Here is a 72089-nt window from a genome sequence, read left to right as displayed (position 1 = left end):
ATAGTGCCTCCCTGGGTTCCGTTATCTTTAAACACTCGGCTTCTAGAATAATTTACTATGCAATTGTCATGTGCGAAGAGTTTACTATCCTTAATATTCCACATCCTTGGGTGGATAGCAGTTTTATTTTCCTCTCCCTGGAGCATCATATTAACCATTAGAACCCCTCTAACCAATGCACGATTTCATCCCAATAATAAGATGTCCTAGCTACATGGTTTCACTCGTGTATGGTTGAAGTTAAGTAGCCTTACCGCGACATTTCCCTCCCCATTTCAGGTGGATGTTTCTGATTTTGGCACATATCATGAGAATATTCATTTGAAAGATAAGTTTATCGTATCTCTAGTCCTCTCATATAGGATCAACTATCGGGAAGGGTTAAGCTGCCAAAATAATAATCTCACAAGTGTTCAACCTATTTTTTTCAACCTCGTGGCCTTGTGGAATAGATTCCTTGTGTCAGATACTATTAAGAGTGTAATGCAACTTCATGTATTTTTGAAACCTCTATCATATTCATGGAGCAAAAATCTTCTTATTTTAATTTAAACTGAGTTTACCTACACTCAAGAAGGCAACTGGTGTCACATACTTGGCTATTTCTCCTTAAGACTTACTATTGCCGAACAAAGCACATATGGAATGAAACAATTGCTACTATCCCTTTCATAACTCATCGTCCTCTGAGAATAACTTATGCTAGCGTCTTTTCATGCCTCCCATATATCACATGTATAAAATAACTCACTTGTTATACATCTCATGATCATGTATGTGGTTCCCACATTACCAATGTGTACTAGTTAACTCTAGGCCTCACTTGTCCAATCAATAATGTCATCACAATGATTAACCATGATAACTCTATTGGTAACATTCATATCTCTTAGGATATAACCTCCTGGAATGCCCTGCTTAGGACATTGATGGATTCTTGAATAATTCCAGCCCAAACTCGAACCTCGTTGTTCCGATTTGTAGTAGATCTCCAGAGAGTTGTAGTTTCAAACATGTCAAAAGAGAAGCATCATTCCATGATCAATCCTATTCAGATAGGAAATCCCATGGTCATATTCATTCAGCCACATCGTAGTATAAGGAGGAAGGGGGGTTGAAGGTCACCAAAGGTCCAATTTGGGTGTTTGACATAGAGATTTAAAGTTGAAGAAAGTAAACGGGTTATTCTCAAGATCTTCTCCATGGAGATATTATGTGAATTGTTAATAAAGGTATAATAGGTGTAGTACGCATTGGTCCTTATGGAATCTTGAGGGAAATAGGCCGAGTTATGCGTATGATGTCCCCTATCGATTTTCACCATGCACCCGATGTTTTATGTGTCAATGTCCGAGAAGGTAGTTAGGAATCATTTGTCTATCATTCCGGTGGAAGTTATTGAAGATGAAGTTAATAGATAGTTAGCTTATGAGAGGTACCTAATTGTCATACTTGTTAGATAAGTCTGGCAGTTGAGATTGCCTCCGTCAAGTGCTATGGCGAAGTCTGTGAGTCGAGGAGCTCACCTCGAAGTCCGAGGGTGTCGTGGAAAGAAAATATTCTCACTTGTTTGTATAGCCAAATGGTTGTGTCTCAAAAGGTACTTTCTATGTGTTATGATTTAAATATGTACAGTTCATGTCAGGATACCACTTTTGTTAATGTAATGCCTTAATGTTGAGATTGGTGTTATTGATATACATTGTGATGCTTTGTTGAGTTATGGATGTGTTGTTAGGGCGGTTTTGGTGATTCTCTGAAAGGTGGATATGCCCAATTACAAGAGAAACTCTGCCGAAATTTCTGAAAAATTTGGGAGTTAGTAAACATATTTGGAGACTTGAGATGTGTGAAAGAAGAGATGAATTATGTTGGGTGTTTTGAGCAGACTTTAACCCTCATTCGAGGATGAATGATCCTAAGAGGAGGATGATGTAAGGACCCATAGAATTAACTAATAATTTAAGACTTTATAGTGCACCAACAATAATTAGGAATAATGTTTTTTATTTCTAAAGGAGACCTATGGGATAGAACCATATTATTTTGCCTTGAAAATTCATATGGAAAGTGTTTTGGAACATATTAAAGAGGTTTGTAAGTGGGAAGAAGTTGTTTGGAACAAGTTGGAAATATTAAGTGGAATAGATGTCCAAATTTGCACAACACTTGACTTTGAATGGGTATAACTCTCATAATATAAATATAGTTCCAAAGAATGTGTGCCCCTAGAGTGTAGCCCTTTGAGTCTAGTTTCCAACGCATCAAGTCGTTCGTCATTTGGACTTTCTTACTAAATGTTATGATCAAATTACTAAAGCCAGACCACCCTGTTATTTTGGCGGACAGCGAAGCAAGGCTCGCTTCGCCAGACCAGGCGCGGATCATGTTTTATCTTGCATATTGTGGACAGAGAAGTGAGGCTCACTTCGCCAGACCGAGCGCACCCCAACTTAAAGTCTTTTTAAGTCATTTCGGGGGGCTCATTTTCCCCATTTCACTTGGATGAATTTTGGAGATTTCCTAGACTCTCTCAAGACCCCCAATTCCTCCCATATTCAAGACAAGAAATCACCATTATCTTGGTGTGAATCCTATCATTTCCATACTAAAACTAACTCAATCCACCATGAAATCCTTAGATTTTCAAGAAATTTCTTCAAGAACTCAAGGGAGGGTTTGCAAGATTTCTTCCTAAAGGTAATCCTACACCCTTAGACTTACATGCATGGTTTTATAATGGAAATACGAGTAAGAAGTATTGGAACTTATGGGATAGTGATTGGAAGGCATAAGTTCCCAATTTAAAAACTTAGCCATTGTATAGATTGAAAGGTGATTATTTGATGGAATTTTGTTGGTTGGGTGTGGGTGGATAGTCATGCATGTGATGTTGGAAGTTATAAATTTTTAAGAATGATGGTGGGATAAATTCTTGGTAAATGGTGGTAATTGGGTGAACTAATTCTATGGTTAAGAAATGTAGAGATTTATGCCTACTAGTTATTTGATAAAATGCCTAAATGGCCTAAATTATGGAATATGTTGCTAATATTGGTCCCATTGAATGTTGTTATTATAGATTGAAGTTTCTTAGTGTAGTGGACCATTGTAATATCATTAAGGGGCGAATTTGAGGTATGTTAGGTAAATTTCTCTTTTAGATTCGAATTCCATGATGTCCCCGTAAGTTTCAAGTATGGTTGGTCCAAATTCCTAATATTCATGTTCTGAGTTATCCCGTATAAATGTTACTATTCCAAATAAACTTATGTTGAAAGATATGTACTAGAAATGTGTATCGAATGCTCTTATCGTATTGTGCTCTCCTTCGGGAATGTATTCAAATGTGACCAATGTGTCGGAATATTATGATTTCAATCATGTTTTTATTGCAAGTTGTTATGCCAAGTTGTGGAAGAAAACTCAATGAGCTAGGATTCTTATTGTTCATATACATATGAAACCTCAGCTTCCAAGTGTCCTTATTATTGATAAACTATGACTATGTTGAAGGTGAAAGAAGTGAGAGTGAGATATAAAAAGTGGCCATGGTTGTTGTAACTAGTGTACTCAATTTGAATCTGTGCTTCAATCACAAATCACCATGCTCTCATTTATAAATATTTTCAATGTGATTTGAGTCCTTACATACTCATGAGTTGAAATTGTGTATTACCCTTTTTGGAAAAAAGTATTTCAAGAATAGGTGGTGTATCACTCATTTATGATTTTAACTTGTGCTTCGATTGCCAATCATTTTACTCCATTTCTTGGAAAGAAATCCATTGTGTTTAAAGTCTTCATTACTAATGGACCTAAAGTTGTGATTTCCGGAATATTCTATATGTTGATATTTATGTTGATGATCCTCGAAGGTAAATAAATGAAAGTGTGGAATATGAGATACGGCCATCGTGCCATGAATGAAGAATCATAAGTATGGCCAAGAGATCCAAGGAAATAACAATGTTGTAAATGGTTGAATGTACTAATGAAGATATATATAGTGTGAAAGATAATGAGGTAAATATAAAATATATTTATAATTTTGTTATACTTATGTGCAAAACAAAAATGTTTTTGGGAGTATCGTTAGTCACCGAGGAAGGGTAGGTAGGAATAACCTAACCCCGAAATTACACGTGTCGGTGTAGGGTGAATTTTGATTATTCCCCTTATTTGGGATGAGATTGTTGTGATGAGAATATTCCCCTTTATTGGGATGAGATGATTACTAGAAAAGGGTGATGTCGATCCACACGGCATTTTGGTGAGACGGCCTAGCCGGTCGGGTCGTGATCGGACGCCATGCCGCACACATAGTGATGATTGTGCTAGATATTGAAATTGAAATTGTGCTTGAGATTGTGATTGAGATAATGATTGAAGTTCGTGATAGTAATTATGATTGTGGTTGATGTCTTTGGGGAAGATGGCCTAGCCGATCGAGTCGTGATCGGACTCCGTGCAAATACACGGTGGTATATCTATATCGGTACTAATGATCTCCCAACTAAAAATAATATTATGTTCGTATTTTGAAAAATTGTAATATTTCAACTTGACATTTGGATATCATTGGTTGTTACTTGTTGCTTCCATGGTGTTTCCCCTTCTTATATTGACGTTCTATTTCAAAAGAGGACATTTAGCTTTACATACTTATACTATTCCACATGTACTAACGTCCTTTTTGTCGGGGGCGCTGCATCTTCAATAGATGCAGATGGTTCATCAGGGGCCGGTCTTTATCCTCGGTACCAGTTACTCTCTATTCAGTAGATTTTGATGAGTCCTACTCTGTTCCGGGCTTCATGTCATTTGACATTACACTTTATGTTTTGAGGTATAGCCGGGGCCTTTTCGCCGGCACTTCCGTACAACTCTTCTATTGTACTTAGAGGCTCCATAGATAGGTTGTGGGTGGTGTCTCATGTTGGGAATTGAACTAGAAGTGTTGGTATTTGGCAAACTTGTTTTTCATCATATCTATAAACTTGTAATATTTCGGAAATCGTAAATGGATTTCTTTTGAATGATGGGAAAAGAATGTGGAACACTTCATTCTCCTTACGTATATCTCTTGATATTGATTTTTTATTGGACATGGGTAAGATTGGATAGAAGGAATCAAGTAGGCTTGCTTGACCGGGGTATCTCGGTTGAGCGCCGATCGCGCTCCCCAAGGTCGGGGCGCGACATGTAGTGATATTGAAAGTTGAAGTTACTTATCCTAGCACCACGGTTGAAGTTGAAATTTTCTTCCCACCTTGTTTGATATATTGGGTAATTATTGTTGCTTGATGAGGAAGAGTGAAAAACACAAAGGGTGTTGTCGTGTCATATTTGCATATTGATATTATTTCTTGAGTTAACGTGAGGCTAAAGCAAGAAGGGTGATATCATGCACATACAAACTTGCATTTATATTATATGGTGAGGACGGGAGTAAAAGCACGAAGGGTGATGTCGTGCACATGCATACTTGCACCTATATTATATGGTGAGGATGAGAGTAAAAGCACAAAGAGTAATACCATGCCATTTGATGATTTCATTGTTTTTACTTGATACTTGAGTCATGAGTTTAACTTGGCAGTTTTGTTGCTTATTTCGGAAAGATACATAATTCGTGATTCTGTACTTATTGTTCCGGTTGTTCCCCCCTTTTTATGCCCCCACCTCGTTATTTCTTTAAAATGATTTACTTGTTATTTATATTATTTTATATATATACAGGTTTCTAGTAGGTCTCTTATTACTGCCTCATCACTACCTCGTCGGGATTCGGCTCGACACTTACTGAGTACATTGGGTCGGTTGTACTCATACTACACTTTTGCACTTCTTGTGAAAATTTTGATGTGGGAACCAGCAGAGTTCCAAGAGGAACTTAGCAGATACCAATCAGTGATTCGTGGTAGAGTTGTATCCATTCGCAAGCCCTAGAGTCACATTCCTATATCTACTATACTGTTTCCATTTTATTTCGAATAGTATTGTATTTCTTTGAAAACCTTGTATTTAGCTGGATCTAGACGCTTATGTACTTGTGACACCAGATCTTGGGGTAGTTTATGTTATGCTATTGACCAGTTATTAGACATTTATTATTATTTTTATTTTGTGTTATATGTGGTGGTCGCTTGCTTGGCATTCGGTGTTAGGTGCCATCATGGTCCTGCGGTTGGGATTTCATGTCGTGACAAGTTGGTATCAGAACTTGCCTAGGTCTCATGAGTCATGAGCAAGCTTAGTAGAGTCTGGAGGATCGGAATGGAGACATATGTACTTATCTACCAGAGCTATAGGACTTTAGAAATTTCACTTCTTTCTTTCTCTACCGTGCAATTTTATTCTATTAGTGAGTTTGAATCATTCTATTCTTATTCTTTCACAAATGTTGAGTACACGCACAACATCAATAGTTGACCAGGAGCCAGAGCCCCAGGTTGCAGCCACTACCAGGGGTAGGGGCCGGGGTCGAGGTAGGGCTAGATGTAGAGGCAAAGTCAGCCTAGAACACGTGTAGGAGCACCTATTGTAGAACCTCCCATCGAGCAGGAGGAGGAGATCCCTATTCAGACTGCGCCACTTGGACCAGCTTAGGTCCCGGAGGGGTTTATTTCTACCTCGGTACTTTAGGACACTCTAGTCCGCCAGTGAGCCTTATGGATAGTGTGGCCCAGACCAGTGTGATCCCTATGGCACCAGTCGTCTGTCAGATCAGGGGAAGAGCCCATACTCTCGCTACTCACACTCTAGAGCAGATGGCTCATAGATATCATGCTACAGCAATTCCGCCAGTTGGACCATTTAAGCCCATTATTGCTACACAGTCCGAGGAGACACTACTATGTCGTCTGAGGGCATAAAGAGGTTGGATAAGTTCACCAAGCTATTTCCTATTGGTTTTGGCGGTACACCTTCTGAGGACCCACATGATTTCTTAGACCGTTGCCATGAGGTACTGCTCAACATGGGTATAGTGGAGTCCAATTGAGTCGACATCACTATGTTTCGGATGCATGACTCCACCAAGAGGTAGTGGCAGGAGTATGTTCGGGGCAGACCAGCAGGTTCACCTCCACTCACTTGGGATCAGTTCTCACAACTATTCTTGGAGAAGTTCATCCCTTTTGCTCTGAGAGAGGACTACCACAGCCAATTTGAGCGCCTTCTGCAGGGTAGCATGATTGTTACCCAGTACAAGGCCAGATTCATGGATTTACCTCGCCATGCAGTGGTCTTGATCCCTACTGAGAGGAAGAGGGTGAGGAGATAAATAGATGGCCTTGCTTATGGTATCAGGCTACAGATGGCCAGGGAGACTGAGGATGATATTTCTTTTACTCAGGTTACAGAGATTGCTAGGCGGATCAAGAGGATTTGTGGTCAGGGTAGAGAGGTGTTATCTGAGAAGAGGCCTCGTCATTTTGGTGGGTTCAGTGGTGCCTCATTTGGAGGCAAGGGTTCATTTGGTAGAGGCCATCCTAGGAGGCCGATTCAATCAGCGCTTCAGGAATCACATGGTGCTTCAGGCAGTCGTGGTTCTTATAGGTCTCATCTTGTGCAGCTAGCATACAGTGCACCTTCAGCTCCGATTAGTGCACCTCCGATTCAGAGTTATCAGGGTGATTATTCATGTCGACAGGGTCAGTTCCAGGGTCAGTAGTCACAACAGCCGAGGACTTGTTATACTTGTGGAGATCCTAGGCATGTCGCGAGGTCATAAAGCAACATGCCATAACAGGGTACTCGTGCCATAGTTTCACCATCGGTTGCTCCACCACTCGCTCAGCCAGATAGAGGCGAGGGTCAGGCTGCCCAAGGAGGTGGTCAGGCTATTAGAGGTGGAGGTCAGCGAGGTAAAGACCATTCGAGAGGTGGAGTTCAGCCCTATTTTTATGCATTCCCAGCTAGACCTAAAGTAGAGTAGTCTGATGCGGTTATCATAGGTATTGTTCCTATTTTCCATAGAGATGCCTCAATTTTATTTGATTCGAGTTCCATTTATTCGTATGTGTCATACTATTTTGTCCCATATTTGGATATATCTCGTGATTCTTTGAGTGCTCATGTTTATGTGTCTACCTACGCCTGTTGGGGATCCTATTGTGGTAGACCGATATGTGGTCTCTATCGGGGGTTATAAGACTAGGGTAGACCTTCTTTTACTCAGCATGGTGGACTTTGATGTTATTTTGGGCATGTATTGGTAGTCACCTTATCACGCTATTCTATATTGTCACGCTAAGACCGTGACATTGGCTATGCCGGGGTTGCCACAGTTAGAGTAGAGAGGTTCAGTGAGTCATGTTCCTAGAAGGGTGATGTCCTTTCTGAAGGCACAGCGGATGGTTGATAAGGGGTGCTTGGAATACTTAGCCTTTGTGAGGTATGTTAGTACTGATACTCCTACCATTGAGTCAAATTCGGTAGTGAGAGAATTTTTAGATGTGTTCCCAGCAGATCATCCAAGCATGCTGCCTGATCAGAATATTAATTTTGGTATTGACTTGGTGTCGGGCACTCAGCCCGTCTCTATTCCACCATATCGCATGGCACCTGTGGAGTTGAATGAATTAAAGGAACAGCTTCACGAGTTTCTTGATAAGGGTTTCATCTGACCGAGTGTTTCGCCTTGGGGTACTCCAGTTCTATTTGTGAAGAAGACAGACGACACTATGAGGATGTGTATTGACTACAGAGCTGAACAAGGTTACAGTCAAGAAAAAGTACCCACTACCACGTATTGATGATTTGTTTGACCAGCTTCAGGGTGCTAAGGTGTTCTCGAAGATCGACCTGAGATCGGGATATAATCAGTTGAATATCCAGGCTTTAGACATTCTGAAGATGGCTTTCCAGACCGCTATGGTCACTTCAGCCCCAGCAGCCTTTATGCACTTGATGAACAGTGTGTTTCAGCCATATCTTGATTCCTTCGTCATCATGTTCATTGATGATATATTGGTGTATTCTTGCAGTCGAGAGGATCATGAGCAGGACTTGAGGATTGTGCTCCAGACTTTGAGAGAAAAGAAGCTTTATGCTAAATTCTCCAAGTGCGAGTTTTGGCTTGATTCGATGGCATTCTTGGGCCACGTGGTATCCAATGAGGGGATAAAGGTGGATCCAAAGAAAATTGAGGCATTTCAGAGTTAGCCCAGACCTTCTACTGCTACTGAGATCCAAAGTTTCCTTGGGTTAGCTGGATATTATCGCCATTTTGTGGAGGGTTTTTCATCCATCGCAACTCCTTTGACTAGATTGACCCAGAAGGGTACTCCTTTCAGATGGTCCAACGAGTGTAAGGTGAGCTTTCAGAATCTCAAGACTGCATTGACTACAGTCCCAGTGTTTGTGTTGCCTACGGGTTTGGGATCTTACACTGTGTATTGTGATGTGTCGTGTATTGGGCTTGGTGCATTATTGATGCAGAACGGTAGGGTGATTGCCTACGCATCTTGTCAGTTGAAATTTCATGAGAAGAATTACCCTATGCATGATTTAAAGTTGGTAGACATTGTTCATGCGTTGAAGATTTGGAGGAATTTTCTATACGACGTTCCATGTGAGGTCTATACCAACCATCAGAGTCTCCAGCACCTGTTCAAGCAGAAGGACCTTAATTTGCGGCATCAGAGATAGTTAGATATGCTGAAAGACTATGATATCACCATATTATATCATCTAGGAAAGGCCGATGTAGTGGCCGATGCATTGAGTAGGAAGGTTGAGAGTATGGGCATTTTGGCATATTTACCGGTAGAGGAGAGGCCACTAGCTATGGATGTTCAGGCTTTGGCCAATCAGTTCATGAGGTTGGTTGTTTCGGATCTTAGCAGGGTTCTTGCTTGTGTTGTGGCACATTCATCGTTGTTATAGTGTATCAAGGCTCGACAATTTGATGATCCTCATTTGTTGGTGTTCAGGGACACGGTGCAGCGGGGTGGTGCTAAGGAGGTTATGATTAGAGATGATGGGGTTCTGCGGCTTCAAGGCCAAAATTATGTTCCAAATATTGATGGGTTGAGAGAGTTGATCCTTGATGAGGCTCATAATTTGCGCTATTCCATTCACCCAGGTGTCACAAAGATGTATCGTGACTTGAAACAACATTATTGGTGGCAGAGAATGAAGAAAGATATTGTTGCTTATGTCTCTCGGTGATTGAATTGTCAACGGGTGAAGTACGAGCATCATAAACCGGTTGGATTGACTCAGAGATTGGAGATACTGGAGTGGAAGTGGGAGCGCATCACTATGGATTTTGTGGCAGGCTTACCATAGACCTTGACGAAATATGATGCAGTCTGGGTTATTATGGACCGGTTGACTAAGTCCGCACACTTCATTCCAGTGATGACTTCATATTCTTCAGAGCGGTTGGCTCTGATTTACATCCGAGAGATTATCCTCCTGTATGGCGTGCCCATTTCCATCATTTCTGACTAAGACACGCAGTTCACATCACATTTTTGGAGAGCCGTGCAGCGTGAGTTGGGCACGTGGGTTGAACCGAGTACCGTGTTTCATCCTCAGACAGATGGACAGTCCAAGCGCACTATTCAGATATTAGAGGATATATTGCGGTCGTGCTCTATGGATTACGGGGGTCAGGGACCAATTTTTACCTCTAGCAGAGTTCTCCAACAACAATAGCTATCAGTCGAGCATCCAGATGGCTCTATATGATGCCTTATATGGGAGGCAATGTCGTTCGATGATTGGTTGGTTTGAGCCCGGAGAGGCTAGATTGTTGCGTACTGATTTGGTTCATGATACTATGGAGAAGGTTAAGGTGATTAAGGAACGACTTCGTACAGCTCAGTCCTGGAAGAAGAGTTATACGGGCCGGAAGGTTCGAGATGTGGCTTATATAGTGGGTGAGAAGGTTCTTCTCCGAGTGTTGCCTATGAAGGGCGTGATGAGGTTTGGAAAGAAGGGCAAGTTGAGCCCGAGATTTATTGGCCTGTTCGAGATCTTGGAGAGAGTTGGGGAGGTTGCTTACAGGCTTGCATTACCTCCTAGCCTAGCAGGGGTACATTTAGCATTTCACGTTTCCATGCTTCGGAAGTACCATGAGCACAGGTCACATGTTTTAGAATTCACTACAGTGCTGCTTGATGAGAACTTGACCTATGAGGAGGAGCCGGCGGCTATTCTAGACCGGCAGATTTAGAAGTTAAGATCCAAGAGTTTTCCTCTGTTAAAGTACAATGGAGAGGAAAGCCGATTGAGGAGGTTACGTGAAATCCCGAGTCCAATATGCGGAGTAGATACCCATATCCTTTTATCAGTCCGGGTACTATTTTATGTCCGCTTGAGGACGAACGTTTCTTTTAGAGGTGAAGAATGTGATGATCAGATAGGTCGTTTTGAGTTCTAGCCTTCATTTCTATGTTTCGAGACCTCTCATAGCTTCTTTAAATGTTATATGACTTACATGTGTGGTCCGTGTCATTTTTCGGAAAGTTCTTACGTGGAATTTTAAAGAAAATGTGATTTTTAGCTTTAAAAATAACTTGAGTTGATCACGGTCAACGTTCTTGGTAAACGACCCCGGATCTGCATTTTAACGATTCTAGTAGGTTCATATGATTTTTTGGACTTGTACGCGCGTTTGGTTGGGGTCCGCGGTGACCCGAGCACATTTCAGCGCATTATGTGAAAGATTGTAAAAACTGAGTTTTCAAGTTCAAATCTTGAATTTTGATGATCGGTTCTTGTTATTTTTATGATTTGAGGTAGTGAGTGAGTTTATATGAAGTTATTACACTTGTGTGCATGTTCAGATTGGAGCCCGGGGGCTTGGGTGAGTTTCGAATTGGTTTCAGATCATTTTTGGACTTGTTGAATTGTTGGTTTTCTGCTGGTGTATCAGTGCTTCACGATCGCGAAGGGAAAATTTGGGGCTGGGACTGGTTGTTCTATGCGAATGCTAGTTAGGCTCGCGAATGCGAAGCCTAGGGGGAGGGGGATGACCTTTGTGAAAGAGGTCGGGCACACCCAAACGCGTAGTGTTGGGGATAGTCTAGGGAGGGCTGATGGTTATTCATCGCGAACGCGATCTCTGGGTCGCGAAAACGGAGGCTTGGCAAGGAAATGCCTTCGCGAACGGGAAGGCCAACAGGCCTATGCACTTCGCAAACGCAGCAGGTGCTTCGCGAACGTGAAGAACACCTGACGCTTAGTTAAATACAAGCTGAAAGTCGGGATTTTGTTATTCTTCACCATTTTTGAAAACTAGAGCTCGGACTAGAGAGCTTTTTGTAGAGATTTTCATCTCAACTTCATTGGTTAGTACTTTTTAACTAATTTTGATGTATTTTCATAATCAGCCATTAATTTTAACCTTAAATCTATGAATTTTATGGTAGAAATTAGGGTTTTGGGTAGAATTTAGAGATTTTGTAAAATTGAGATTTAGACCTCAAATTGAGGTCAAATTTCAAAATAAATCACATAACTGGGCTCGGGAGTAAATGCGTAATCAGGTTTTGGTCTGAATCTCGGATTTCGACCAAGCGAGCCTGGGATTGACTTTTGTTGACTTTTTTAATTTAGTTAAAGATTGAACCTTTTTCACTCCTGGGTAGTTTTTAAAGCCTAGTTTGAATTGTTTGAACTATATTTGGCTAAATTTTATTGGTTTGGAGACTTATTCTAAAGGAAAAGTCGTGATTGGTTGTTGATTTGGTTGCGTTTGGTTGCGGGGTGAGGTAAGTATCGTGGTTAACTTTGACTTGAGGAAATTAAAACTTGTTGGTTTATTTTCTATGTGAATCATGTGTTGGGACAGTGTATATGCAAGGTGACGAGTATATATGCGTCGTCATAGGTTAAAGCATGCGGGTGAAAATTATCTTATTGTTTCGTCTTGTTTCATTTTTATGCCTTACATGTCTAGATTGTCACTCTTTAATTGCCTCTGTGCTTATTGCTTATTTTGAAGTTGTAGTGATATTGAAAGTTGAAGCTGATTATTCTAGCACCACGGTTGAAGTTGAAATTTGCTTCCCACCTTGTTTGATACTTTGGGTCATTATTGTTGCTTGGTGAGGAAGAGTGAAAAGCACGAAGGGTGTTGCCGTGCCATATTTGCATATTGATATCATTGCTTGAGTGAACGTGAGGCTAAAGCGCGAAGGGTGATGTCGTGCACATACATACTTGCATTTATATTATATGGTGAGGACAAGAGTAAAACCTCGAAGGGTGATGTTGTGCACATACATACTTGCATTTATATTATATAGTGAGGATGAGAGTAAAAGCACGAAAGGTGATGTCGTGCACATACATACGTGCACCTATATTATATGGTGAGGATGAGAGTAAAAGCACGAAGGGTGATGTCATGCCATTTGATGATTTCATTGCTTTTACTTGATACTTGAGTTGTGAGTTTAATTTGGCGGTTTCGTTGCTTATTACTGAAAGAGACATACTTGGTGATTTTGTACTTATTGTTCCGGTTGTTCCCCATTTATATGCCCCCACCCCGTTATTTCTTTTAAATGCTTTACTTGTTTTTTTCGTTGCGCTCTCTCTCTCTCTCTCTCTCTCTCTATATATATATATATATATATATATATATATGCGCACAGTGTTTTAGTAGGTGTCTTGTCTTAACCTCGTCACTACCTCGTCGGGGTTAGGCTCGATACCTACTGAGTACATTAGGTCAGTTGTACTCATCTTACACTTCTGCACTTCTTGTGCAGATTTTAACGTGGGTACCAGCGGAGTTCCGAGAGGCAGTTAGCAGATACCAGTCAGTTATTCGAGGTAGAGTTGCATCCCGTTTGCAGGCCCTAGAGTCACTTTTCTATATCTACTATATTGTTTTCATTTTATTTCGGACAGTGTTGTATTTCTTTGAAAATCTTGTATTTAGCTGAATCTAGACACTCATGCACTTGTGACACGAGATCTTGGGGTAGTTTATGTTATGCTATTGACCATTTATTAGATATTTATTGCTTTTCTTTATTTTGTGTTATCTGTGGTGTTGGCTTGCCTGGCATTCGGTGTTAAGCATCATCACTGCACCTCGATTGAGATTTCGGGTCGTGACACAGTGGCGGACCCAAGTGGTGGCTAGAGGGTTCAACTGAATCCACTTCACAAAAAAATAATACTGTGTATATGTATAAATTAGGATTAAAACAGTGTAAATTTTGCATAAATATTTTATTTGAACACATTTGACAACTACTATATTACAATTAAATTTATATAATTCTAAAATTGAACCCGATTGCACAAAATCCTGAGTCTGCCACTGTCTTGACATAAGGTTTTACCCAGTAATGGAGTTATTGTTTAACTTAAGTTAATCGTCTGTTTACAAAATTTAGTATTTGTTTGGAAAAAAACTTTCAAGGTATGGTGTTTGTCTGGAACAAACTTTTAGTTAAAAATTATTATTATTTTCTTGCAGATTTATTATTGCATCCAATGTAAATTTATTTCGAATTGATGTGCAACTCCAGCATCTTCAGAGAAGTGAAATTAATAACTTAATTCTTATCCCCCATATTAATTCTTAGTGTATTTATTTTGTTTCCTTAGGCCTCCCGCAACCAATCGTATCAGTGCCATGCAAAGACGACTTTATGCCACCTCCAAAAACACATTTAAAAGAGAGCTTGAAGTGCGAAGATGATTCTCATTATGACACTCACGGTACTAATACCAAAAACATTGATCCTCAAGTGTTGAAAGGTCGTGGCCTGCTCACTGAGTTTATTATGAAGTAAGAGAATTAGTAGGGTTCACTCTTACCAAATTAGTGCCTCTAGCTCATGTTTGCCTTGTTTCTCATACAAAATAAATTCCTCTTCAATAATAGGGGTATCTGGGAAGGCTGATCTCCTTATTTGCATTCATCTTAATGTATATGGTGTCGATACTATTTTTCTCTGTCTTAGATGTTTGAACACTTAGAAAGTGCATAATAGTATCGGCGGTTCTCTAGCAAATTATGCTCATTGTCCTTTTGTGGACCATAATTGGACATTTACCTTTGTGTACCATCTTAATTATCTTTTGCATAGGCCTTACAAGTTGGGAACTTTATGTCACGATTTAAAAGAAATATAACAAATTCTTAGCATGAAATCTAATATTACAACTGTGACAAGAAAATATTTATATTTATAGCACACAGTTCCATTAAAATAGGAATATTAATTATTAATCTCTAAACATAAGCAATTTGAATGGAAAGTCAATAATTCTTTGTACAAAAATCATGCCTTTTTTTTTCTCTTTATCTATTAGCTTTCCTTCTTTTTCTTCATCTTCTTAATTTTATTTTTTGCCCCGAAGCCAATATATTTTCTAAATTTGTTCCATTCTTTTTCTTTCTAATTGCCTTTCTTAAATTTCTCTCCTTCTTTCTCCATTTCTTAACATAAAGATCTTACTTCCATAATAATATACGTTAATATATACAAAACGTATATATAAAAAATATCTATTGAATTAACACATAAAATATACATAAAAAATACATCCTTAATTAAAAATGGCACTTGACATATAAAATATATTTGAAATATACATTAAAAATACATCTTAAAATAAGATGACACTTCACAAATAAATATACAAAAATTATATACATAAAACTACATTTTGAATTAAAGTGATACTTGATATACAAAGTATAAAAGACATATAAATCAATACATCTTGAATTTATGTGGCATTCACATATGCATCAGATTTTCAAAAATGAAGTGAAGAAGATGAATGTTGGAAAGGGAGAATGAAGATGGACAAAAAAAAATAATTCATGTCTACGTTATAAAAGATGAATGGAGTGAAGAAGATGAATGGTATTTAATAATATTAAAATTATTTTACAATTGTACATGGAGTGAAGAAAATGAATGGTATTTCTACGTTATTCTTTTGTGTACAATTATTTACTCAAAGTTTTATTTTAATAATATTAAAATTATTTTACAATACAATGCACTACCTGACTCGACATATATGTGCGGCGCACGTGTCGAGAGACTAGTTGTTATAAAATAAAGAAATACTTACATAAACGTATCCAAAAAATAGAATAGTCGCCACTCGCTTAGCCATAGAATCTATTACACTAAAAAGACCCATGAAAAAAAAGATAATCTTTAGTAGGTGTAATTGAAATTCGTTGGAAATACATGGACGAGGATATATACAAAATTGAGGCAAATTGGAGGTGAGTTTGACTAGTTTGGAATCAAAATTTGTCGCTGCAATCGAATTGAAGAAACATCAGTATCACATGTGTATATTATTATATATCCATATATAATACAAACAGGTAGACATGAATATACATAGATATACAGGGAGCTGTATAAGGATACACAAATATACAACGTACTACACATAGATATATACTGATTTTGCTACCAAATGCGTTAGGTATTTGAAATCTGAATGTAATTCCAACTCAACTCTCTCAAATCTGCTTTAAAGCTCTAGTACAACAACAATAACTACGCTTCACGTAATTAGCTTCGAAAATTTTGTTCAAATTCGTTTCAAATCAGCTTCAGATGAACAAAAATTTCAATAACAGGTTCCTTCAAACAATAACAACAGAATCTAACTCTGTTGATTCCTTGCACTACTTTTTTTCTTTTCAGATTTCTAACTCTCAAGCTAGCCATTGTTGCGTAGCATTCCTCCAAATAGCCTACTGCTCCAGAGGTTGCGCATGGTTTTGGGTCACTACTAGCCATGAACTATGCTTTTTTTCGATTCAGATTATGCAGTTAAATTTGGATCTACAAGTGCTGATCTTTTCTGTTTGAGATTGTTGTGCTACCTTATAAGAAGCTTCGAAACTTCTCTAGTAGAAGAGAAGCACAGAACCGAAGTGTTAGCCACTGAACAAAAAACTAGGGCTAAAGTGGATGATAGTTAAAATTGTGCCAAAATGGATATTTATTTATTTTCATTTTAGTCATATTATGTAGTTTTCTCTAAAATTAATTTCCAATTAAAAATTCTTTCTTTCCAAAAACTTAAGGAGAACAAATGCCACATAAGAGTTAGGATAAAACTTGTTAGTGAAATGTATAACAGATCCGTTCCGAACGACAGAATTTCGAGATGATAAAATAAAGACCTTAAAAAGTAGCGAAATAGACCTTAGAAAGACCAACCACTAACGAGTTTAGAGTGGTTTACTAGGCATATAAATTTCAAGGATCGCGCTTTCAGATGACGAGATTGTAAGATAGGAAAGCAAATATCTATTGGAAAAATTAGCAAATTCTGCTTACCAACGTTGTGTAGTCCCTTGCTAGGCCAAAAGGAATCATGTAATTTGTGCTGGCAACTTTTAAATTGAGGTAAAGGAAATTAAACAACTTTTAGCGGGGTTAAAGCATAGCTTTTTTTGCTCGGAGTAACCCCGTTTAGTTTTTAAAAAAGCATCTATGAAAGCTGGAACATGCAGATGACAGAAATCATTTGGGTCAAGTCCATTCCAGACTAGAATTTAATGCGGGAGGATTAGATGGTAGCTTCATACTCACCATTGCTTCTTCCCCTTTTTCTTTCTCTTGCTTCCACTAGCGCTGTTGCTAGTACTAGTGCCAGCTGATCTCTGTGGTGTGCTGCCATCAAAATCGCCAAACGTACCAGATTGTACGGCATTCTGTAGCCACTCAACAAATTCCTCCTCGGTCATGGTCTCTTCCATATTTGGGCCTCTTTGTCCTGAGCTACTTCTCTTCCCATTGCTGCTCTTCATTGTATTTACATGGAAGCTTGGCTTGTGACTGTTGACCGGACATCTCATTCCCTGCATCCCCAGCATAATGTGAACTAGATTATCTAAGATACAGAGGTGCACTTGCTCAGTTGTTTTCAATGATTAACCAACTTTACAACATCTAGAGCCACCCTTCCATTTTGAAATAGGTGAGCATTTTCTGTTAGCTCAAAAGAGATGCTCATTTATGGGAGTTAATCTTTTTCCTAAATATGGAGAAAACAACAGTATAGCACCCATGGCATATAAAACTCAACATCATCCAAGCTTAACAAGTAACTGGTGATGGATTTGATTTTTTAAGTGGCATTTCAACCACCTCCAGGCCTCCACCCCCACCCCCCAAATAAAAAAAAGAAACATAAAAAAATTATTAAACCACACTATTAACTTTTGTTCACCTTCTATGGTATCTGAAGAAAACTTGCCAAGTCGGTACCTTATCTTGATGATAAAAAGCAAAAAGAATTCAATGAAAACTACAGTAATGCACTTTTGACCTTATAGTCCTAACAAGTTGTTCTCATTTCCCGGACCAATTCCATTCAAACGTTCAGAAAAAATCGAAACCTTATACCAGATGGTGAGAAGAAAAACTTTACCTGACAGATATACCATTCAGTAGCATTATAGATCCTGCTATCAGCACAAACATAGGCAACAGGGTTATCTACCTGCACATATTGGTGGAGATCAATAGTGTCACATATACCGCAAGGATGAGAGAGAGAAATAAAAAACTAAAGAAAAAACAAAATACTTAAAGGAGAGACTCATCATGAAAGAAAGTCTTCTCAAAAGCTTTTGCTTTTTTCATTTTGTTCGATTAGTTGATACCTTCAGTAGCATTCCAAAAAAGAATGGATGTGAAGGCTGTTCAACCCATCCATCTCCATCTTTTGCTGGATGAAAATCATTGCATTCCTATGAATGGAAGAGTAAAAGGTAAATATCCTAATAAAAAAACATATGCTAGAGAGGAGGAAGACAAACTAGAATGTATGGTTAAAGTGCACAGAATTCAAGAATTTATAACATGCGTATATTGTCGCTGGAGGGAAAACCTGGCACCATCTTGCTTTGGACTTTGTTTTCTTAGTGACAACCCAGACATGAAAGTTGCCACACTTCTTGCAAGTAATTCGTCGAGCGTCTGCAAGAGAATCCTCTGCCGCAGCTTCTGTCTGTGTGAATCCAGAGGTGAAGAACCCATAGCCTCTACCCTAAAATTGTTTGGTTAAGCATGAGACAGAGTTAAGTGAAAGTATAATCCAACATTACAATCACGCTTCAGGAGTATTTTCCAAATATAGTTTCTGGTACAAGATGATCCTTCCCCGTAAATACCTAGGACCTACAAAGACATGGGACTGCATTTAGAGCAAGACCTTTACTGATAGATGTCATTACTTATATGATGAACCTACAGGGGCTCATTCATACGAGTCAACCAGGCAAAGTAGGCAAAAGAGTTAAGACTTAAGAGTGCATGTGAAAACCCATTATTACTTAAAGCGGTTCCCATTAAGAACTTTCTCCCAGCTGGTTTCTTCAGCAAAAGGTGATGACCGAGGGCTTAAAGGCATATATCTTTCACAAAACATAAGATTTGTCAAGGACTTCACCAATCTCTTGTTTCAGTTAGATATCATTTAAAAGTTCCTTACCTATTGTAGAAAAAGAAAGTTGCAAAAATTGAAACAAAACATCTTTTTGCTAAACTCACTGCATATTTGACATATGCATAAAATGTCAAGTCTAACAGATGAACTAATTAGATGACTCAAAATTATTATTTTTTTGAGAATGGTTAATTAGATGACTCAAAATTATATTAATTCAAACCTTCTGCGAAGGACTTTGGAACCGCCGAAGGTAGTCCAGCAGCTCTTCCCTCCTCAATTCATCATCATATGCCTTTCGCTTTAAAGAATCAAGTAAGACCTGAAATAATCCAATTCTTACCAAGTGCAGAAATGAACACCAAATAGAGAACTCAAATCACAAGACAATCTGTACCTCATAGGCGTTTTGAAGTTTCTTAAAAGCTTCAGCAGCCTTTTCATTGCCCATGTTTTTATCAGGATGAACCAGCATTGCCTAATAGAAGATATACTTTAGCTGATTGGTAATATTTTGACTTCGATAGCAATGCATTTCTAGTTAATCTAGCATTATCAGACTTCAAACAGCATGATGTTCAGAAAAATCAGATACGAATATTTTGAGAGTAAGAATTTCAGGAGGGTACAGAAGAATCACCTTTTTCCTATATTCTTTCTTGAGAACTGAAGCATCTATATTCTGAAATCGGCTCAGGCCCAGTGCTGAATAGTGATCTGTACTGTTTAACAATCTGAGAACTTCGTCTTCAGATGTCATATCAGTGTCAGATCCACTAGTTGAAGGGATCCCAGTGCCACGATCAGCTGTATGAACATACGCATCATCAGCAGATGGAGGCACTGATCCACCAGAATAGAAGCTAGGTTCACCTTGTACTCCAGTTGTTTGATCAGGAAAGCTGTTTGGCCTTCTATGATCATTTACATTGTTTCTTAAGAAGAATATGAGAATATCACTCGAAACAAATGATAAATTCAAACCAAAGATTAAACCAATCCATCCGACATATGTCCATGCGCAATATACAGAATACAAATTTATGACAAACACCGCAAGCCGTTCATGCTTCAACCTGTAAAGCACTCCTAAATTTAAAAAGAAAAACAGCACTTAGTGGAAAAAACTGGAATCAATGTGATAAAAGTAAAAGCAACTGCTCAACACTAAAGCTTAAAAGTAATCACCTCCACTCAAGACCAGAAGCACCGCTGCCCAAAATCTTCCATAGAACCACAAGTAACTGATGCTCACTGCAGCAACTCCTAGAATTGCGATGATGAACCCAGTAAGAAGTCCAATCACAGCAACTGCTGCCTGAATGTTAACAGCAATTCATTACAGCAAGATGATTGAAAGGTCTCTCATATATGCAGTTTAACGGAAAGAATATAATCAATGATTACAAAGAAAACACAAAGGCAGAGAGTGACCACAGGAAACTCCACAAAATCAAGCCACTAATTTATAAAATTTACAGTCTTAGAAACTGCTGAAGAAATTGGTCAGTGCCCAGAATGAAAAGAAATATTTCACTTAAAAACTATAGTGACCACCTTCAGTAATTCAAGAAGCATTAACAAAATAAGATGGAGTCATGGAGCAAAGTATACACAGTCAAAATCAGTAAAAGTCAACTATTAGAATCTAACAGCATGAAATGGTCAAACTCAATAGTGGACACTGATTTTTGTCCAAAACAATTTAAACAAAATCACACTTTTAGAAATGGCCAAAACTAATTTAGTGACTTGGGGAAAACAATCCATAGCTCCTCAAAGCGATTTCCGGAATTCTGGTTCAGCATGAAATCATTCATGAGCCAACCCAAAGATGAGAAGCAATTAGGGTTAGATATATATGCTCACAAACACCTTTTATTATTTGAGGGGTGAAGATGTTGTTTTCCATGCAAGAAAAGAAGCTAGTCGCTTACCAAAATCAGTAGAAACTTGAATTTAGCGGCTGCAATCAAAGATAGAACACCCCACCAGATGACTGAGAGAATTGAAGTCATCCCCATGCATAGAAAGGACTCAATTCCTCTAAGAGCACAATCCAACCAAACCATTGATAATAGAATAATTATATTTCCAAAATGCATGATCCACCTAACCACTATAGGATATGCATGCTGAACCCTTTCTTGAACATACCCAGTCGCAATGAATAAATTGTGCATGATCCACCGAACCACTATAGGGTATGCATGCTGAACCTTTTCTTGAACGTGCTTACTCGCAATTAATAAATTGCTCCTTAAAGGGTAAAGCAAAGGTTTCCACCTCTCTAACCATTGAATTGATGCCTTTGAGACAGACAGAGCCAATGTCATCAAGTTCCTAAAAACTACGATAATAGACACTTTACAATTTTCTAATATATTGTCTCTATCTAATCCTGTTCCGAACTGGCCAAAACTTCCCTTTGAATTGTCTGAGCGGTGACTAGTATGCGGAGACGTCTCACCACCTTCTCTTGACTCGGGAGCCACCCCTCTACTTTTATGACTTTTGAAAATTCCTGCACCACTGCCTTCTTCAGGCCCTATTTCCTCTGCAGTTGACAATGTATCAATATCTTCCTTTTCCTTTTTAAGTGATCTTCTAGATTTGTGCTTGCTTTTCTTGCCTTCACTTTCATGTGTATTGTTGAAGCTCTCTGTTAGAGATATGCCGGAAAGATTACCATTAAAAGGTTCTGCATTTTTGCCCTCTGCCTCAGTCAGACTACTGTTTTCATTCTCATTTACCAATCCAGATCCAGAAACTGAAACTCCTTTTCTGTACTTCTGTCGGTTTCCTTTACGGGCCATTGACCAGAAATGGTATCAAAGAATGGTCTAACAACAAGCCAGTTCAACTCATCTCTAGTGCCCTCATTCGATATCGAAAGACCTGTGTCACAAGCAATTCATAAGTAAGCAAAATTTCAAGAAATTGCAAGCACCAACAAATAGCTTTAAGGTGTTCACCAGTTAGATAGCCAAACAATGAACACGTAAACAGTGATATCTTATTCCTCATGCATGTAACTCAGTCAAATTAGCTTTGTTCACCATTGGCAGCCGTGACTGTAAAGACAAAAGCATTCTCCTCGTGCTTATTCCCTCAACTATAGCTAATAATAGACACTTTGGCTTTACAAAATTGGCAAAATTTCAGATCTAGGCAGATATACGAAAGGGAAGTTTTTGTAACTATCATTCAGTCACTCATACTCCATCAGAAATTTATCATTTATCATTAACCACTTCTTTCTCTGCACTATGCTGTCATCTTCCCTAGATTTCCCTTGATCTAGTCGTGTTATCAGTAAAGCATTGTGTGCTCTCCATTACAATCATTTTCCTTAAGCAGGAAACAACTAATCATCCAATAAAAGGAGCAATACAAGGAATTAATAATGTTATGATCCAACATCACCGATTTACTAGCACCAATCTCAAAAGACGAATTTAAATGAGTTTCTGCGATGTATTTAATAAGAAACATAAAATACAAGAGAAGTTATTGATTATCCTTTAGAATCATATTGAACTTAAAACATATGGTATCTTTTCATTATATGTTAAACTTTTGGAGAAGGTAATCTTTTAGAATGTACAAAATAAAATCTATCTTTGGGAGAGTCCAATCAGGTCATAAGGTAGGATAGAGGAACTGAATTAAACCAGGGCATAGCTTCAGCATGAGAATTTGGTGATATATCAATGTGAACTGTGCAGTAGAACAATACTTCTGCAACGCCACCTGAAGCTAACTTCCTAAAATCAGAGAATGAATGAACACAAGTTTGAGTCTAATTCTGTGCCTAAGGAAAAATTATAAGTACTGCAATAAGAAAAAATTAAATAATTCATTCTCTACTTTGGATGTCTAAAATTTTGTCCACTTATTAAAGTGTAGGACTTTTTATAGCAAAAGAACATTTGCTGATGTAGAAGGGAAAGGTTATATAATGTGGACATCATGATATCAATTGAACACAGACGAAGCACTAACAATCAGTGTTATTAAAGGCTCTTTCAAGGTGCGCTTATGCTTTGAAGCTTAGTTAAAGACAGGTTGTGCACTTCGCCTCGATAAAGTAGCACTTAAGTGTAGGCACTAAAGTGCAAAGGCTGTGCATCATCACTAATGGGCTCTATCTCTAAGAAGGCAGCACTAGATAATAAATATATTTGGTAAACGATACATTTATTGTTAAAAAACGCTATGCATGATCTTTTCAATGACAGGAATAAGAAATTAAAATTTTGTATAAGAAAACTAGCTCCAGAAGACATAAACTACATCTTTTCATCTGCATCAGAAATTCGAAATGATTTTTAAACTTGATTGATATGATTTTACTTCATTTACTCTGCTTGATTTCATTTTTTCTTCATTAATTCTTTTCTTTGTTCAGACTCACGCTTAAATTCCGCGCTTTGCGCTTAAAGGCCCGACAGATTTGGCCTTTAACTGCGACTTACTTTTGACAATTTTTTTTTTTTGGGCGACTAGGCATTTCATTAATTACCAATTACCAAGTGAAACAATACAAAACCGGCAAGACCAAAGCTCAGTCTCCTGCTCCTAGAAACTGACCACTCCAACTATAAAGACTAAACTGAGTGTATAGCACACCTCCTAGGGAGAGTTTCTTCAAAGTTTCCATACTCGGACTAACAATTAAAACTCCTATTACATCAGACAGACTAGTTAATGGAAATATAACTTTTGAAGTAGACACCTAACTGTCGCTGATGTTCTCACATTGCAAATACATGCTATGCCTTTTGCAATACTATCACAGTGTCTCTTGCAAACTATGTAGCACAGACTCTCCAAAATGTTGCGCACTCGTGTCGGATCCTCCAGAAATACGCTACTTTTGAAGGATGTATTTTTGTAGGATCCAACATGCAACCGGTGATGTCTTCGGAGAGTCCGAGCAACATAGCTTGCAAATAACTTTGATTACTTTGCTAACAATGCAGATTGTTGACATTATTACACTAAATATACCCTTGCAAATAGCTGTTGAAAAATAGATTCATATAGTTTCTCCATTTGAAATTGGACGTCATATATTCCTTTTTTCGCCCACCAAACTAAGCCCCTGTTTACTAATACAGCCAAAGATGAAATGACTTCCTCTTTAACTACCCCAGCAAAGTAAAATTAACGAAAAGTAACATCATAATTTTTCACTTTGGCACACACTTCACCAATTTAAGATTTTGTCGTTTGGCAACATTTTATGCTTAAAATCCTATATAGTCAGCTTATGGTTTTTAATTGGAAAAGAAGGAAGCAATACTTCATTTCTTGATGAGCTCATTTAATCTGTGAAATTGTGGCCATCACTTTTAATAACATGAATATATGTTTGTTACAGTATTAGGGATACTGCAAAACCTGGATCCTATTCTGCAGAGATACAGTAATTCCACCCTCCCTGCACATCCCAATCTTGATAAAACACCAATAATAACCAAACATTTGAATTACAAGTAACACTGAATTTATAAAACTATTATACAAGCAGAAAACAAAAGTAAGACGATACATTCTGTATCTATAGGGGTAACAACAACAACAACAAACCTAGTGAAATTCCACAAGTTGGGTTTGGGGAGGGTAAAGTGTACGCAGACCTTACCCCTACCTTATGACGGTACAGAGGTTGTTTCCGAAAGACTCTCGGCTCAAGAACAGTGAAAATGAAGGAATAAACAAACAATAGTAACAACACGGTAATAAGACATGAAAGCAAATGGTGCAACGTGCAATAACAAAGATCTAAGAATACGACACTACAAGAATAGAGTCAATCCTACTGGAAATAATGATACATCGTGTAATAGCAAGGGGCTAGGAATAGGAAAATACAAGACTAGTACTACTACAGTAATACTACTGGAAAGACTAGGCGAAACTCTAGACTGCCTGTTATCCCACAACCCTAATTCTCGACCTCTACACCCTCCTATCGAGGGTCATGCCCTCGGTAAGCTGAAGTAGAGTCATTACTGCCTAGTCACCTCACCCCAGTACTTCTTAGGCCTCCATCTGCCCCTTCGCTGACCCGCCATGATCAACCTCTCACACCTCCTAATCGGGGCATCAGAGTCTCTCCTCTTCACATGTCCGAATCATCCCAGCCTTGATTCCCGCAACTTATCTTCCACAGGAGCCACACGCACCTTGTTCCTAATATATTCATTCATAATCTTGTCTTTTCAACTTCTAGACACGAGATTTCTTGACTGGCCAACACTCGGCTCCATACAACATAGTCGGTCTAACTACCGCTTTGTAGAACTTGCCCTTAAGTCTAGGTGGCACGTTCTAGTCATACAAAACACCAAAAGCGAGCCTCCATTTCATCCACTCCGCTTCAATATGATGTGCGATATCCTCGTCGATCTCCCCGTTACCCTGTAATGCAAATCCAAAACTATCTCTCCTGGGATGACTTGTGCATCAAGCTTCACGTCCACTTCTGCTTCATGTGCCCCAACACTGAACTTACACTCCAAGTATTCTGTCTTCGTCCTGTTCAACTTGAAACCTTTAGACTCTAGAGTCTGTCTCCACACCTCCAGCCTAACATTAACCCCGCAACGCGTCTCGTCAATCAGCACTATGTCATCTACAAATAACATACACTAGGGCACCTCTCCTTGAATGTGTCACGTCAACACATCCATCGCTAGGGCAAATAAAAATGGGCTAAGAATTGATCCTTGATGCAACCCCATCACCACTGGAAAATAATCCGAGTCTCCTCCCACAGTCCTCACCCGAGTCTTAGCTCCATCGTACATGCCCTTAATCACCCTAATGTACGCTACCGGAACACCGTTAATCTCCAAACATCTCCATAACTATAGATATACATTTTTAGCAGCACATGTCGATGCTGAAATGTTGACCTCTCGAACTACCTACTGTTGTTTTTCTAACAAATACAGTCCTGGGTGGCAAGATTTGGGAGCACACTTTGAGGAATACTTGTCCTAAACTGGTTAAGCAGAAAGCAAAGATTTTGCACAGCTGTAATGCTAAGCGTTGGCTTGGCACATTGCCTAATTGAAATGCCCAAAAGGACAACAGTAGGACAATGGTCTAAGACATTATCAAATTAAAAGTTTTCAATACTCAAATTTGATCAAATGGACAAATTATAAAATCCAAATTAATTATGAGACTGATCCAAGAATTGAAACTTGAAGCACTTCATCCAAAAGAGACAGAACTGATCACGTTTTCTATTGTTGTGCAATATAAGTAACCAAAAGATTAGATATTTCTACTCCAACACTAGCCTCCACACCCAAAACAAATGCCGTCCAGCCAAAAAGAAAAGTTCATCGGTTGGTAAATTTGCTCAATTTAGAAAAGCACCGCTTTACAGCAGAACAAGAACCACCCAACAAGATTATGCGGCGCATATCATTGTACTAACACAAATATATATACAGTGTTTATGTCCCATCAAATGTCCTAAACAAACTACTATACTTTTGATATGATTCCATATTTTCTTGATTTTGAGCTAAAGCAGAATACCCTAGATATTAGACTAAACCCTTTGAAATATGAAATCCAAAAAAGAAGAAAAGAAATACATGAAGAATAAATAGACCCATATGTCAAAATATAAAACGTAAAGCAAGAAAAGCTTACTAGAACAGTTGAAAGGATGGAACAAGGCAGTGCGTAAATATGGAGCAGCCGAACACCAAAAGGAAGAAATTAGGCAATTACAAGGACCACAGCTAATCAAGACTTAGTCGAGCAGTCAACAGTCGCCACAACTCGCAGAGAGAGAGGAACCCAATAGTCTTCAATCCAAGCCCCCGTACTTCAAATGGTCTCTTCCGTAAATTTACTAGAGCACATGAATCTTTAGATGGAAAAAAAAGGTTTGTTTTTCTTTAAGGAAAAAAAATCACATGTAAGGGGAAGGAGAAAACAAAGTAAAAGGGGGGAAAAAAATGTAAACCTATTGTGTACAAAACGCACATCAGTACAACTATAATATGAGACTTATATAGTAAAATGTTTGGTTTTAGTTTTGGTTTTGAATGTAGTGATTTTGGCTTTTATTTCTTTTGAAAATAAATTGCTATCGATTGTTTGGCCAAACTTTTAGAATTAGCTTATTTTGAAAAGTATTTTTCGCAAAGGTGCTTTTCAAAAATTACTTTCGGCGAGAAGCAGTTTGTGTTTGGCTAATTAATTTAAAAAGTACTTTTGAGCATCAATTAGTATTTCACCAAACTTTTTAAGAAGTGTCTTTAAGTGTATTTTTCTCAAAGTTCTTTTTAAAAAGTATTTTTGGGAAGAAGTTACTTTTTTCTACTTCTCAAAAATTATTTTGCTTCTACTCAAAAGCATTTTTTCCTTCTAAAAACTTTGCCAAACACCTTAACTTTGAAAAAAAATATGTTTGGCCCAAAAAAGTACTTTCGGCCAAGAAAAGCTTGGACAAACAAGTTATTATAAGCACTTAATTGCTGCTCAAAAGTGTTTTCTAAATTAATTAGCCAAACAAAAACTACTTCTCACCAAAAGTATTGTAATGACCCGACCAGCCGTTTTGAGTTCTAGCATTCCATTCTGTAATTTGAGACCCTGAGTAGCTTCATACGATGTATTATGACTTGTGAGTACGGTTGGGTTCAATTTATGAGACGTTCAGAGGTGGTTTGGATGAGAAATTCTTAATTTGAAAGCTTTAAGTAGGAATAGTTTATCAATGTTTGACTTTCGAATAAACGGTCTCAGAACCGGGATTTGATGATTTCAATAGGTTTGTATGATTACTTTGGACTTGACCGTATGTTCGAATTTTGATTCTGATGTTCCTAGAAGTTTTGGCTAAGTTGGCAATTTAAAGATTTAGAGAGTTCATAGGTTCACCGGAAGTTGACTTTGGTGTTATCGGACTCCGATTGTGGATTTGAGACTTTGAATGTGTTCATTTAGTTGATTGGATCTTGTGTTACAAAGTTTGATTGTGATCCGGAATGTCTAAGTGTGATTTGGATGCGTTCGGCGAAGTTGGAATGATTGAAGATTAAGAGAATGATTTGATCTTTGATTCTTGATTTTGATGTTATTTGTAGTGTTTTGAGCCTTTGGTTAAGTTTGAATTAGGATATGGACTTGTTGGTATGATTGGACAGAGTCCTGGGTGGCTCGGGTGAGTTTCAGATCACCCAAAGAATGTTTGGTGTTAGCTGATTTTTTTGTGTCGGATGTTCATCGCGTTCGCGAGATGTGCTTTACATTCCTAATGAAGGAATTTGGAGTTAGGGCAATTGTTCATCACGTTCGCACAAGGAGTGTATTGTTCGCGATGGGTCTGGGCGTAAAGGTCTTCGCGCTCGCTGGGCGTGGGTCGCATTCGCGTAGTGTGGGAGCCAGGTGAGCTTCAAAATCGAAAGGTGCTTCCGCAATCGTGAAAGAGGATTGGGCAGGCGGCCGATTTGTGTATCACGACCGCGAGGCTTGAGCCGCATTTGCGAAGAGTAGTGCTAGGCAGACTATTTAAGTTTGGAATTTTGGGGTTTCACCTATTCTTTCATATTTTGAACCCTAGACTTCGAGAGAAGAAGAATTAAAGAGGGATTTCATTACTACTTTGAGAGTAAATGATTTCTACCTAGATTTAATAAAATATCATAATATTTCAAGGATTTCTACACCAAAAATATGGAATTTTAAAGTAAAATTTGGGATTTTTGTCAACAACTTAAGAGAGTATATTTGGAGGATTTGAGTACCAATTTGGACTCGGATTTGAAATCGATTCACATATTTGGACTCGGCAGATTATGGGTCAACAGGATTTGGTATTAGTTTCGAATTTTAGGCACGTGAGCCTGGGTTGACTTTTGTTGACTTTTTGGAAACTCTTCAAAGGTCGAAGCTTTATTAATTGAGATTGCTTTCTATAGTATTGTTTGACTTTCTTGGTTGATGTTTGGCTAGATTTGAGCCGCTTTGCGGTGATTTCAAAAGGAAGAGCGATTTGGAGCTTTAAATTAGTCCGGATAAGGTAGGTGTTTTGCCTAGCTTTGGTTGAGAGAATTTGTAATGACCCGACCAGTCATTTTGCGAATTATAGCCCTGTTCCCCTCATTTATTTCTTATTTTATGTTCACTTGTGGTTACATGACTTGCCGAGGTGGTTGTTTTGGTTCCGGGGATATTTCAGAGTGGATTTGGGACGCTTAGTCCTAAGATTGGAAGCTTAAGTTGAAAGAGTTGACCGGATGTTGTCTTTTGTGTAAATGACTCCGGAATGGAGTTTTGATGGTTCTGATAGTTTCTTATAGTTATTTTGGATTTAAGCGTATGTTCGGATTTAAATTTAGAGGTTTGTAGGTCGTTTTGGCTTGAATTGGCGAAAGTGGGAAAGTTGAAGGTTTGGAAGGTTGAGAAGTTTGACCGAGAGTTGACTTTATTGATACCGGACTCATATTTTGGTTCCAGGTATTGGAGTAGGTCCGTTGTGTCATTTATGACTTGTATGCAAAATTTGAAGTCAATCGGAGTTGGTTTGGTATAATTCGGCATTAATTGTAGAAGTTGGAAGTTCATTAGTTCTAGGCTTGAATTGGAGTGTGATTCGTGATTTCGATATTGTTTGAGGTGATTTGAGGCTTCGACTAAGTTCGTATCATGTTCTAGGACTTGTTGGTATGTTTGGATTGGACCCGGGTGCCTCGAGTGTGATTCGGATCAAGTTCGGACTCATTTTGGACTTGGAGGAGTTGCTGATTTTCTGGTATCTAGTTTCCTCTTTCGCGACTGCGAGAAGAGGGACACGATCGTGAAGAGTCTTTTCTAGCAGTTGGGCATTTGTTCAATGCATTCGCAAGGTTATGGAGGCGATCGCGAAGTTCTGAGCTTTTGTGCGACGCGAACGCGGGTGAATGGATGCGTTCGCGAAGAAGGAAGGAGAGGCTTGGGATTTTCACACGGTTGTTCATCGCGATCGCGTGAGGCTATCCGCGATCGTGTAGGTTTGGATGATTGCTCACCGCATTCGTGGCCTGGTGATTGCATTCACATAGAAGGTTTTTGTTACTGATATTTTTGTTCTTAGCGATCACGATGTGTAATCACTAGGTAGCAAGTTTTAAAATCCCAAATCGAGGGTTAGAGTATTATTTCACATTTTAAGTTGTAGAGCTCGGTTTTGGGCAATTTTGGAGGGGATTTTTACATGTTGGTTCGGGATAAGTGTTTTTGACTCGGATTTGTTGTTATATCATAATTCCATCTTTATTTTTAGCATTTAATTAGTGAATTAAAGTGAAGAAATGGGGAATTTTGCGAAAACTTTGCAAAAATGAAAAATGGAGGTTTGAAGGTCGATTTGAGGTTGGAATTAGATGATTTTGGTATGGTTGGACTCGTTATTGAATGGGTGTTTAGAATTTGTGAATTTTGTCGGGTTTCGAGGTGTGGGCCTAGGTTTGACTTTTTGGGTTGACTTTTTGATTTTGGTTAAAGATCTTAGCTTTATCATTTAGGATCAATTCCTATAGCTTTTATTGATAGTATTACGTTATTTTGACTAGATTTGATCCTTACAGAGGTTGATACATGCGGGAAGGGCTTGTTAAGGGAGTAATTTGGCTTGCTTGAGGTAAGTATCTTATCTAAACTTGGTTGAGGCATTAGTTGCGTGAATTATTGGTGATAGCTAAGTGCTATGGGTGCGCACATGTGTGGGGTTTTGAGCCCAAGTGCTGACACTGGGGGTATTTATCCATGCTCGGGCTGTGCTTGGGCCATTATAAGCCTAGAATTAACTGTTTAGCATTAAGTTATGATGCTTCGCATATTTGTAACATTGTTGTGAACTATTGAGCCATGTTTGAGGCTAAATAGAGGTTTAATCCCTAAATGAACTTGATAAATGCTAATCTGTGATGAAACTGCCGATTTGAGCTATGATAGCATACTTTTCACATGCCTACACTTTAGCATTTTATTTATACCAGTCTAATAGTATGAGATTTGTTATTCATTCATCATATACATGTATTCTTGTTTATTTGCTCCTATGTGATATGATTGGACTGGGTGCCTGAGATCACACCGGGAGGATTGTGTTGTTATGCTTGTGATCATGCCGGGCGGATTGTGTTGTTATGTCTGTGACCACGCCGGGCGATTTGTGTTGTTATGCCTGTGACCACGCATGGCGGATTGTATTGTTATGCCTGTGACCATACCAGACAGATTATGATATTGAGCCTGTGACCACGTCGAGCTGGTAGCACGTTGAATTGGTTGTTCTTGTGTGTGGATATGGATCCATCCCCCTAGGGTCACCCTCTCATGTTTCTCTCTTGATGTTGTACACGCGGATATTGAGGAAAACTGATCAGTGGTTTAGTATGGAATTGGAAAGGTTGGGGAAATCTAGCCAGTGGTTGTTTGGATTTTGCAATTTATCTTTACTTGCAATTTCAATGATTACTTACCTGATTTAACTGCATATCATCCCTATATGTCAAACATTGACTGAGCAGAGTATTTGAGAAACTGTACACATACACATACATATGCTTCTTCCCGTGCTTTATGACTTGATTTCATTATTATTCTGTACATGTTAAAAAGATGAAACTGTACAGGTTATAGCTAGCATCATTTATAATTCGTGCTTCTTTTACCTCGCCAAGGTTAGCTACGATTCTTATTGAGTACATTGAGTCGGTTGTACTCATACTATACTCTACACTTCGTGTGTTGATCTAGGTACATCTGGACGCAGTGATTGCTAGATTAGTGCTAGTAGTTGTTCGAAGACTTTGAGGTAGTTACTATGACGTCCCAAGACCTTGATTCTCCTTCAGTACTATTCTACTATTCAGAGAGTTATACTAGTGTTTGTTTTTATGTTGAGATGTTATAGTGCTCATGTACTCGTTGACACCGGGTGCTGGGATGGTTGAAGTAGAGTTTCAGTTACTTTTATCATATATTTATGAGATTTTCCGTTGTTGAGTTTATTAAAACTTGCTTTATTCAAATGTTTAGCTATTATGTGATTGTCGGCTTGCCTAGCAAGTGTGTGTAATGCCCTTATGATGGGTTGGGATTTTGGGTCGTGACAAGTTGGTATCAGAGCACTAGGTTACTTAGGTCTAACGAGTCATGAGCAGGTTTAGTAGAGTCTTGCAGATTGGTACGGAGACGTCTGTACTTATCTTTGAGAGGCTACCGAACCGTTAGAAAACTTCATTTTCTTGTATTCTTGTCGTGCAGATTTGTTAATTCCAGAATATAAACTTCTACTATTCTATATCTCACAAACGGTGAGGACACGTGTGATCGGATCAGGCAGACGACCACCAGTACCACTTGCCAGGGCCGCGAGAAGTCGGGGCCGCGGTAGAGGCCGAGGTGGAGCTCGTACCACACCTAGAGCAGCACCTGCGGAGCTAGCAGTTGCTCCAGCTAAGGAGCATATACCAGATGTTGTTGAGCCAATGGGACCATCTCAGGCACCAGCTATGCCTATTGTGATTCCAGGCCTTTAGGAGGCTTTGGCCTAGATTTTGACTGTATGCACGAGCCTTGCTCAGGCTATTTCGGTTCTGGCTGCACCAACCATTTCTCAGGTCGGGGGAGGTGCTCAAACTCCCGCCGTCCATACTCCAGAGCAAGTAGCTCAGGGACTTCAAACACCGAGGGTACTACCATCCCAGTCAGTTGCAGCTGCTCGGGCCCAGGTTGGCCCACCTATGAGTGAGGAGGAGCAAAAGAGACAGAGCGGCTTGGAAGGCTTAAGCCTCCAGAGTTCAGTGTGGCCGAGTCAGAGGATGTTCATGATTTTATAGACAGGTTTCAGTGGATCCTTTACACAATGGGTATTTTGGAGACTAGTGGAGTTTCATTTACTACTTTTTAGCTGACAGGGGAAGCCTACAGATGGTGGGAGGCCTATGAGTTGAGCAAGCCAACCGGCACTGCACCACTTACGTGGCATGAGTTCTCAGTTTTCTTCTTTGAGTAGTTTGTTACACAGACTCACAAAGAGGAGTTGCGTAGGCAGTTTGAGCTGCTACGCTAGGAGGGTATGTTAGTGACTCAGTATAAGATGAGATTTTTAGAGTTGTCTCGTCACGCGATATAGTTGGTTTCCACTGAGAAGGAGAGGATTATGAGGTTCATTGATGGCCTCAACTATGGATTACATTTCATTATGACTTAGGAGATTACGACGGGTGTGAGGTTTGGTGAGGTGGTTGATATTGCTAGACGCCTAGAGTTGGTTCATAGTCAGGAGCGTGAGGAGGGAGGCCAAGAGGCCTCGTAGTTCAGGTGGTTTCAGTAGTGCCTCATCTGGAGGGAAGTCCCATCACAGCAGGGGTCATTCTTATAGGCACGTTCAAGCAGCTCACCATGTTCCTCTTGGTTCTTCAGTTAGCCACATTTCCTACAATGCACGCCCAGCTAAGTCATCATTCAGTGCGTTGCCAGCATAGAGTTCTTACCATGCTTCATCTGCCTAGGTTTCCACAGGCAATTCTTCGGGTTATCAGGGTCAACAGCTTGTCAGGAGGGGTTGCTATGAGTGCGGAGACTTGAGTCATCTCAAGAGAGATTGCATAGACTATTGAGCAGGGTTCCACAATAGATATCTCAGTCTATGATTACAGCACCAACAACTACACCACTCGTACAGCCATCTCGGGGTTGGGCCCAGTCAGCTCGAGGCCGCCCTAGAGGGGAGGTCGATTAGGTGGTGGTCGGGCCCATTTCTATACATTACCAGCCAGGCCAGAGGCAGTTGCCTCTAATACCGTGATCACACGTATTGTTTTAGTATGCCATAGGAATGCTTCGGTGTTATTTGATCCTGGTTCTACTTATTCATATGTGTCATCATACTTTGCTCGTTGTTTGGATATGCCCCGTGATTTTTTAGTTATGCATGTTCATGTATCTACGATGATGAGTGATTCTATTATTGTGGACTGTTTGTAATGGTCATGTATAGTGACTATAGGGGGATTGGAAATGAGAGTTGATCTTAAACTGCTTAGTATGGTTGATTTTGACGTGATTTTAGGCATAAATTGGTTGTTACCATATGACGCTATTCTGGATTGTCATGCTAAGACCGTGACGTTGGCGATGCCGGAATTGCCTAGGGTTGAGTGGAGAGGTTCTCTTGACTATGATCCCAGTAGAGTGATTTCATATTTGAAGGCTCAATGGATGGTTGGGAAGGGATGTCTGACATATTTGGCCTTTGTAAGGGATGTTAGTGCTGATACTCCTACCATTGAGTCTATTCCGGTAGTGAGAGACTTTTCGGATGTGTTTCCTACAGACCTGCCAGGCATGCCACCTGACAGGGACATTGATTTTGGTATTGACTTGGTGTTGGGCACTCAACCCATCTCTATCCCTCCGTATCATATGGCACCAGCAGAGTTGAAGGAATTGAAAGAACAGTTTCAGGAGCTACTTGATAAGGGATTCATTAGGCTAGTATGTCGCCTTGGGGTGCACTGGTTCTATTTATGAAGAAAAAGGATGGTAATATGCGGATGTGCATGGATTATAGGTAGTTGAACAAAGTTACAATTAAGAACAAGTACCCACTACTGCGCATTGATGACTTTTTTGACCAGCTTCAGGGTGCTAGAGTGTTCTCTAAGATTGATTTAAGGTGTGGGTATCACCATTTGAAGATTCAGGATTCTAATATTCTGAAGACGGCATTCAAGACCTGCTATGGTCACTACGAGTTCCTTGTGATGTCTTTTTGGCTGAACAATGCCCCAACAACATATATGCATATGTTGAACAACGTATTCCAGCCATATCTTGATTCTTTTGTCATAGTATTCATTGATGATATATTGGTGTACTCGCGAAGCCAGGCAGATCATGAGCAACATCTGAGGATTGTACTACAGACATTGAGGGAGAAGAAACTTTATGCTAAATTCTCCAAGTAGGAGTTTTGGCTTGACTCTATGGCGTTCTTGGGGCACGTGGTGTCCAGTGAGGGTATCAAGGTAGATCCAAAGAAGATTGAGGTAGTTCAGAGTTGGCCCATACTGTCTTCAGCTACTGAGATCCTAAGTTCCCTTGGTTTGGACGGATATTACCGCCGATTTGTAAAGGGTTTCTCATCCATTGGTGCACCTTTGACTAGACTGACCCAGAAGGGTGCTCTATTCAGGTGGTCTGATGAGTGTGAGGAGAGCTTTTAGAAGCTCAAGACTGCCTTGACCACAACTCTAGTTCTAGTTTTGCCTTTAGCAACGGGTTCATATACGGTGTAGTGTGATGCTTCACAGATTGGTATTGGGTGCGTCTTGATGTAGGAGGGTAGGGTGATTTCTTATGCTTCACTCCAGTTGAAGCCCCATAAGAAGAACTACACCGTTCATGATTTAGAGTTGGCAGCTATTGTTCATGCATTGAATATTTGGAGGCATTATCTCTACGGCGTGTCCTGTGAGGTATTTACAGATCATCTTAGTCTACAACACTTATTTAAGCAGAAGGATCTAAATTTGAGGCAACAGAGATGGTTTGCGCTGTTAAAAGATTATGATATCACCATTTTATATCTTCCCGGGAAGGCCAACGTGGTGGCTGATGCCTTGAGTAGAAAGGTGGTGAGTATGGGTAGCCTTGCATATATTCCAGTTTGTGAGAGACCACTAGCATAAAATCTTTAGGCTTTGGCAAACCAATTCGTGAGGTTAGATGTTTTGGATCCTAGCCGGGTTCTAGCTTGCGTGGTTTCTTGGTCTTCCTTGTACGAGCGCACCAGAGAGCCTCAATATGACGACCCTCATTTGCTTGTCCTTAAGGACACAATGCAACATGGTGATGCCAAAGAGGTTTCTATTGGAGATTATGGGTGTTGTAGATGTATGGTCGGATTTGTGTGCCCAATGTGGATGGGTTACACGAGTTGATTCTTGAGAAGGCCCACAATTCACGGTATTTCATTCATCCGGGGTGCCGCAAAGATGTATCAGGACTTGAGGCAACACTATTGGTGGAGGAGAATGGAGAAATATATAGTGAAGTATGTGGCTCGGTGCTTGAACTGTCAGCAGGTGAAGTACGAGCATTAAAGGCCGGGCGGTTTGCTTCAGAGACTTGAGATTCTTGAGTGGAAATAGGAGCGTGTGACCATGGACTTCGTTGTTGGGCTCCCATGGACTTTAAAGAAATTCGATGCTATTTGGGTGATTGTGGACATGTTGACTAAGTCTGCACATTTCTTTTCGGTTGTGACTATCTATTCTTCAGAGTGGCTGGCTGAGATCTATATCCACGAGATTGTTTGCCTTCATGGTGTGCAGGTGTCCATTATTTCTGATCGGGGCATGCAGTTCACATCACAGTTTTGGAGAGCAGTGGAGCGAGAGTTGGGCACACAGGTTGAGTTGAGTACAACATTCCACACTCAGACGGACGGACAGTCCGAGCGTACCATTCAGATTTTGGAGGATATGTTATGTGCTTGTGTTATGGATTTTAGGGGTTCTTGGGATCAGTTTCTACCGCTTGCTAAGTTTGCCTACAACAACAACTACCAATCAAGTATTCAGATGGATCCTTATGAGGCCTTATATGGGAGGCGTGTCGATCTCCAGTTGGTTGGTTTGAGCCGGGGGAGGCTAGGTTGTTGGGCACAGATTTGGTTTAGGATGCCTTAGAAAAGGTCAAGCTGATTCAGGATCGGCTTCGTACGACACAGTCTAGATAGAAGAGTTATGCTGATCGGAAGGTTCGTGATGTTGCATATATGGTGGGAGAGAAGGTATTGATCAGAGTATCACCCATGAAGGGTGTGATGAGGTTCGGGAAGAAGGGCAAGTTGAGCCCTCGGTATATTGGCCCTTTTGAGGTGCTTGAGAAGATTGGAGAGGTGTCCTACAAGCTTGCATTGCCACCTAGTCTAGTCTATCGAGTGTTCACCTAGTGTTTCATGTTTCCATACTCCAGAAGTATTATGGTGATTCGTCTCATGTTTTGGACTTCAGCACAGTTTAGTTTAATGGAGATTTGACTTATGATGTGGAGACAATGGCCATTTTGGATCGGCATGTTTGAAAGTTGAGATAAAAAATATAGCTTCAGTGAAAGTTTAGTGGAGAGGCCAGCCAGTCGAGGAGGCTACTTGGGAGACCGAGCGGTAGATGCAGAGCAACTATCCACACCTATTTGAGACTACAGGTATGATTCTAGACAAGTTCGAGGACAAACCTTTATTTAAGAGAGGGAGGATGTAACGACTCGGCCAGTCATTTTGAGTATTGTAGCCCCGTTCCCCCATATATTTCTTATTTTATGTTCGCTTGTGGTTACATGACTTCCTGGGGTGGTTGGTTTGGCTCCGAGGATGTTTCGGAGTGAATTGGGATACTTAGTCCCAATGTAAAAAGCTTAAGTTGAAAGAGTTGAGCGAATATTGATTTTTGTGTAAACGACTCTAGAATGGAGTTTTGATGATTTCGATAGCTTTGTATGGAGATTTTGGACTTAGGCGTATGTCCGGATTTGGATTTGGAGGTCCGTAAGTCGTTTTGGCTTGAATTGGCGAAAATGGAAAAGTTAAAGGTTTGGAAAGTTGAGAAGTTTGTCCGAGATTTGACGTGTTGATACCGGGCTCGGATTTTGGTTCCGGGAGTTGGAGTAGGTCTGTTGTGTCATTTATGACTTGTGTGCAAAATTTGAAGTCAATCAGAGTTGGTTTGGTATGATTCGACATTAGTTTTAGAAGTTGGAAGTTCATTAGTCTTGAATTGGGGTGCGATTCATGATTTCATTGTTGTTTGAGATGATTTGAGGTTTCGACTAAGTTCGTATTGTATTTTAGGACTTGTTTAAATGTTTGAATGGGGTCTCGGGGGACTCGGGTGTGATTCGGATTAAGTTCGGACTCATTTTGGACTTGTAGGAGTTGCTGATTTTTTGGTATCTGGTTTCCTCTTTCGCGATCGTGAAGATTCTTTTCTGGTAGGTGGGAATTTGTTTTATGCATTCGCGAGGTTGTGGAAGAGATCGCGAAGTTATGAGCTTTTGTGCAACGCGAACGCGGGTGAATGAACACGTTCGCAAAGAAGGAAGGAGAGGCCGGAGATTTTCACACGGTTGTTCATCGCAATAACGTGAGGCTGTCCGCGAGCGTGTAGGTTTAGATGATTGGTCACCGCATTCGCGGCCTGGTGATCGCGTTCGCGTAGAAGGTTTTTGTTACTGATATTTTTGTACTTTGCGATTGCGAAGTATTTTCCGCGATTGCGATGTGTAATCACTGGGCAGTAGGTTTTAAAATCCCAAATCGAGGGTTAGAGTATTATTTCACATTTTGAGTTGTAGAGCTCGGTTTTGGGCGGTTTTGGAGGGGAGTTTTATATCTTGGTTCGGGGTAAGTATTTTTGACTCGGATTTGTTGTTATATCATGATTTCATCTTTGTTTTTAGTATTTACTTAGTGAATTAAAGTGAAGAAATAACGAAGTTTTTGGAAACTTTGCAAAAATAAAAAATGGAGGTTTGAAGGTCAATTTGAGGTCGAAATTGGATGATTTTGGTACTATTGGACTCGTTTATTGAATGGGTATTTGGAATTTATGAATTTTGTCAGGTTCCGAGCCATGAGCACAGGGTTGACATTTTGGGTTGACTTTTTGATTTTGGTTAAAGATCTTAGCTTTATCATTTAGAATCAATTCCTATAGCTTTTATTGATAGTATTACGTTATTTTGACTAGTTTTGAGCCTTCTGGAGGTTAATACGCATGGGAAGGGCTTGTTAAGGGAGTAATTTGGCTTGCTTGAGGTAGGTATCTTATCTGAACTTGGTTGAGGCATTAGTTTCCTGAATTATTGGTGATAGCTACGTGCTATGGGTGCGCACATGTGAGGGGTTTTGAGCCCATGTGCTGACACTGGGGGTATTTATCCATGCCCGGGTTGTGCTTGGGCCATTATAAGCCTAGAATTAACTGTTTAGCATTAAGTTATGATGCTTCGCATATTTATAACATTGTTGTGAACTATTGAGCCATGTTTGAGGCTAAATAGAGGTTTAATCCCTAAATGAACTTGATAAATGCTAATCTGTGATGAAATTGCCGATTTGAGCTATGATAGCACACTTTTCACATGCCTACACTTTAGCATTTTATTTATACGAGTCTAAGAGTATGAGATTTGTTATTCATTCATCATATACATGTATTCTTGTTTATTTGCTCCTATGTGATATGATTGGACTGGGTACCTGAGATCACACCGGGCGGATTGTGTTGTTATGCTTGTGATCATGCCAGGCAGATTGTGCTGTTATGTCTGTGACCACGCCGGGCGATTTGTGTTGTTATTCCTGTGACCACGCAGGGCAGATTGTATTGTTATGCCTGTGACCATACCAGGTAGATTATGATATTGAGCCTGTGACCATGCCGAGCTGGTAGCACGTTGAATTAGTTATGTTTGTGTGTGGATATGGATCCATCCCCCTAGGGTCACCCTCTCATGTTTCTCTCTTGATGTTGTACACGCGGATATTGAGGAAAACTGATCAATGGTTTAGTATGGAATTGGAAAGGTTGGGGAAATCTGGCCAGTGGTTGTTTGGATTTTGCAATTTATTTTTACTTGCAATTTCCATGATTACTTACCTGATTTAACTGCATATCATCCCTATATGCTGAGCATTGTCTGAGCAGAGTATTCGAGAAACTGTACACATACACACACAAATGCTTCTTCCTGTGCTTTATGACTTGATTCATTATTGTTCTGTACTTGTTAAAAAGATGAAACTGTACAGGTTATGGCTAGCACCATTAATAATTCGTGCTTATTTTACCTCGTCGAGGTTAACTACGATACTTATTGAGTACATTGGGTCGATTGTACTCATACTACACTCTGCGCTTCATGTGCAAATCCAGGTAAATCTGGACGCAGTGATTGCTAGATTGGTGCTAGTACCTCCTTGGAGACTTTGAGGTAGCTGCTATGACGCCCGCAGACCTTGATTCTCCTTCCTTTTATTTTCTTTAGTACTGTTCTACTATTCAAACAGTTGTACTAGAGTTTGTTTTATGTTGAGATATTGTAGTGCTCATGTACTCGTTGACACCATGTGCTGGGATGGTTGAAGTAGAGTTTCAGTTACTTTTATCAGATATTTATGGATTTTCCATTGTTGAGTTTACTAAAACATGTTTTATTCTAATGTTTAGTTGTTATGTGATTGTCGGCTTGCCTAACAAGTGTGTTAGGCGCCCTCACGATGGGTTGGGATTTTGGGTCGTGATAGAAGTTTTTCTAATTAATGTTATTATTTTCTATATGCGGGAGTGATGTATATGCGAGGTGACGAGCGTATATATATGTGCCATAATTATTCATGCTCGGTGTAGAATATAGACTAGTTTATGTGTCATGATCCAATTCTCATCATAGACCGTGATGGCATCCAATGATGCCGTTAGGCAAGCCAACAATTTAATTAACATGATAATCAACGGTTCATAACACATTTATAAATAATGGTAAAATAATTGGGTGGGATTTGCTTTGTATTTATACAAAATACTAACATTATCTTCAAAATTAGAAAATGATCAAAATGCCCGACCGAATGCCGTAACAGAAATACATCAAAGATTAATAGACTAAATTTCCAAAATCCGGCGTCACAAGTGCATGAGCATCTACTAGAATATACAATACTACTACATCAAATGTCTGGAAATAAAGAAATAGACAGAATACAATAAATGAATAGGATGGCGACTCTGTGTGCTGCGGATCGTAACATGGAATGCAGCTCACCACAAAGTCTCCTCAGCGGCAACACCTACGCGCCTGTGTAACCACCAGAAGTACCTGTCTCAATACATGCACAATTAGTGCAGAAGTGTTGTATGAGTACGTAAATCAATGCGTACGGAATAAGTATCTAGCCTAACTTTCAAAAAGTAGTGACGAAGGGTCGACATCAATACTTACTTGTGGTCCAATAAATAAAGTACAATAAAGGAAGGCAGGTATGAAGCAAGGCAAGCAAAAACAACGAAGCAAGCGTATGTGTATATCACGATCCTCAACAGAAGAGTAAATACTAAGTCCTCAAAAACACGATACTACCTCAAATGAAATACATAATGATCAATACCAAATAAAATACAGGTGCGAAGTCGCAGAGGATGTATCGCAGAAGGGGGGGATGGCTGGGCAAGGTAGGGGTCATAGATGCAGATGTGGAGCCGTAGATACGGATGCGCATGTGTGCTAAGTGGTCCGCAGATACAAACATGGTTGGGAGCTTGGGAGTTCGTAGGTGAAGAGGGAGTCCGCAGAAGCGGACTCGTAGATGCGAAATAATTTCCGCAGATGCGGAAGGTCGGAGGCTGAAGGGGGGGTCACAGAAGCGATATTTGGCTGCACCTGCGGGATCGCAAATGCGGTTAATTGACTGTAGATGCAGAATCACTAGCAGGTTCTTATATTCGCAAGGTTTGGGTGTTTTCTCATTTTGAGAGTTTTGTAACTCGGCTAAGGGCGGTTATTAGAGTGTTTTTCACCATAATTGAGGAGGTAAAAGAAGTTTAATCACTTTTGTTCATAAATATTGATTATTACACCTAGTTTATATGAATTCGAAGTAAAAGTTGATAATTTTTGTAAAAACTTTCCTAAAGTATAAAATGAGGATTTGAAGGTCAGAATTAGATGATTTTGGTATGGTTGAACTCATATCAGAAGGGATGTTCGGAATTTGTGAGTTTGGTCGGGTTCCAAGGTGCGAGCCCGGGGTTGAGTTTTTGATTTTCTTTAAAGATTGAATCTTTGTTATCTGGAATTGCTTCCTATGACTTATAAATTATGATATTAAGTTATTTTGGCTAGATTCGAGCCGTCCGGAGTTGGATTTCCACAAGAAGGACTTATTAGTGGATTGATTTAGCTTGTTTGAGGTAAGTATCTTCTCTAACTTTGTGTGGGGGAACTACCCCTTAGGATTGAGTTTGATTGTACTATTTGAAATATTGTGGAAGATGTGTACATGAGGTGACGAGTGTGTACACGTGCTTTTATGTCAAAATTGACTGGTTTAGACTCTTAGGTTAATCATAAGCAATTAATTGAAGTTGTTATCATTTGTTCTATCTTTTTTTGACAAACTTATTCTTATATACCTAAATTGAAGTTGTCATTACATGTTCTAATCTCCATTGTCAAGGTTGCTCTTATGTGTGCATTTATCAGCAGTTGTTGTTACATGTCATTCTTTCCGTTTTGAGTTATTCTCATGCATTTAGTCATAGTTGCTATTTCATGCTATCTCTTTCATTGTTAAGCTTATGTTGTGTATTTGAATTAGAAGTTGCCATTTCATGGGAATACCCTCATTGTTAAGTTATTGAGGTTGTAGTTGTGAAAGATATTGACACATTGTGGTTGAAGTGTTGATTATTGGGACATTCTTCCTTGTTGAGTTATTCCTCATTCATTTTGTTATCATTGAGATTCGTGTACATATTGTGGTTGAGCTGTGAGCTATGTGTTGTGGTAACATTATTATTGTTGATTTGGTAATGTTGTGGCATATGGGCACATGTGGTGCGAGTTAATTATTGTATTATGATATTGATACACATGCGGTTGTATAAGGGTGGCTATTGAAACACATGCGGTGAGAAAAGGTGGAATTTATACGCGTGTTGCTAGTAAGGAAATTACTTGAAGCTACGTGGTGGGATAAGGGGGCTAAAATGCGTGTAGATATTTTAGAAAAAATATTTTTAAAATAAATGCAAGGCTCACGCGGTGATATAAGGAAGATTGTGATTGTGATTTGTGAAATGGGAATATGAGGTGTAGTACTTCGGTGTGATTCTTGTTATACATTCTAAATTGGAAAGGTTCGTTGATTTGAACGGTTGTTGCAATATTTTCCTTAAGTTCATTCCACTCGTATTTTGACTATATTTGATCATTATTTTTTTTAATCATATGTTCTCTCTCTGTTGTCCTTTATTTCCTTAATTTCAGTTGTTAGCCTGGTTTGATAAAATTGATTATTTGTCATTTATTTCTTACTTTCTGTTATTATATTATATTAACATTCTGTTTAGGTTTTCTATGTCTGGTTGGTGTCTTGACCTGGCCTCGTAACTACTCTACCGAGGTTAGGCTTGACACTCATGGGGTACAGTTGTGGTGTACTCATGCTATGCTTCTGCACATTTTGTGTAGATCCAGGTACTTCTGCTCGTGCCGGACGCTAGTCAGTGGACTCGGATATCCCAAAGACTTCAAGGTACACCTGCTTGATGCTCGCAGGCCTCAGAGTCACCTTCTACTATTGTCTTTTCTACTGTTTATTTTCACATCAAACAGTTTTGTATTTTAAGGTTTCCAGTGTACTTTTTAGATTTTATGACTCAGTTCCACCGGTTTTGAGAATTATTTGACTGTTGTACCGTTTGGGTTTTATTATGATAGTTTACCATGTTTAATTTTACATATTATTCGTAAATTCTATTAAATTATCTATGTGTGTTAGGCTTACCTAGTCTTAGAGACTAGGTGCCATCACGACATCCTAAGGTAGGAATTTGGGGGCGTGATAATTGAGTAACTTAATCTATGACCCAAATGAGTTGTAAATACAATGTATAGCTAATAAATGGACTTAAAGGACGAGAGTCACATGGAATAACGAAATTGGATGTCTTGATGCCTAAATTGATCCCGAATGTGGGGTATGATGAAATGTTTGGATTTGAATTGTTGAAGTTAGATTATAATTATGCAAATTGAGTTGAATTGGATTTGATGAGCATTGTTGAACTTGTTGAAAAAGCTAAGCGAGGTAAGTTAAGATGTACCTTCCTTAAGGATTATTTGACAAATTTCATGAATTCTAAAATTTGCTAAAGTTGATTTGAATGTTGGTTTGAATTTGTTGGAGGGATCGAACCTTACCATCCATCTTGTTAACATTATAAAATGTTTTGTGCTATCTTAAAATGCTTGTTCATATAGTTCATAAAAAGGTTTATAGACATATATAGTTGTTCGCTCGATGCTTGTTCACGACATTGGGTGTATGTCACATGTATACCTCTAGATTTGGGGCGTGACAGAAGTCCACTCCAAGTAAACCTAGTAAATTTAAAAACCTTCAAAATGCATACTTCCGACAATAAGCGCCAAATCGCTCCCGGACCACCCGATACTCAACCCAAACATACGCCATAGTCTGAAATCACCTTACGAACTTATAGGAACCTTCAAATATCGATTTCGAGGTCGTTTACTCAAAAGTCAAACCTTGGTCAACTCTTCTAACTTAAAGCTTCCGAATTGAGAATTATTCTTCCAAATTAACTCCGAACTTCCCGAAAATAAAAATCGACTACACGTGCAAGTCATAATACATATAGTGAAGCTAGTCAAGGTCTCAAACTGCCGAACGACATGCTAGAGCTTGAAACGACCGGTTGGGTCATTACATTCTCCCCCACTTAAACATACATTCGTCCTCGAACGTGCCAAGGGTCATTCCCAAGCTGCCAAATCACTGCATAACTCCCCGTGCACATACTTGTGCCATCTCAATCCATATGAGCATATTAGCGCAACCCAGGATGAAGATCCTTCCTGCTACCTTAGTCCACAAGCCTTAGAACCAAATTCCCACATCCGGAATTTCTTGTAAGGTCCGATTCTTTCATACATACACTACATCAATGTACACAAGCTGTACCAAAGCATACATATACACCTATGTCGTAACCACATGATGTACCGCATCGCTCATATGCCTATGGTAATATCATCCAACTGCAATAGCCATAAATTTTTGAATAAAAGCCCTAAGCCCTTGAAATACTACAACGATGAAAGAGATGTGTAGAAACTCATAACCACTCGTCAAACCAATATTTCATGGAGTTCCTCCGCTCAACTAGAACCATTGCCGCAACCTGAACTAATTAGAGATATACCCCTCCAAAACATACATTATACAAATCTGATTGCACCAATTCCAGGTCCAATAATCTCGTCTCACCCATTACAAGCTGCTCAGCTGACAAGCCACATCAAATACCATCTATGATCCCATACGATGCGATCCATGCGCCAATAAGCCACAACTTGAATATGTTCAATAAGGAAAGGGAACCCAAGTACCAGAATTACCCATCACGTAACATATATAACAACCAAACAAAATGCTAGGAATCTAACCCATAGAGGAGAAGCAAAACAGCGTGCAACCCGATCCACACATGATACCGTCACAATGTGCAACCTGATCCAAACATCATGTCTGTGGTGGCGTGCCACCCGATCCATACATAATAATCTGCATGGAAATACCCATCGAGCCAAGATGCTCCTACTCACTAGACATACGTATATCAACATCAAGCACGCCAAATGCGCTATCATAGAGGCCAAGCACAACTAAGGTGCAATAAACACCCAGCATCTCGAGAGCCATCTCGCCCATATAACACCACAAGTCTATACAGGACCTCAACACGCACGTGAATAATCAAGTCGCCTCACAACCCATATAGCATAAAATTTAATACAAGAAATTGATGATGGCATGAATGACATCCTCCATGCCCAAATACTCATCCATAGAAAAATGTCGTGCTGAATAAACATATCCGATCTGGTGTAAAATATACATTCACATTAGGCCTACCAATGGACCTCTAAACCGATTTCGAACACCCCAAAATAGGTAAATAACATTCCAAAGATCCACAATTATCTTATCCATGACACATACAATCAACTGTCAAGCCCTGAACAAACTTCCACAGTTTGCAATAGAGAAGTAGTCTACCTCTCAGAAATAAATTCTCCAATCTGCCATAGTACCAGAATCTCCATACTTGATCTCAATCTCTCCCACTTAAATGACTGACATGACACACCTACACAATCATCCCATGGGAGATACTCCCACAATCTTCCGCACCAAGTAACAAAATTTGAACAGCAATGGCCACCGACCATGCTATTTCTATAGTGCAAGTCAAGCATCCGCAAATTAATACACAATGCTTCTTCCACAAAACATGCCATTCTCAGGAGACACCAAAAATAGTGCCAGCATACTTTGAACATCTAAAATCTCCCCCACTGCCTCGAACTCGTGACATTCCTGTCAAAACTGAACAATAACCTTAACCCCTCAAATCCCAATTCCACATAGCTCACTGCATCCACCATGTAATCATATGGAAATACGACAATCCCGTTATAAATTTTGGATCACAAGTAGAATAAGCACTCCATCAGTTAGACACCTTTCACTTAACTCATCCCAGGAGCAAAAAATAGCAACACGCAACCAACTTTCCATAACCGTAGAAGACACCAATCTCAAGTCATGGTCGAAATTGTCATAACACTTCGGGACCTATCTGTACGTAATCAAGCCATAAGAATTGAATCCCTCTAAATTAACCAAATCATGGAGACTGCCAAGCCCGCAAGTATTGCCCCGAAATGCCTGTATGGCCTTATCATACTTAAGGAACCGATCATTTTCCATACCATGCTGATCCAAGTAACTACTATATTGACCCCACTTCTCCAGGTTTCCTCTTGACTTGCCTTCAAAATAACACATCTCTTTACCAGTACATAATGGATCTCAATCAACACTCTTCCCGCGTGACCCCAAATCACAATACCAAATCGTCTCAATATCTATAAGCCATTTATACCCTCTCCTACACTCAATAGTACCTCCAACTGATACGCCCATTCTGAAGAGACCTTTTACGAATCCAAAGTTGTCTCTTCCATCCCTCTAACGCTACATCACAGAACCAATAAGGATGTAGAAATGCTCCGAGTCTCTTTCACAATCCGATGCAAATCTGAATCCTTAGTTACACACGAATTCGAAAATCCTTAGGTGCCACATCTTAGATCTCAAACCTACTAGAACCATTCTTGAGAGTCACCCAGTCTAACCTAGTCCCGAATACATAGCCAAATGTGCCGAATGAATACTGCTCTGTTAGCACATAAATACTCTAGAAGAAGCAATCGAGTGAATCATTTCCCTATCACACTACATCAACAAGGAATATAAAATCTGAGCCATCCTAAAACCTTCATAAATCGATAAGGCGAAATGTAACACCCCTCCATCAAGTTCCTTACTCGAGTTACCCTTGATGTCCTCCTCTTCAAGTCATAATTAATCCGCCAATGTATCGAAATCCAGAAACTATAAAAACACGTGACCATGTGACCCAATCATTGATGATAGTTTCCCCCACTTGGCTTTAACCCACAATCACATATCCCAATAACCCACAGTAACTTCTCCTTCTTAGTTACCACGATCCCGCACTGTTGCCCAGTTGAATTCTCGTAAGTTCATGTTGCACAAGTCATGGCACAACCCGAATTGTCAGCCCTAATGCACACTCAACTTCATGACGGCCACGCCATCTTCCTCAGGCAATCTAGACCCACATCACAGTACATGCCTCCTATTGGATAGAAGGTAAAACTGTTCATGGGAACTTCATCAGAAATCATGTAACCCCTAACTTCCTCATATGTGTAACCTCATATATACTTCTTCCAATGACATTGCCATGGTTATAACCACCACAAAATTAGTTAATTCTTTTGAGTCCACACTCGTCCACCAGCTTTAAGAGTCCGTTCATTCCATTAACACCAACTGAAGGTCCAACAATATGTTTAAAACTCGAAGCCATATTGCATCCCAAAACGATAATCAATCATTCACATTCCTCTACATTCCAAGCAAACTCTTTTCGTCACATTCGAACTTCATAAGTATAGAAGCCACCTCAAGGATCATTTCCCTTGACCATCAACACTAGCAGCACCGATTCGACCCTGAAGTCGCAACATACTGTCATCTCCAATAACTGCTTCTTAGGTACTACTTTGCAACATCGTACCCCCAAAAGCAAATAAATGAGGACCATACTACCGACGAGCCTTAATGCATTCAAACAAGGACAACGACACCACAATACAAAGAAAAATTCCACCAAGTTTGGAGATATCAAATCTCGCTACTCCGTCAACCAAAGATTGAACATCCATAGCCCAATTGCCTCTTCTGTGCTGGAATTAAATACCAAATTTTCCAGTCATGAACCGAATAATCCTTCCTCCTGAAGCATTCACCGTAATATATAAGTAAACACCCTACCATTCATATTAACACTATGCGATAACAATGCGCGAAATATCAAAATACACCATGTATAGCCCTGAACCCGTGGGTAACACCAACACTGGATTGAAATGACTAAACACTCCTCCATAAGGAGATGATAGTATCCCGCCCGCATACAGAGGGAATAATATCCTGCACCACATTTGTAGCATCTCCACAACTCCTCGGTGCCCAAACGATATCGAATGCTCGACATGCATACGAATGAGTAGGAAGGAACTGAAGACATAAGCTTCAACCAAAATCAAATCGCACGACAAGGAATCATGATATGGAAGTTCTCCTAACAACTCTATAGCCTCTCGAAGATAAGTACAGACATCTCCATACTAGTGCGTAAGACTCTACTAGACTTGCTCATGACTCATGAAACCTAAGTGAACCTAGTGCTCTGATACCAAGCTGTCACGACTCAATTCCCACCATAGGCCGTGATGGCGCCAACCGCTGCCGTTAGGCATTTAATCAACATGATAACCAGCGGTTCATAACACATTTTAAAACAATGGTGAAATAATTAAGTGATATTTTCTCTATTTTTATAGAAAATACTAACATTATCTTCAAAAATAGAATATGATCAAAATGCCCTACCAAGTGCCGTAACAAAAATACATCCAAGATTAATACATTAAATTTCCAAAATCCGGTGTAACGAGTGCATGAGCATCTCCTAGAATATATAATACTACTACATCAACTGTCTGGAAATAAACAAATGGACAAAATGCAATAAATGAAGAGAATGGGGACTCCGTGTGCTGTGGATCGTAACATGGAATGAAGCTGAACACAAAGTCTCCTCCGCGGCAGAACCTACGTGCCTATGTGACCACCAGAAGTACGGGTCTCAATACCTTAACAATTAGTGCAGAAATATAGTATGAGTACGTAAATCAACAAGTACCAGTAAGTATCTAGCCTAACCTCGAAGAATTAGTGATGAGAGTTCAACATCGGCATTTACTTGTGGTCCAATAAATAAAGTACAATAAATGTAGGTAGGTATAAGCATGGAAAGTAAAAGCAACGAAGCGGATGTCTGTGTATATCACGATCCTCAACAGAAGAGTAAATACTAAGTCCTCAAATATCGGATACTACCTCGAATGGAATACATAATGATCAATAACAAATAAAATGTCACATCTCAAGTCAGAAAAGACTCATAAGTACGTTGACTCCTTATCGAATATTATGCACGATTCTGCCGAGGTGAACGACCCGATCCTATAAGAGTGATGGTTTAATATCCTGCCGTGGTGTACGGATTGATCTTATAAGAATATGTTACATAATACTGGCAAAGAGAATTATCCGATCCCATAAGAGTGTATTAATAATACCGCCGAGGTGAACGATCGAATCCTATAAGATTACTGCGGAGGCGTTCAGACCGATCCCATAAGAATATGTTACATGATACTACCGAGGCGAACGACCTGATCCCATAAGAGTGCTACTGAGGCATTCAGCCCGATCCCATAAGAATATGAAACTTGACGGGACACTAGCCCCACTCACGAATATAAGTGTGAGTTATGAAATTCAAGAAAACTTTCAGACGAATATGCACAACGCGTATCTAAAATAGCAATTCCGATACTCTATGCAAGTCTAGTCTCAAGCTAAAATGTAAAGTAAGGCATTTAAACGGGCAAGAATAACTCAAGTAATACGGTTAAATTATGGTGTGAGTCCAACTCTACCCGGACATGATCAAGAATCTAGCATACTGATGGACACTCGTTACCTCACATGTGCATATCTCCCATAACACTCATCACACAACAAATATAGCACATACAAGGTTATTCCCCTCTAACAAGGTTAGATAGGAGACTTACCTCACTCCGAAATTCGATAATCGGCTCTAACGCCTCTCTAACACCTAAAATTAATGCCAAACAATATGGAACTAGTCAAAGGACGTGCAAACCAATCAAAATATACACAAAGACTCATAATTTAACAATTAGAAACAAATTTCCAACTCCGTACGAAAAGTCTACAAGGTCAAACCCGAGCCCACGCATCCGGATTCTAAAAATTATTTAAAATAAATATTACCCATAACTTATATAGCCTATATAAAAACAATCATCCAATTTTGTTCTTGAATTGACCCTCAAATCAAAAATTTATCATTTCTCAACTTTGGAGCTCAAAACCCCAATGTTTACAATCCAAACATGGATAAAAATGATAACCAATAGAAATAATCTGGGAAAACAACAAAATAAAGGTTAGATATTTACTCCCTTTTTGAGAAGAGAACAACACCGTAATAATTACCTGAAACGGAGCTCTAGAACTCAAGATATGCTCAAAATACTAAAATGCTCGGTTTGCCAATTTAAAACATTGCCCAGGTAATTTTTGTTCATCGCCTTCGTGGGACATCATCACGTTCGAGAAGAGAATTTTTTTGCGTTGACCGGCCAACCCAGAATTCCTTCTTCACATTCGCAGGACCTCCCTCGCGTTTGCGAAGAATAAAAGTTCGCACCAGAAACCAACAATATTTCCCTACACAGAAATGGACATAACTCTCTCATACGGCCTCGGAATTCGACGATTCTTGTTGCTATGTATCCATAATTATGATAGGAATCTAATGGTTCAATATAATCACAAATAAAAGGCCATTTTCTCAATATTGTACTCTTTATTTCAAAAGAAATGACGCTAAAACATCAAATAAGAGCACGACACAATTCAAACGCATTCGAAACTCATCGGAATCTAACAAAAACTTGCGGACAAATCTTAAATCATCATACAAATCTGTTGAAACTTTTATCATGAATCCAAGCTCATTAATTCTATTATTTGACCGTGGTCAACTCATTTTTTTAAACTTAACTAGTATGCAACTTAAGTATCCGAATCACTCTTAAACATTCCAGATCATGACCAAACTTCACATACAAGTCCCAATCAACTATATGAACCTATCCCAGGTCTCGGAACACCACCCGGAGTCTTATAACACCGAATTCCACTCCAAATCAACCTAGCAAATTTAAAAACCTTCAAAATGCAAACTTTCGGCAATAAGCGCCAAATTGCTCACGGACTACCCGATACTCAACCCGAACATACGCCTTAGTCAAAAATTACCTTACGAACCTATTGGATCCTTCAAATCTCGATTTCAAGGTTGTTTAATCAAAAGTCAAACCTTGATCAACTCTTCTAACTTAAAGCTTCCGAATTGAGAATTATTCTTCCAAATCAACCCCAAACTTCCTGAAAATCAAAACCGACTACACATGCAAGTCATAATACATATAATGAAGATACTCAAGGTCTCAAACCGCCAAATGACATGATAGAGCTCAAAATGGCCGGTCGGGTCGTTACATTATGCCTTGTTTGATTGTGTGTTCTACTTGTTTTAATGGCTTACTCGATTAAAGAACTACCTGAGTACAATAAACCATGTTAGAGATAATATTTAGGAGGATGATACCTTATTTTTGGCATGATGAGCCATTCGTAAGATTGATAATATACTTGATTTGGCCGTAGTCATATATTATATTATGAACACACATTTGCACATGTTATTCTTGTGATATGCTTCAAAATGTTGTATGGCTACTTGAGTTCCCTTATTCATGTTAGAGATCATATTTAGGTCTTTGATACTTAATTGGACATAATGATTATTTAGAGGATGAATCACATGTTGGAGCAGTAGTCATACATTACATGCATGTATACATAATGCAATTAGTTCATCTGTTATTCACATGCAAACATGATTGCATATGGCCCTCTAATATAGATTGGGATTATGGCACGTGAGTTGTCCATGCAATTAACATAATTGTGACACAAGATTTTTGCCGTAAGGATATTATGATATTGATATTGTTATGGCACAAAATTTCTACCGTGCTATTATTGTGATATTGATATTGTTATGGCACGAAATTTCTACCGTGCTATTATTGTGATATTATTATTATTATAGCACGAGGTTTTTTCCGTGCATTTATGATGATCTTGTTACTGTTATGGCACGATATCTCTACCGCAACATGTGGATTTAGATCCATCCCCCTAGGGTCACCCTCTCATGTTTCTCACTTGATCGCGTACACACAGGTTGTGAGAAATCGTCGGAGTTCTAGTTGATTGTGATGTGGGATCCACTGTGATGAGATTTTAGCATAAAGGTGGAAGCTTTGACCATGCAAGTGAATCCTTTGTGCATATTCATGCATTTTACATGCTCTATTCATGCATATTGTAAGGCCCCATAAAGGTTCGCCAAGGTTTTGAGTTTTTATGTTGCCAAGTTAAGCTAATGTGCCACAATACGAATTTTTGGATTATGCAGTACATCGTGGAGTTGGTAGAAACATTTGCATAAAATGGTTATTCTGTGGTCTATTATGCTATCGCGGATCTGTTCTGGTGACAGCGGAATCACCATGGAACAAGTCAGAAGCAACTCAAATTTGAAGTCCATTTTGTGGCCATTCTGCTAATCGCAAATTTGTTCTGCTATCGCGGAATTGCATCGTAGATATAACTAGACCCAACTCAGATTTTGAAGACCATTTTGTGGCCATTCCACTGACTATGGATTTGTTATGCTCCCGCGGAATTGCATAACAGAATTGACATCGGGGGTTATTTTTTGAAATTTCCTATCCGATTCTATATTGATATAAGGACTTAGGGGGCCATTTTAGAAGGTATATCCTGAGGTTTTAGAGAGAGGATAGTAATATAGAGAGAGAAGTGTCACGACCCAAACCGATGGGCCGCGGCGAGTGCCCGAGTCCTACCTGTCGAATACCCTTAAGCATGCGACTAAGATATAAACATGAAAACTATCCACTGAATTACGAGAATAACATGCGTGAGGAAAACCTGTCCAAAAGACATTTATACATATACGTGCGAAATACAATAGGCGAGCCGGCAAGGCTGCTATAGGCAACTATATACCCAAAGCTGAAAGCCGACAAGGCCACATACTATCCAACTATCATAACTGTCTACAGACCTCTAATAGAAATACAACTATACAAAGATGGGACTGAGCCACTTCATACCCATATATATATATACAAGCATATCGTACTAAAATCAAAAGCAGCTACGGATCAAGTGGAGCACGCCAACTCTCGCTGATCAAGGATCCTAAGAAGGGGGACGGTCGGCTTGCCTACCTGCACCCGCGGGCATGAAACGAAGGCCCCGAGAAATAGGGCATCAGTACAAATAATGTACTAAGTATGTCAGGCATGAAAATCAGTACATAAAAGACATAGATGAAACATGGAATAAAGAAATCCATCTGCAAGTCTGAATAACTTTGTAAATTCTGAAACATTTATAATGTCATGCACGTGCATATAAATGTCATGTCGTGCATAGTTATAGATGTACATAATATCATCAAGCCTCTGAGGGCATCCCATCATATTCGTCTCGGCCACTGTGGGCAATATCATCAACATATACCAACTGATCAGGTGGTGGTTCATATATAATGCCGTATATATATATATATATATAATATATATATATATATATATATATATATAAATATACACGTATATAACGCCATCTGGTCATGGGTCAATGTACATGTATAAATGAATGAAATGCATGAAAATATGTTAATAATCTCGATATTCCTTTTAGAAAAACTTTATCAACTGCGTATTATTCTGAGACCCATGAACAGAAGATATAATAATATGTCACATGGGGAATCAAAAACACAGATACCCCTAGTATTTCTATGAATAGAGCCGTTTATGAAAATTGTGTGTTTGCTCGTTTCTTCTTGTATCATTTGGATCATGCCAAAAAGAAAGAAGGGATAGCCTTAACATACCTTTAGAATCTGTATGATTGGAAAAGGTTGCACCGTACTCCTTTAGAATCGCAAAATTATACGTTTCTATGATTTTAATAATTCTCGTTGGATTTTTGTGTAGGAATTTGAAGGATCACGTTGCTAGTGTAAGGTTTATAATCTGATGGAAGTGTTGTTGAGAATGAAATTTGAAAAGTTTAAGGAATGGCTAACGTTCTCACTCTGAGTGTAATTCCTTGGTATTAGAAATGTTAGAATCTGATTGTAGTATCTTGAGAATGAACTTGTTGAAACTCATCAGAATACTAATGTCCCCACTTCTCATTATAGTATTGTTTTGTATGGAAATTCCTTGAATTGAAAGGCCTTGTATTTGGCATATTAGGTTGCCACCTAATAAAGAATAAGTAAGAATCATAGCTTTAGGAAGGGCTTGCTGCCACGTGGGGGTGGGGGTGGGGGTGGGAAAGTTTAATCTTTATCCACTTATTAGGTAATTAGGTAATGTCCCGTTACCCAGTAATTAACCAATTACCCGCATAATTAAGAATTGTCTCAATTTACTTAAAATTCTACTTATTTTTAATACACTTTATACATCATTCTATTATGGTCATATGGTACCTTGTATGGTACTAGTCCATAAATATCGGGTATTATCACTCAACCCATATTTTATCCCAAATCGGCAACCTTCAACGAAACCCGTTTTATTTAATTGGTGTACCCTTTATCCTTTATGACACTTACTTATCGCTTGTTATTAATAGCATAAATACGCTAACCTCAAGATAACCTCATCCCCGAGTCTACGTCGATTAAATAAAGACGAAACTTTAAAGTACGAAAACGCGAGATGTAACATCATTCCCCCCTTAGAAACATTCATCCTCGAATGTTTAACTCTCGGGGATCTATATATAACTTTGGGAAATTCGGTTTTGTAACAATACTACTACCAACTCTTCCTATAGAAACTCAGTAATTCAATGCCACATAGGACCACAATCATCAATAACGACAATGGCCTCACACGACCAATGACAATAACTAACAGAAGAATCCCTACACGTACCTTAAAGTTATGATGTCTCAGTCGGATCCTTCTCTGGAGGAGGAAATAAGTAAGGATATCTAGACTTCATGTCTTTTTCGGCCTCCCAAGTCATTTCTTCCACATTGTTGTTTCTCCAAAGTACTTTCACCGAAGCTACGTCTTTAGTTCTCAATCTTCGAATCTGTCTGTCTAATATAGCAATGGGAGTTTCTTCATATGATAGCTGCTCTGTGACCTGAACGTCGTCAAATGACATGATTCTGGAAGGATCTCCGATACATTTACAGAGCATAGACACATGAAAGACTGGATTTACGGATTCCAAGTCCGAAGGCAAGTCCAACTCATATGCTACCTGGCCTACCTTGTGTTTGACCCTATATGGTCCAATGTACCGAGGGCTAAGTTTTCCCTTCCCACCAAACCTTATGACACCTTTTATCGGTGATACCTTTAGGAATACCCAGTCGTCAACCTGAAACTCCAAGTCTCGCCGTCGATTATCCGCATAAGACTTCTGACGGCTTTGAGCTACTAATAGCTTTTCCTGTATAAGCTTAATTTTCTCGATTGCCTACTGTACCAATTCTGGTCCTACTAACGTAGTACCTACACTTCTGTCCGTAAAGATCTTCGTATGGAGCCATCTAAATACTTGAATGGTAGCTATTATTATATGCGAACTCAATAAGCGGTAGATAATCATCCCAGCTACCCTTGAAGTCTATCACACAAGCTCGTAATATATCCTCAAGTGTCTGAATAGTACGCTCAGCCTGTCCGTCTATCTGGGGATGAAATGTTGTACTAAGATTTACTTGAATCCCCAATCCTTTTTGGAAGGACCTCTAGAAGTTAGTTGTAAATTGAGCTCCTCTATCCGAGATAATAGATACAGAGACACCATGCAGTTGCACTATTTCCTTAATATAAAGCCTTGCATAATCCTCTGCGGAATATGTAGTCCTAACGGGCAGAAAATGGGCTGACTTTGTAAGCCTATCAACAATCACCCATATCGAATCGAACTTATGCTGGGTATGAGGTAAGCCTACGATGAAATCTATATTGATTACTTCCCATTTCCAAGTCGGAATTTCCATAGCCTGCAATAATCCATCGGGTTTTTGATGCTCAATCTTAACCTGCTGACAGTTAGGACACTAAGAAACAAACTCCGCTATATCCTTTTTCATTCCGTCCCACCAATATACTTCCCTGATACCATGATACATCTTTTTTGCTCCTGGATGGATAGAATAACGAGAATAGTGAGTTTCTCCCATAACCTGCCGACGCAGCCCTACAACATTAGGGACACATAATCGTCCTCGATATCTGATGACCCCGTCTTTTGTAATTTCAAACGGTGTCTTCTCCTTTTTAGGGGTGGTATCCCTATAACGAGCTAACACAAGATCCTCGTACTGGCGTTCCTTTACTTCAGTTACTAAAGAGGATGTTGCCGTATCCTGAATAGTAATTCCAATATCACCTAAGTCCAGTAACCGAACTCCAAGACTAGCTAGCTGATGAATCTCATGGGCTATTCCCCTCTTTTCTAGCTATAAATATGACATGCTACCCATAGATCTATGGCTGAGGGCGTCAGCTACTACGTTCGCCTTCCTCGGATGGTATAAAATATCAACGTCATAGTCTTTAAGTAGCTCTAACCATCTCCTTTGACGTAAATTTAATTCCTTTTGTTTGAAGATATACTGGAGGCTCTTATGATTCGTATAGATATCAACATGAATGCCATACAAGTAGTGCCTCCACTTCTTTAGTGCATGAATCTACGTGGCTAACTCTAAATCGTGGGCCGGGTAGTTCTTCTCGTGCTTTCTTAGTCGTCTAGAAGCATAAGCTACAGCCTTACCATGCTGCATCAGCACACAACCCAATCCAACGCCTGAAGTGTCACAATAGATAACATAACCATCGGTCCCTTCTGGGAGCATTAGAACCGGTGCTGAAGTTAATTTTTCCTTCAATGCCTAGAAACTCCGTTCGCAAGCATCAGTTCACTGAAACTTAGCTCCCTTTTAAGTCAACTTACAAGAGTATTCTAATCTTTTACAATTCATGAAATTCCTCCTTTTAAAGCCCAAACATCATCCTTTATCTATCACAATTACGCCCTTATTCCACTACCAGGGCAACATTCCATCTCTTCTAAATGCTACTGGTCTTAGACTCCTTTGAGTTCACTCAAGCTATACTTATCTTTCTATGACTTAGAGAAACCATCAGCTCTCTTATTTTCATGGGGTTAATCCCAAGGACTTATCCATTCTCGTCACCTTCTCACTCACCTTTTCTTATCCTTATTCATGTCTTTCTAAAACCTTGTCGCTCTACCATACTTTAGCTTGTGACCTACACATATCTATTTATACTTATTTGCCACCTTCCTTCAACTTGCTTGCACCATAGATTTCCTTATGTTATTCTGGAAAATCAAGCGAGACACCACATACCACTTTGGTCAAAGGTGCTAAAAGAGAAGAAAATTCCGTTACAGGTTTCCTGTAATAACCTGCCAAATGGATAAGCTACGAACCTCCGTCGGTGTCGAGGGTCTAGGTCAAGTCTTTACTGCCTCAATATTTTTTTTTGTATTAACACGAATACCTTCACCTGAAATAATATGCCCAAGAAAAGCTACAGAATTCATCCAGAATTCACATTTAGAGAATTTTGCATACAGCTTCCCTTTTTGAAAAACTTTGAGCACCGTATGCAAATGATCTATGTGCTCAGTCTCTGAATGAGATTACACCAATATGTCATCAAATAATGCAACCACTAATAGGTCTAGAAAGGGCCTGAACACTTGGTTCATCAAGTCCATGAATACTACTAGGGCACTAGTCAAACCGAACGTCATAACATGAAATTCAAAGTTCTCATATCTGGTCCTGAATGCCATCTTCTGGATATCTTTCTCCTTAACCCTTACCCGATGGTACTCGGACCTCACGTCTATCTTCGAGAAATACTTGGCACCTTGCAACTGACCAAATAATTCATCAATCCTCGGGAGAGGGTACTTATTCTTGATTGTCACCTCATTCAACTGTCTATAATCAATACGCATCCGTAAGGAACCAACTTTCTTCCTCACAAATAACACAGGTGCTCCCCATGTTGTTCCTTAAACGCTCTTAACTCTGCGGGTGTCATTCTGTATGGAGAAATAGATATTGGTTGAGTAGCTGGTAGTAGGTTAATAGCAAACTTAATTTCTCGCTCTGGCGGAAGACCTGAAAGTTTATCGAAAAAAACATCGGGAAATGCATTAACCATAGGGATAGATTGAACGGTTGGTGACTCTACTTTCACAGTATTTACCCAAACTAAGTAATAATCATAACCTTTTCTGATCATCCTCTTTACCTCTCGGCGATGCCGTATTACCTTTCTACTCCAAAAACAGGCTTTCCTGGGAATTAGAATCCAACCACCTTTGTTCTTCAATCAATGTTAGCATAACAAGAAGCCAACCAATCCATACCCATTATAACATCAAGTTCTACCCAACCAAGCTCCACGTACCTTATCCTTATTTATTATCAAATCTATCACGGTTCATTACGGGCGACATCCATATATATAAGTAACAATATTAAGACTTAACTTGCATAACTAATTTAGAAAAAGGTTTATATACATAGGGGTCGACAAGGCCGTAGACAGATCATACCCAAAACTATATACATGATACTGTCTGCAAAACCTCTAAGTAAACATAACCATAATATATACAAATCGGGACAAGGCTCCCCACGTCCTCATAAAATAACCTAACATATTCAGAACCCTGAATTGGTAATACTCCAAGAAGAAGTGGAGCTCAGTAACCAAAAGCTGACATCTGGAAAAAGTCTACAGTAGAGGGTCCTTGCCTCATCCTATATGAGAGCCTCGATCAGACACACTTCGAAGTGGAATCTTCATGTCCTTATCAGTTACCTTCCTCCTCTTGGCCCAACTACTATCCTCTTCCTCTGCATATCCCATAACATACACTGACGAACCTTGATTGATGGACTCCCAAGACTGTGGACTATCTGGAACCTCAGAAGAGCTGGTGTCCGCAAATACCTTAACATAGTTTTGTGCCTGAGGGGAACCCGGTTGTGAAAATCCATGCACCACTACCCTTATACCCTGATAAATGGCCCCTGATAATGAAACTAAGGGCATTGGTGAGGTCGGAACTCCCCTCACCTCATCTGCTGCCGGCGAAATCAAAACTACTCGAACGGATGACTCATATGGATCCTCGGATGGATCCTCCTTGATAGAACCCATGATCTCCGATGGATCTGACTCCATAGTGTAACTTATATCTCCTTCTAACACCTTTGTAGCCTTCTGACCCGTGCTAGCGGCTCTAGTTTTCGGAGGCATCGCTAAAAACGTAACATATCGTTAGGAACATGAATTCTTATATCGCACGATCTAAGATAAGAAGAGAGGATAACATCCAATATGTCCTGTAGCCTCTTGTCTATAAGTGTGTTGCACAACACACCCATAAACAAGACTCTACTAGACACGGTCTGTAGACAACCCTAGGACCGAACTGCTATGATACCACTTTTGTCACGACCCAAACCGATGGGCCGCGACGAGTACCCGAGTCTTACCTGTCGAACACGCTTAAGCATGCGACTAATATATAAACATGAATAATATCCGCTGAATTACGAGGATAACATGCGTGAGGAAAACCTGTCCAAAAGACATATATACATATACGTGCGAAATACAGTGGGCGAGCCGGCAAGGCTGCTATAGGCAACTATTACCCAAAACTGAAAGCCGACAAGGCCACATACTATCCAACTATACATAACTGTCTATAGACCTCTAATAGAAATACAACTGTACAAAGACGGGACTGAGCCACGTCTTACCCATATATATATACAAGCATAACGTACCAAAATCAAAAGCAGCTCCGAATCAAGTGGAGCACACCAACTCTCGCTGATCAAGGATCCTAAGAAGGGGGACCGTCGGCTTGCCTACCTACACCTACGGGCATGAAATGCAGGCCTCGGGAAATAGGGCGTCAGTACGAATAATGTATTGAGTATGTCAGGCATGAAAATCAATACATAAAAGACATAGATGAAACATGGAATAAAGAAATCCATCTGTAAGTTTGAATAACTTTGTAAATTCTGAAACATTTATAATGTCATGCACGTGCATATAAATGTCTTGTCGTGCATAGGTATAGGTGTACATAACATTATCAAGCCTCTAAGAGCATCCCATTATATCGTCTCGGCCACTGTGGGCAACATCATCAACATATACCAACTGATCAGGTGGTGGTGCGTATATAACGCTGTAACCTTTTTTCTATATCCCATATATATATATATACATATGAATACGCGTATATAACGTCATCTGGTCATGGGTCAATGTACATGTATAAATGAATGAAATACATGAAAATATGTTAATAATCTCAATATTTCTTTCGGATAAACTTTATCAACTGTGTATTATTCTGAGACCCATGAATAGAATATATAATAATATGTCACATGGGGAATCAAAAACACATATACCCCTAGTATTTCTATGAATAGAGTCGTTTATGAAAATTGTGTGTTTGCTCGTTTCTTCTTGTATCATTTGGATCATGCCAAAAAGAAAGAAATGATAGCCTTAACATACCTGGAGTAGGAAAAAATCTGTATGATTGGAAAAGGTTGCACCATACTCCTTTAGAATCGCAAAATTATACGTTGCTATGATTTTAATAATTCTCGTTGGATTTTTGTGTAGGAATTTGAAGGATCACGTTGCTAGTGTAAGGTTTATAATCTGATGGAAGTGTTGTTGAGAATGAAATTTGAAAAGTTTAAGGAAAGGCTAACGTTCTCACTCTGAGTGTAATGCCTTGGTATTAGAAATGTTAGAATCTGATTGTAATATCTTGAGAATGAACCTGTTGAAACTCATCAGAATGCTAACATCCCCACTTCTCATTATATTATTGTTTTGTATGGAAATTCCTTGAATTGAAAGGCCTTGTATTTGGCATATTAGGTATCCACCTAATAAAGAATGAGTAAGAGTCATAGCTTTAGGAAGGGCTTGCTGCCATGTGGGAGTGGGAGAGTTTAATCTTTATCCACTTATTAGGTAATTAGGTAATGTCCCGTTACCCGATAATTAACCATTACCCGCATAATTAAGAATTGTCTCAATTTACTTAAAATTCTACTTATTTTTAATACACTTTATACATCATTCTATCATGGTCATATGGTACCTTGTATGGTAATAGTCCATAAATATCGGGTATTATTGCTCGACCCATATTTTATCCCAAATCGGCAACCTTCAACGAAACTCATTTTCTTTAATTCATATACCCTTTATCCTTCATGACACCTACTTATCACTTGTTATAAATAGTATAAATACGCTAGTCTCAAGATAATCTCATCCTCGAGTCTACGTCGATTAACTGAAGACGAAATTTTATCGTACGAAAATGCGAGATGTAACAAGAAGGAGGAGCTCCAACATCTTCCACTTCAATTGTTGATCAAGTCTTGAGAATTCAATGGGAAAATCTCTCAAGTTACCTACTAAAGAGGTAAGTCTTTCTCCCCAACTCACATTCAATATCCTACTATGAAATTATGAATACGATTGTAGTATTTTGGGGGTTTATGGGATGGTGATCAAAAGCCTAGCCTTCTATTTCGAATTTGGGGTTTGTGAGGAGAATGTGGGGTGTGGTTCTTGATTTGGGGGTGTGTCGTTGAGTATGATATACAAATGAAGGTGATATGGAGGATGTTGAACTATCGTGGGTAGATTCTTGTTTGAAATTGATTGTGGGGTGAAGGAATTCCACTATATAAACCTTGTAGTCAAAATTCGCGCACTTAATATTTGATGAAATGCCAATAATAGCTAAACCTATGAATGTCTCCCTAATAGTTGTTCAATTTGATTATGTTGCTATAGATTGAACTGATAAGAGTAGCGGATCATTGTGGTAATCCTAAGGAAACCTCAATGGAGGTATGTTTGCTAAACTCTTACCATAGAATCGAATTTCCATGAGTTCCTTATGAATTCCAAGTACGGGTTGACCAAGCTTCCATCCTAATTGTGCCAAATCATCACAAATGTTTTGATTTATTGTAGCTCCCAAATGCACACGCAAGTATACGTGGTCGTATAAGTAATAAAATGATAAGTCGAGTGTCGAACCCACAAAGACTTGTATCAACTACCCACTAAATTCACCAAGATTGTTATTCAGTCGAGCCAATTCGCGTTCAAGAGTTTAATTATACTAAACTATAATTCTAAGTAGTAACTAAATTATCAAGCAGCAAAACGGTTGTTGTGTATTCACTAGAGATAATATTCCAGGGTTGTGATCGATTCACCAATCCTATTGTGTTCTAGTTAACTCTCCCTTTCATACAATTCAGTCATGGTTGCTAATTAATCGAAAAATTGCTCTCATAGACTTCTCCCGAAGTACTACTTGCCTATTCAAAATAGATTAACGCCTATATTCCTATGAAATTAATCTATTAAGAATGCATTAAGATTACGATATTTAATTAAGTACGGTGACTAGCTATATTCCTATCCTAACCACAAATCCACCCCCCTCAGAGTTAAGATCATGCTCTCTTCAATTCTTCTCTAATCTAAACATGGCTTTCCCAAGCATATCATAGATAGTCAATAGAACCTAACTACTGGCCAGACAATTAAGCAATTAATCACAGAAATGAAGAAACAACCATATATTGGTGAGTTGTAATCAAGGTTAAGTCAACGTTAAACAACAATATTCATGGCTAAATCACAACCCCAGAACTATGGGTTTTAGCCACTCATGAAAGTATCAAACAAATTCATAAGTGTTGGATAATTGAAAATACTAAGAAAAGATGAAGAAATCTGAGATATCCTTGCTCCCGAATGTTCCTCGTGTGTCTCTAGGTCTAAAGTGTGTTAAAAGTCCAGAAAATAACGTTTTTCCATGTATTTTTACCAAGTAGGATCGGACCTAGATGAAATCTCCCTTTCCTAGCCAAAATAGGAAAACTTGCAAACTTAATACTTTCCATGCGTCGCACTAATGCTTTTTCCTGTCAGACCACAAAAAACCCAGTCTCTAAACTTTGGAAATTTCTGACAAAATTTGCACTAATGCGTCGCACAGCACCTCGCACAGTGCCTTACACTAGTGCATTTCTTATGCAGTTGCTTGTTCCTTGAATTTTGACATCCAGAATTGATCCTCGACCCCTGAACACGATCCCGGCTTAATCCTTTGGGCTTTTACTCAGATTTCTAGGCTCCACATAGCTCGAATTATTTTCACAACATCTACATAACTCAAATCACTCCTACAAGGCATAAAACACACAATAAGTGCAAACCACTAGCGATTAAAGCTCAAACACAATAAAAGTGCAGTAAATTAAAGTGCGATAAGCGTCTAAAATACGCAATTATAACCTACCATGAACACCCACACTTAAACCATTGCTCGTCCTCGAGCAATCAAACTACACTTTATATAGACACAACCTTTTTAAACAATCCTCCTAACTCATTACACCAAGAATATTTAAAATAGACTAAGCACAATAGTGTAACATCATCACCTCAAGATTTGACTCACAAGCACCATACATTTTTCACAACCCGCTCACTTACTCTAACGTAGAGGTCAATCATTACCTTTCCTTTATGAATCAAGTTCCCTCACACAAAAAAGAGAGTAGTTACACACTCAATAAAATTTAAGAACAATTAGGAACTCAAGATAGAAAGAATTCTCTCACTCTCAGAAACATCATTCATATGCCACAAAAGATGCACCATAGGCTTGCCTGTATTGTACTGCTCTACTAATCGAGCTCATTCAATCTAAGATCAAGTAGGACTTTAATTGGTTATAATGTAGGCTGCGGGACGGGTATGATACATTTAGATATCAAAGTGACTACACCTCCCTAAGCACTTTAATACATACACTTTAACATTTAAAACCCCACACTTATGTCAAACCATAACTCCACCTTCACATCGATATACATCAGCTCCCTACTTCTTTAAGCATAATTACATCAAGAGTTACCACTTTCAAGGAATATTTTTCACAACAATACAACTATTTTTCTTTATTTTCTTTTCCAATTCAAGTGGCTCTTACTTTTTTAAAACAATGCACCTTTCTCCTTATTTCATTAGTTCCACTCAAAAGCCAAACCAACCACCACACACTTTAACTTTTACAAAGTTCATAACAATTCCAAGTGCTCATGAGAGGTGAAAAGGTTCAAAAAGATGGTTAATTCAAATAAATGGGTAAGTCTTGTAATGTGATTGCAAAAGAAACAAGATTACATGCTCAAAGGGGTTAACTATGATACACAACAATTAGGTGGGTAAAAGCATATAATTGGCTCAACAAAGAAATGCTTATATCACTTCCTAGACTGACCGAAACTAGTAATTCGTTTTGCAAACACACGGGGCAAGTTCTAGACATCAAATGCAATGACAGAATAACACACAAACCTCACATACACACTTGACACATAACTCACTCAGGATTGGACTCATCAAGACATTCTAGTCAAAGCAGTTAAGCAAAGTTAAGATCATACAATTTAAGGTACTTATAAAAGAGTCAAAAACTGATCCTAAGCATCACAACCAAAGTACTCACTATTCTCAAGGCATAGCAAAGTCAAGAGATATTGCTTCAATTCCAATCACAACACACTGGCTCCTACTCCTAAAAATAAAACACAACTAACTACACCCAGTTCAAACAAAACCCTTGGAAAAGAAACGCGACACAAAGAAAAACCAAGGGAGAATTATTACACTACCTACAAAAAAATATTATTCTTTTTATTGGACTTTAATCCCTCAAGAAAGCTGTCCACAAAATCCATCGTCGGGAAAAGTCTAAATTTTCTGAATTTTTTTTGTTTCTCAATTTTCATTTTTTTTGCATCACTACACTAAGAAGGAATACTACAATTAAGCTAGGATAGCTTAGAAAATCACCCAGACACTCTCCTTACCCCACACTTAAAATTATACAATGTCCTCATTGTACACTATAAATAACAAGAGTGTAAAAGAGACTCCCTGGTAGGCCAAAGGCCGAAGAATTAGCAGCTCACGAGTACTCAGACTTCCCCCAGGTATGGTCCTTTGTGTGGGCACCCCACACTTAGTTCTCACCATCTAGCTCGCTTTTTTACACCCTTCCTATGGCTTTGCTTCCTATGCTTATAATCCTACAACATCAAAACAACCACTACAAAAGTAATATAATAAAAAAAATAAAAACAAAAGAAAGCAGTAAAGCTGTGTTGCCTCCTAACAAGTGCATGATTTAACGTCGCAGCACGACGCAGGGTCTTGCTTACTCATCAGCGAGTACAACATTGGTCTTCTCACGATCAATTATTTCTCCCTAATAGTGCTTGACTCTTTGTCCATTCACTAAAAATTTCCTTTCACCATTTAAAGCACGCAACTCAATTGCACCATAGGGAGTGACTCTCACCACCTCAAATGGGCCTGACCATCTCGATTTTAACTTCCCAACTTCAGCTTAGAGTTAAACAATAATACCCGTTGGCCTGGCTCGAAGTGACGTGGCTTGATACGCTTGTCATGCCATCTTTTCATTTTCTCTTTGTAAAGCTTAGCATTTTCATAAGAGTACAGCCTGAACTCATCTAACTCATTCAACTGCAAGAGTCTCTTCACATCCGTAGCTTCAAGGTCCATATTCAACTTTTTAATGGCCTAGTACGCTTTGTGTTCAAGTTCAACATGCAAGTGACATGCCTTCCCATAAACGAGCTTATACGACGATGACCCAATTGGCATTTTGTATGCAGTTCTATACGCCCACAAGACATCATCTAACTTTGCAGCCCAATCCTTCCTATTCACACTCACTGTCTTCTCTATGATTTGATTTATTTCTCTGTTAGACACCTCAGCTTGTCCACTTGCTTGGTGATGATATGCCGTAGCAACTCTATGGCGGACTCCATATTTAGCTATAAGGTTATTCAACAACCGATTGCAAAAATGTGTCCCTTCATCACTAATCAAGGCACGTGGAGTCCCAAACCTCGAGAATATGCTCTTTTTCACAAGCGCAGCTACCACCATGGAATTATTTGTTGGCAATGAAATCACCTCTACCCATTTTGACACGTAGTCAACTACTAGCAAGATGCATTTGTTTCCTCTGGACAATAGGGATGGTCCCATAAAATCTATCCCCCACACATCAAAAATCTCGACCTCCAAGATGTTATTCAAAGGCATCTTATGCCTCTTTGTGATTGTTCCTGTTCTTTGACACCGGTCACACTTCTTTACAAATGCATGGGCATCCTTGAATAATGTTTGCCAAAAGAAACCGGATTGTAATACCTTTACAGCTGTTTAATCGCCTCCATGATGACCCCCATAAGGTGATGCATGACAATCATACAACACTAATTCCACCTTCTTTTCTGGAATGCATCTCCTCATCAACTGATCAGCACACTGCTTGTACAAGTATTGCTCATCCCAGTAGTAGAAGTTCACATCATGTAAAAACCTCTTTCTAGATTCAGATTCAATTTTAGGCAGAAGTACCCCAATCACAAGATAGTTCACATAGTTCGCGTTCCATGGGGAAGGGTCTTGGGTGATAGCAAAAAGTTGCTCATCAGGAAATGCCTCTTTAATTTCTCCACCCGCCTCTACGTGGTAATGATTTTCCAGCCTTGATAGACGGTCAGCTACTTGGTTCTCTATGCCCTTTCGATCTCGTATTTCTACATCAAATTCTTGCAACAACAAAACCCAACGCATCAATCTAACCTTAGATACATTTTTTGTAAATAGATACCCGATTGCTGCATGATCGGTATGGACTATGACTTTTGTTCCCACCAAGTATGCCCGAAATGTTTCAAAGGCCCACACAACGTCTATCAACTCCTTTTCAGTGGTGGTGTAATTCAGTTGTGCATCATCAAGAGTCTTACTCGCATAGTAGATGGAATAAAACACCTTGTGTTTCCTTTGGCCTAGCACTGCCCCAATAGCATGGTCACTTTCGTCACACATAAGTTCAAATGGTAAGGACCAATCTGGTGCCGCAATAATGGGGGCAGCCACCAACTTCTTTTTGAGCTCTTCAAATACCTTTAGGCAAGCGTCATCAAAATTGAAAGTTACGTCCTTTTCAAGAAACTTGCACAAAGGAGTAGCAATTTTTGAAAAATCCTTTATAAAGCGCCGATAGAACCCCGCGTGTCCCAAGAAACTCTGGACACCTTTCACATAAATGGGTGGATGTAATTTTTCAATCACCTCCACCTTCACCTTATCAACTTCAATGTCGCTTCTAGACATTCTGTGACCCAACACGATGGCTTCCTGCACCATAAAATAGCACTTTTCCCAATTCAAAACTAGATTTGTTTCTTCACAACGGGCTAACACCTTGCTCAAATTCTTCAAACAGTCATCATAAGAAGACCCAGAGATATAAAAATCATCCATAAAGACTTCCACAAATATTTCCACCATATCGGTGAAAATAGCCATCATGCATCTCTGGAAAGTGGCTGGTGCATTACAAAGACCAAACAACATATTCTTGAAGGCAAAAGTGCCATAAGGACAATTAAAAATGGTCTTCTCCTGATCCTCTGGGCATATGATAATCTGGCTGTACCCCGAATAACCATCAAGAAACTAATAATATTCATGCCCCGCCAATCTGTCCAACATTTGATCAATGAATGGAAGTGGGAAATGGTCCTTGCGGGTTGCTTTGTTGAGCCTTCTGTAATCAATGCAAACTCTCCACCCCGTTACAGTGCGAGTAGGAATTAACTCATTTTTTTCATTCTCTGCCACAATCATCCCCCCTTTTTGGGCACACATTGCATTGGGCTTACCCAGTTGCTGTCAGAGATAGGAAAGATGATACCTACATCAAGCCACTTGATTACTTCCTTCTTCACGACCTCTTTCATAATGGAATTTAATCTCCTTTGCTGATCAACACTGGGGCAGTGTCCATCTTCCAGAAAGATATTACGCATGCAAAACAATGGACTGATTCCCTTGATGTCAGCAATTGTCCACCCAATAGCCTTTTTATGTTTGTGAAGTACTCTGAGTAGTTTTTCTTCTTGTATATAGTCAAGCTGGATGAGATAATCAGTGGCAATGTCTCAGAGTTCCCCAAATAAGCATAGCGTAGATGAACTGGAAGGGGCTTAAGTTATAGCTTTGGAGCTTCTTCAATAGATATCTTAGGAGGGGTCAGAGTGACAGGCCTATCCAACTCCTCAAATCTCCCAAACCCATGGACATAACTGCAAGACATGTCAAGTACTTGCTCAATTTCTCCCATCATCTCATCTTCACTATCTTCTTCATCCCCAATCAAAGCTCGTTCAAGAGGATCTACGGGGCTCATATAAGGCACCAATGACATAACATCACTTTTCACCACAGATATCATGGATAACTCTTCATAATGGGCTGGCAATCTTAGTGCTTTATACACATTGAATACCACCACTCGATCACCGACTCTCATCGTCATCTTTCCTTCACATACATAAATAATAGCTCGGCCCGTGGCTAAGAATGGACGCCCCAAAATAAATGGGACTTCCTGATCATGCTCGTAGTCCAAGATAATGAAATCAGTAGGGAATATGAAAGAACCCACTTGAACTAACACATCTTCAATCACTCCTTCGGGATGAGCAAGGGAGCGATCAGCTAACTGTAAGATTACCGTTGTTGGGTGTGGCTCACCCAACCCCAACTGTCTGAACACAAATAGCGACATCAAATTGATGCTCGCTCTAAGATCACACAAAGCTCGCCCGACTGCATGCTTACCAATCGAGATTTGGATAGTGAAACTACCCGGATCCTTCAATTTCTGAGGTAGCTTGCTTTGGATTCTAGAGCTACATTCCTCATTGAGTGCCATAGTCTCAAATTCAGTCAACCTCCTTTTAGTTGCCACTATGTCCTTGATGTATTTTGCATATTTGGGCACTTTTTGCAGGAGGTCTACTAGTGGAATATTGATTTGCACTTGCTTCAAAATATCATGAAACATTTTAAACGCGACATTATCCTTCACTTTCTGCAATCTTTGAGGAAATATAGGTGGTGGCCTCGCAACTAATGGTGGAGTTTGCTTAGCCACCACCTCTTCAACTGGCTTCTCTAACTCCTTTGATTTTTCAGATTCCGACTCAATAGTGGTTGGCTCCTCATTAAAGGTTACTTATTTTCTCTTTTTTGACTGGACTTCTTACAACTATCTCCCATTCCTCAATGACACAACATTAATAGATGCCTTAGGCTTAGCCTCAGTGTCTCTTGGAAGAGCTCCAACTGGTCGAGTATTTTGGGCACTGGCAAGTTGTCCCACTTGTCGCTCCAAATTTCTCATTGCCGCTGCTTGGGCCTGCTGATCAGCCATTAGTTTTTTCATCATCTCCTTAAGGTGACTTATTGAGTTTGCATGTTGTTCAACCTGAGGTGGTCTATATTGTTGTTAAGGTGCTTGAGGCCTGTATTGATTCTGAGCACCTTGGTTTCCACCCCAAGAGAAGTTTGGGTGATTCCTCCAATTGGGATTGTAAGTGTTCCCATATTGGTTTGTCTGGCCCCTATTTGTATTACCTACAAAACAGACAGACTCTGGATTAACTGGGCATAAGTTGCTTCTATGACCCTCTCCACATACTTCACAAAATAATTGAACCTATTGCATTGGCTGGGCTTGTTGTTTGTTAATAACCAAGGTCATCTGATTGACTTGGTTGGTCAATGTGGAAATCTGCGCTGATAATGCAGAGACGACATCTAACTAGAGAACCCCTGTAGATTTTTGCATTGTGTGTCTGCCTATCTCTCCTTGCCAATCAGGATTGCTTTTGGAGAATTTGTTCAATAACACATATATCTCATCAAAGCTTTTCTGCAACACTTGACCTCCAGCTGCAACATCCACCACAATCTTTGTCTCAGGATGTAGCCATTCTATGAAAGTGTGAGCTAACACTTCATTTGTCTGATTGTGATGAGGGCAGTCTCTGAGCAGCCCCTTAAACCTCTCCCAAGCTGAGTATAAAGACTCCCCCGTTTTCTGTTTGAAGGTGACTATCTCACTCTGATCTTTGCAGTTTTGCCTGCAGGGAAGAACCTTGCCAAAACTTTCCTTGCCAGATCATTCTATGATGTAATAGAATTAGCTAGTTCTACCTTCAACCATCGCTTTGCTTCGCCCAATAGAGAGAACGGGAAAAGTGTGAGCCTCACATAGTCTGGAGTGACTCCGTTGGTGATATTAGTATCACTAATCTCCAAGAAGTCCAGGATGTGCTGTTGTGGATCCTCATGTGGAAGACTCATAAACTGTCCATTCACATGTAGTAGCTGGATCATGCTCTGTTTCAGCTCAAAGTGCCCAGTGATTCTTGGCTTCACAATGTTGGAGGAGACATTAGCAATGATGGGCATCGCCACCTCCTGAACAACCATATGTTGCTCCTCTGCCATGTTCATAGGAAATTGAACAAGTGCCTGAAGATTATTTGTATCCCTTGCTTCCCTCAACCTCCTGTGAAATGTTCTCTCAGGTTCGGGGTTAAAACCTTGAAGTCTGTCCTGGCTTCTGACCCTACGCATTCAATCAAAGTTCCTGAGATCAGAGCAACAATGAAGTAACGTTAGACTTGACGAAATAAACAATGAAAGCAAAAACTAGAAAGTAGTCAATATTCAAGTCCCCGACAACGACGCCAAAAACTTGTTGCTCCCAAATGCACACGCAAGTATACATGGTCATACAAGTAATAAAATGATAAGTCGAGTGTCGAACCCACAAAGACTTGTATCAACTACCCACTAAATTCACCAAGATTGTTATTCAGTCGAGCCAATTTTAGTTCAAGAGTTTAATTATACTAAACTATAATTCTAAGTAGTAACTAAATTATAAAGCAACAAAATGGTTGTTGTGTATTCAGTATAGATAATATTCCAGGGTTGTGATTGATTCACCAATCCTATTGTGTTCTAGTTAACTCTCCTTTTTATACAATTCACTCATGGTTGCTAATTAATCGAAAAATTGCTCTCATAGCCTTCTCCCGAAGTACTCATTGCCTATTCAAAATATATTAACGCCTATATTCCTATGAAATCAATCTATTAAGAATGCATTAATATTGCGATATTTAATTAAGCACAATGAGTAGATATATTCCTATCCTAACCACAAATCCGCTCCCCCCTTAGAGTTAAGATTATGCACTCTTCAATTCTTCTCTAATCTAAATATGGCTTTCTCAAGCATAGCA

The 72089-nt window shown here is 39.3% G+C and overlaps 3 protein-coding genes across 4 annotated transcripts; all 3 read right to left on the bottom strand.

The window, feature by feature from the left end:
• Nucleotides 1-15943: 15943 nt before the first annotated feature.
• Nucleotides 15944-27435, bottom strand: LOC104113577 (uncharacterized). 2 transcript variants are annotated; one of them, XM_009623785.4, is made up of 11 exons: nt 27103-27435; nt 21360-22320; nt 20611-20740; nt 20063-20511; nt 19820-19900; nt 19646-19744; nt 18865-19023; nt 18638-18724; nt 18403-18474; nt 17562-17830; nt 15944-16265 (listed from the first exon to the last, which is right to left on the bottom strand). In XM_009623785.4, the coding sequence occupies exons 2-11, from the start codon at nt 22236-22238 to the stop codon at nt 16253-16255; spliced, it is 2238 nt and encodes a 745-aa protein (XP_009622080.2). In that variant the 5' UTR covers nt 22239-22320; nt 27103-27435; the 3' UTR covers nt 15944-16252. The 2 variants fall into 2 exon arrangements, with proteins under 2 accessions (XP_009622080.2, XP_033516523.2); XM_033660632.2 differs by lacking the exon at nt 27103-27435 and adding an exon at nt 22398-24837.
• A 28216-nt stretch (nt 27436-55651) lies between these two features.
• LOC138898940 (uncharacterized) lies at nt 55652-58729 on the bottom strand. Its single transcript, XM_070185050.1, has 5 exons — nt 58510-58729; nt 58264-58395; nt 58110-58168; nt 56841-57098; nt 55652-56173 (listed from the first exon to the last, which is right to left on the bottom strand). The coding sequence occupies exons 1-5, from the start codon at nt 58727-58729 to the stop codon at nt 55652-55654; spliced, it is 1191 nt and encodes a 396-aa protein (XP_070041151.1).
• Nucleotides 58730-67134: 8405 nt separating this feature from the next.
• On the bottom strand, nt 67135-70204 carry LOC104113579 (uncharacterized). Its single transcript, XM_009623787.2, has 4 exons — nt 70079-70204; nt 69092-69988; nt 68649-68900; nt 67135-68412 (listed from the first exon to the last, which is right to left on the bottom strand). The coding sequence occupies exons 1-4, from the start codon at nt 70202-70204 to the stop codon at nt 67135-67137; spliced, it is 2553 nt and encodes an 850-aa protein (XP_009622082.2).
• Between the last annotated feature and the right edge of the window lie 1885 nt (nt 70205-72089).

The sequence above is a fragment of the Nicotiana tomentosiformis genome, chromosome 9 (assembly GCF_000390325.3).
Source record: "Nicotiana tomentosiformis chromosome 9, ASM39032v3, whole genome shotgun sequence".
Lineage (NCBI taxonomy): Eukaryota > Viridiplantae > Streptophyta > Magnoliopsida > Solanales > Solanaceae > Nicotiana > Nicotiana tomentosiformis.
The sequence above is the reverse complement of the archived record's forward strand: the minus strand, read 5'-3'. Positions and strand labels throughout refer to the sequence as shown.

What these genes read in the sequence shown, in the direction of transcription:
- LOC104113577 (XM_009623785.4), bottom strand. Translation starts at nt 22,238, where the DNA reads ATGGCCCGTAAAGGAAACCGACAGAAGTACAGAAAAGGAGTTTCAGTT. An exon ending in AACTTCAAAACGCCTATGAG is followed by an intron (nt 19,745 to 19,819) that starts GTACAGATTGTC and finishes GGATTATTTCAG; the next exon opens with GTCTTACTTGATTCTTTAAA. An exon ending in CCAAAGCAAGATGGTGCCAG is followed by an intron (nt 18,725 to 18,864) that starts GTTTTCCCTCCA and finishes TTCCATTCATAG; the next exon opens with GAATGCAATGATTTTCATCC.
- LOC138898940 (XM_070185050.1), bottom strand. Translation starts at nt 58,729, where the DNA reads ATGCGTATTGATTATAGACAGTTGAATGAGGTGACAATCAAGAATAAG. An exon ending in GCATATTATTTCAGGTGAAG is followed by an intron (nt 58,169 to 58,263) that starts GTATTCGTGTTA and finishes TCCATTTGGCAG; the next exon opens with GTTATTACAGGAAACCTGTA. An exon ending in TGTATCATGGTATCAGGGAA is followed by an intron (nt 56,174 to 56,840) that starts GTATATTGGTGG and finishes AAGCTTATACAG; the next exon opens with GAAAAGCTATTAGTAGCTCA.
- LOC104113579 (XM_009623787.2), bottom strand. Translation starts at nt 70,204, where the DNA reads ATGGCTGATCAGCAGGCCCAAGCAGCGGCAATGAGAAATTTGGAGCGA. An exon ending in ACACTGAGGCTAAGCCTAAG is followed by an intron (nt 69,989 to 70,078) that starts GCATCTATTAAT and finishes TTTAATGAGGAG; the next exon opens with CCAACCACTATTGAGTCGGA. An exon ending in TGATGGGAGAAATTGAGCAA is followed by an intron (nt 68,901 to 69,091) that starts GTACTTGACATG and finishes TATCTCATCCAG; the next exon opens with CTTGACTATATACAAGAAGA.